The 54,242-nt window shown below is 36.3% G+C and overlaps 2 protein-coding genes across 6 annotated transcripts in view; one reads left to right on the forward strand and one right to left on the reverse strand.

Annotated features, from left to right (window-relative positions):
* Positions 1–498: 498 nt before the first annotated feature.
* On the reverse strand, positions 499–41,721 carry LOC127958938 (paired box protein Pax-5). 3 transcript variants are annotated; one of them, XM_052558091.1, is made up of 11 exons: positions 41,336–41,721; positions 32,972–33,137; positions 31,246–31,443; positions 30,136–30,200; positions 27,881–28,006; positions 22,807–22,907; positions 16,316–16,445; positions 11,398–11,499; positions 7,056–7,142; positions 6,161–6,247; positions 499–4,328 (listed from the first exon to the last, which is right to left on the reverse strand). In XM_052558091.1, exons 1-11 carry the CDS (start codon positions 41,379–41,381, stop codon positions 4,246–4,248), a joined length of 1,191 nt encoding a protein of 396 aa, XP_052414051.1. In that variant the 5' UTR covers positions 41,382–41,721; the 3' UTR covers positions 499–4,245. The 3 variants fall into 3 exon arrangements, with proteins under 3 accessions (XP_052414051.1, XP_052413943.1, XP_052414001.1); XM_052557983.1 differs by having other exon boundaries at positions 22,735–22,907; positions 41,336–41,720; XM_052558041.1 differs by lacking the exon at positions 41,336–41,721 and adding an exon at positions 36,994–38,167 and having other exon boundaries at positions 22,735–22,907.
* Positions 41,722–46,782: 5,061 nt separating this feature from the next.
* The window catches only part of LOC127959151 (zinc finger CCHC domain-containing protein 7-like), a 37,394-nt gene continuing 29,934 nt past the window's right edge, over positions 46,783–54,242 (forward strand). Inside the window, exons 1-2 of one of the 3 annotated variants that reach the window (XM_052558344.1) lie at positions 46,783–46,872; positions 47,475–48,031. In XM_052558344.1, the coding sequence (XP_052414304.1) occupies positions 47,488–48,031 (544 nt within the window). In that variant the 5' untranslated portion in view covers positions 46,783–46,872; positions 47,475–47,487. Of the gene's footprint in view, positions 47,004–47,071; positions 47,316–47,474; positions 48,032–54,242 lie in introns of those variants that run through there. The other 2 variants (XM_052558194.1, XM_052558273.1) reach the window with 2 other exon arrangements.

Here is a 54,242-nt window from a genome sequence, read left to right on the forward strand (position 1 = left end):
TATATATATATATATATATATATATATATATATATATATATATATATATACCCTCTGTGTTAAATGAACATACCATATTTTCCGGACTATAAGTCACACTTTTTTTCATAGTTTGGCTGGTCCTGCAACTTATAGTCAGGTGCGACTTATTTATCAAAATTAATTTGACATGAACATAGAGAAATGAACCAATAGAAAACATTACCATCTCCAGCCGTCAGAGGGCGCTCTATGCTGCTCAGTGCTCCTGTAGTCTACACTGAAGACATAGAGCGCCCTCTCGTGGCTGGAGACGGTAATGCTTTCTCTTGGTACTTGGTTCTAAATAAATGCAATTCATAGACCAGTGCGATTTATATGTTTTTTTCATCATGACATATTTTTGGACTGATGCGACTTATACTCAGGTGCGACTTATAGTCCGAAAAATACTGTATAAATATGGTAAGACCATTTTGATGAAAGTCAACCTTTTTTGATCAATACTAATACAACATGTGAACTTAAAAAATTACTTTTATTCTGATGAACCAATAAAATTATGGCCAATATTTACAAATAATTACTTCTTAGATTCACATAACACCATACGTTAATTGATAATTCACAAACAACATTCACTCGTATGCACAGTAGCGTACGACCCTGTTTCAAGGATTTGGAGGAATGCCAAACAATTGAATAATCCTGAACAACAATGAAACAAACAAACAGAAATCATCAGCATAATAATAATATAACAATAACAATATAATTCCATTAGAAAATCCATATCAAATCACATTTATTTCCAGCAACAGATTTTAATCAAATGAAGAAATAAGTCACAAAGAACCAAAAAGAATGAAATCAAGCGGCATGATATCTTTGGCAAATTTTGTTCCGCAGTAAATACATTCAAATATTTAGACAACACACGACACGTAGAGAAAAACACCAAGATTTTGTTACTACTAGAAAATTCAATAAAAAACACACACATTTCTTAAAGAAGCAGTTCATTAATTTACTCGTTGCAAATATCTATTGCCTTCCTCTTTCTGTCATGTTGGTTATTTCATAATTTGAATAGTTTTGTAATGATCACTACAGTATACTTTGCTACAGATGTGTTATTGGTCAGACTTTTTCCTTTGAATTGAACTGATATTAAATTCGTCAAAATGTTTCAAACTTTCTTAAAATCTTTCATCTTTACTTCAAAAACCGTGTAAAAAATACTTATGAACCCCTTGGGAAAGAAACTACAGAAGGAGCTTTCGATTGTACACAGAAGGCCACTATAAGGTGATAACCAAGTCCTCTGTTTTTTTAAAAAGCCTGCTTTTCCCATTGGGAAACCTGTAATTGTCATGTGGACACACATAGGAATTTTAGAATCAATAGAATACAGAATATTCCCGTTTTCAAATCGTGAACCTAATTTAGCTCATCTGGAAAATGAAGTCAAATTGCATTGTACTCACCTATTCTAATTTTTTTATTTGAAGTGCGGAAAACAGTGGGATGCTGACAACAAACTGAGGGTTGTTTAGTAAATGAATGCGTTTCATTTATGACGCACAGCCTTAAGTTTGGAATGTATTTTAAATATGGAGTCATTACGAAACCATATTTAGGGAGTAAACTACTTTGTTTTAAAGTACAATTTGAAGCCGGGTACTTATTTTGCCACTTTTTTGCGAATGAGAGTGAATGAGAAAACATAGGGCTAATTAAATGAACTTGTCTGAACTTGTTTTATGCAAGCTATTTATAACTTAAAAGGTGCAATTAAACAAAATTTATGTTTTAATCACACAGCCTTAATCTTTTCAAAGGTGATTAACGTCCAACTTGAAGAATTTCTAATCTGGATGGCATTTGGAGGAAGAGGTTAGGAAAATAGAGTTGGGATGGGAAAAGAGAAAGAGATTTTGCTGGTGCAGCAGGATTTGATATTGTGCATTTTGTGTTTATTGAATCATATTATATCTGCTATAAGTGTAAATTACTTCTCACCTTCTTCTATTTTGGTGGGGAGCGGTTACAATATTGTATATATAGGCCAGTGTTTTATATTTGATAGTCGTTTCTAATTTGATTTTAAATTGATTTAAATGGATTTTATGAGTTTTTTTTAGTTTTTATAAGATTGTAAAATTAGCATGTAAAAAAACGCTTTTAAAAATTATGGGATGTGGCATTGGCATCAAGCTGGGATCTCATTACGAAATGCATGCACATTTGCTATTTAGCGACTTATTCTGGATGACTCGGTACAAAAATAAAGGCACTGTCCTTGATTTCAGCTGGTGTACTTCAGGTTCATAATGCCTCTGACTTAAAGTTTTAAAGGTCAAAGTTCACCAGTAGTCATTAGTGGTGAACGGCATCAAGGGTTTCTTTAGAGTTGCATAACGTGCAACTTTTGATCTACAAACAACCTATTACTACTTTACAGTACAGAGCAACAACATAAAAACATAAACTATCAACTTCTATATATATATATATATTCATAGATTTGTCTTTTTTTTCTTTTCTTATTTCACATCAAAGGTTTGGTGCTTGCGACTCACTACTAAAACTACAGTGTTCCCCTTTTTCGAAAGCTAATGCACAGTGTATTGAAATAAAAAGCGAGGAAATCAAAAACTGGGAACACCCATCACAGACAATAGCTAAATAAAGCACACGTTTTGTCTTTTCTCATCTACTAGAATCTAAAGTTAGATATCAATATATCAGTCAACAATGATATTGAAAGCTCTTGTCATTGTAAGTGATAGATGTACAGGTTTTCTCAGACATGATGTTGCTACATAGAGAGTTTGGTAAGGCCTCCACCTTGGTCTCATGCATTGTCTCGGCGCAGTATGGATGAAGGCAATAAAAAAAATGCGCTCGGAGAGAACGAGCATGAAAAAAATTAAATATAAAAGCAATTTCTAGATAACAGTTGATTAATTTTGTGCTTTTAAGAGTGTCTATTTGCACTACTGAAGAGCATCTTTGGGGAGGTTAAAGAGACCATTTGAAGGAACAGACAGTATGACATCACTTCCTGTTAGGGAAGAGTTAGCATCGCTAATGGTTTTCCCCTTCTAAAATAGAGCGACTTTACAAAAGTTTGTCAGTGATTCAATGCCAGCAAACTCTTTTGATTGCAACTGATTTGTGTTTGGAATGAAACATCAGGGGTTTAACAAGAGAACCTTTAGCTAGCAGAAGCATTTGTCTGCAGTAAACTTTTACACACATTTATATATATTACTCTCCATCATAAATAGCTATAAATTTTACCAATGTACAGTTGAATAAGGGTATTCTGTACATACGTAAATAATATGTATCTACATAGAGGAAGGAGAGGAGTCTTTAAAATACTGATGCTCTTATTCATGACAACAGTGCTTAAATATTTAAATGATGCTGCTATTTTCCACCATATTACACAATGACTGAATCACACAACAGTCCCGTTGTTTAGCCATCGCATCGCGGCTAATGCTAAACTTGCATGTAATTCAGTTTATAAGGAGTCTGTTACATCTAAACGACTCCTAGATCAGAACCGAGGGCTCAGATATTCTTGTGCATCACATTTCAGCATCTTCCAGTAAGATCTCTACCGCAATTACGCTACATTTTCAAGTGGAAGTGTCCCATGATTGATAGCAAATGCTGGATAATTTTAATGCAAATAATGCCAATATTCCGACCTGAGTTTTCTGTCCAGCTCTATTAAATCTCCGTTCACTCTATACGTTAGGTTCTCTCCAAAACAATTCATGGTTTTAGTCTGCCACAGACTATGATGCCACATTCACACAGATAACAAAATGACAAAAAAAAAAAAAAAATGCATGTAGGTCATCTCAAGCTGCCACTAGTAGATTGTCTGGAACTGATTCCTAACACCTTATCATCTCTAAGAACAGGCTGCATAGAGATGCAAAGACTATAGGATAAGCAAGGCTATAATGACAGAAGATGACAGATTTAGTGTGAGCTGAGACCACAGGAATAAAGGTGAATGAGTGTGTATTTTACACTAATGAACAGAAGTTAGACACGTCGGCTGAAGCTACAGATTGGACCGTTGATTGTAATTGGCAGGAAAACATCGTCACCTTCTTTCTCCTTCCTGCTCCTCATACACTTCTTTTCATTCTTGTGTGGCTGCTATCAATCCATTCCCGCTCCTCTTTCTTTTCGTTTGGCCCACTCCTTCGCCGTTCCTCCTCTCCTCTGTCGGGCTGGTCAGTGGCGGTCATAAGCTGAGGCAGTCGCAGTAGCAACCGTTCCTGCTCCCCGTGTGGCTGCGCTATAGTAGTACGGAGATCCTACATGGGATGTCGAAAACAAATCTATCAGTCGTCAGATTATCACTTAAATAGCTCAAAGAGGAGGGGACAAGATCCGGGGCCCGGGTTAGGCCCCGTATGGCCCTCTGAATTCGTTATCATCAACTGATGTAAAGTAATCCAAGTTTTGAAAGTCAGTTTAAATTGCTCATTTAAACATCACCAACTCGTTTTAAAATAGTTTTTGTAGACTACTGTTTAATAGTGAATTTAAAATAAAAATGTTTTTAAAAGAAATCTCTTCTGCTCACCAAGGCTGCATTTATAAATAAATAAATAAAAATACAATAAAACAGTAATATTGTGAATTCTTTTTCTTATTATTATTATTGTTATTATTTAAAATAACTGTATTCTATTTAGAAATCATTTGAATGCTTTGATGCTCAAAACAACTTATTATTATTATTATTATCATGTGTTGCTTATTATTGTGGAAACTGATACATTTTCTTAAGATTCTATGATGAATGCAAGAAAAAAATATGTTGTAACATTATGGAATGTCTTTTTGATTTCACTTTTAATAATGCATCTTTGCTGAATAGAAGATTTAACTTATTAAAAAAAAAATAATAATAACAAAAACAAAATCTTAACTTACCTTAATTATATATATATATTTTATTTTTATAATTTCAACTCATATTTGTGACTCAAGATTTTTTTTATAACTACCTTTTGAACTCCTGTAAGATAAATGCTAAATATTAAACATGAATTCTTTGCTGAGAATAAGTCTGATTACAGAATGATGGATGTACAGCCCAGTGTACTTTTGAATTATCAGTCCTGGACAATCATGTCACCCTTCCTCTTATCTAAAAAGACTCCACCATCATCAGCTCAGGTTCTGCTGGGAAGAGACCACTTCTGCTCTATAAGACACATGATCCATCTTGATCTCTCTGTGTTGGCATTAAGTGCTGATGGACCCCTCAAAGATGAAATGACTTTGGTATCATCGTTAGTTTTAGCAAGAAATATTTTTCTTTATTACATGGTTATGAGCGAGGGCTATAACGAAGTGGAGGGACAGCAGTCTTTGTTGCTGGAGGTAAAGAGTTTGCAATTGTGAGAAATATGGTTGATGTGTGTGTTTGATAAATCCATTATTTTGGGGGAAGTTGTTACACCTTGTGTGAGCAACGACAACAGGCTTTAGCCTGATGTGAAATAATTATCATTTTTAGGAAAATTAAAATAATCTCTGGGTCAAAGTGACTTGAACACAATTTATAATCACAATTATTTTGCTGGGAATATAAAATTAAGTAATATTGTGAATATTGCAAAGATTTATTAGCTTTGTATGTGCCCAGTTAGTGTACTTAGACTGGTTTCTCAGTCCTTCCTTGTCTCAAATTTTAAAAGCATTTATGATTTGATCTTCAATCAGGCTAACACGACAATTAATTGTATGTAGGTAAATATTAATAACTACCATGACTCATATATGGCTGGCTACAGTGAAAACTGCATTTGAGAATGTTTTAATCCACTTCAAAGCATTTGAGCACTTCACACAAACACTGTCAAACTTCTGTCAAATCAGGGTCTCCCTCTTGACAACACAAAGCGAAAAGCTCATGAAATCCCCAAGGAATCCCTTCTCCGTCGGGAACGTTAATGTCAGCTCTGTGGCTCTCTCTTACACACATATGACTGTTTTTAAGCTTTGCTCTGGACTGATGTGTCAGTCTGAGGTTTGCTGAACGTTGATTCTGTGTGGCGTACATACAGATATAGCAAGCTAAACTGACTGTTTCAAATGTCCCACAAGCATCTCTGATGGTGTGGGTGTTCTGTACCTGTAGGTTGTGGGGTTTGGCCTGGGAATAGACCTGATGAAGCTGCTCTCTCTGAGCCCAGTAAAGAACCGTACTCCTGCTGGAACACTGAGAAGAGCAAATGCACACACATACAACATCAGTCCGTTTATAAATGAGGGTCTTTTAGAAATTAAACCTTTGTAAAACATTCTAAACCGATGCATTTTATTTTTGCATTCAAAGGAATAGTTCACACAGAAATTGAAAACGCTTTTATTATTTTCCCAACATGAACATCCAATCCACCTTTCCATGTTTTTGAAAGAAGCCTACAACTCTTAAAAATAAAGGTTATTTTTGGCATTGATGGCTCCATGAAGAATTTTTTTGGAAACTTTCCATTACATAAAATGTTCTTTAGCTATATCAAAAATGTTGTTCACATTAAGAAAAAAATGCAGGGGATGTTTTGGGAAACCCAAAATGGTTATTCTGTGGCATCATTCTGAAAAACCACATTTGGAAGGTGTATGAATAAAAAATGTTTTTATTTAATTTAAAACAGTAATATTGTGAAATACTGTATTTTGTTAGAAATTTAAGTGTCACATGATCCTTCAGAAATAATTCTAATATGCTTATTTGGTGCTCAATAAGATATTTGTTATTAATAATGGTGAAAACCGTTGTGCTGCTTTATTTTATTTTAATTTTGTAAGTTTTTTTTTAGGATTCTTTGTTAAATAAAAATTTCAAAGAAAACACATTTATGTAAAAAAGGAATCTCATGTAACGTTATGCATTTTTTTTGCGCCACTTTTGATCAATTTAATGCATCCTTGCTGAATAATTTGGTTAAAAAAAACCTTACTGACCACAAAGTTTTGAATGGTACAGTAAATATGAGCTGTTATAATATAAGCTAAGCTTTTACCTAGTAGACTGGGGTTTGCAAATCTCCAAGACTCATTGTACGTTGAATACTGCGGATGGGAATAAGGACTGCCAGAGAAATCTCCTCCTGAAATTCAAGAAAAGACAATAGAAGTGTTAGATATAAATGTAGAATTGCACAAACTCTTCCATTTGGAAGTGGATTGTACATCTGTGTAGGAGTCTAAAAGGTCCGACTGGCTGAGTGGAAGTCGATTTGTGGCAGTTGTTCTCCTCCATTGCTTCAGTCTAGTTTTCCCCTTATCTCCCTCTCTCTTTCTCTCCCTCTTTTCCCACGTTCTCCCTTTCCCTGGGGAACACTTTCCCTTTGCTGGCTGTCACAAAATCAGAGGCCCCAGCTCTCTCTCTCTCTCTCTCCCTCTCTCTCTCTCTCTCTCTCTCTCTCTCTCTCTCTCTCTCCATCTCTCGCTCTGTCGGTTCTGCCTGGCTGGTTTTGTGCCCCCCTCCCCTGTGTGTCAGCCCCCTGCTGAAAGAGAGAAAGCAACAGAATCACAGAAAAGAAGAGCAATACACTCCGGGATAAAGTAAAGGAAGAGGATCCAGGAGATATAGGGAAAAACGAAAAACCAATTTTACATAAAAGTGTCAGTGAAATGTATAAGTCCATCTCACTGAGATCTGTAAACAAGCAGTCTATGTATTTTTCTTATAGCTTGGCAGTTGGCAGTACTTTGATTATCATTAATTAAATAATAATCTGAATGTACTGAATGTAGCTGTTCAAAATGCTAACTTGATAGTAAGTAAGCTAACAAGAGCATATCAGGAGTACAGACATGTCACACTGTGAGAGTTTTTTAATGACAAGAAATGAAAGCAACAGTTTATTTTAATTAAAGCAACAACACCATATGTATTATTCTTATAGTTTAGATAGCAGAAGATAGCAGAAGTTAATCTTATCACATTTAGACTTTGCTTGCACTGATTGTTTGTACAGAGAATGAAGGTAAAGACGAATTGGGAAACTTGCAGATTTCTCAGCAGGCGACAAATCTAATCACAAAACTGCACAAAATGAGAGTTACACAAAACATGGTTTCCAAGTTTATAATTGGACTGTTCACACTGTGAGCACAATATTGGACAATTGCAGCAATTCAGAGCATACACATACAGTATATGAGATATAAACTGCAGCATGGGACCTAATTTAGACCAATGAGACATCATCGTGTGTGTGAGTCTACACAATCAGTACGTGTGTCAATTTAATGCAATTTCATGCTGTATAAATGAGAAATGTACAAAAATATGTGAAAAATCACCAAATCAGCACTCATTTCTGAAGGGTCATGTGACACTGAAGAATGGAGTAATGATGCTGAAAATTCAGCTTTGATCACAGCAATAAAAAAAATTACATATTTAAATATAAAGTGGTTGTTTTAAATTGTAATTATATTACACAATATTACAATTTTACAATAATGTCTTCCAAAACGTAAAAAAACATACTAACTCAAACGTTTTGATCAATAGTTCTTACTTTTAGCTTTTAGCTTTATATGTAATATCATAGTTCATAAACAATACATAATAAGAAAATTAGATTTGTGTACATGGATACAAAAGGTTCACACATACTGTTTATTATACGAAAGAATAGGGTGACATGATTCATAAGATTGTTGCAATCCAAGTAAAGTGTTTTTCTGAATTTTCTGAATTTAATCGATTCCATTGTATCTTCATGAACACAGAAAATGTGAACTCTATGCCACAGTGACTACCGAGTGTCAGGATGTTTAGGGAAGATGCTGGTGAAAGCGAGGGGAATGACTTATGGATGGAGAAGAGAAGAGGAATGGGGTCTCCCCAGCAAGAGAGATGGGTTACAAGGTCATAAATGCTTGTCAGAAGCGAGGGAAACATGGGGGATTCAGTCGAAGGGAGATACCAGACAAGGTTACAGATCTTGCTCTGAAAAGAGAGGACACAACAAGACCCTACGAGTGACTGTGGCAACGGGGAGAGACACCAGCATGACAGACTGAAGACACGACAAGAGACATGTTGTTGTTGGGGCTCGGGATTGTTTGCTGTGTTCAGAGAGTCGATACAAGGGTCGGTGAATAGTCATTTTATCCCAGAGTTCTTGCTTTTTTATACCACTCTGTTTGTCTTCTTACACTATGGTTTTCTCTTGTGTTACCATGCACTTCATATTGAAGCTATAAGCTTACATTTGTCCATACACTTTAATAAGACATTGAGAAATTACCAAGTAGCTTTTTTTCCTCTTCATTGTTATCTAGCTAGTCACTAAAGCCACATGTATCAAGAGAATATTAGCTGATTAGACTGTGTTCATTATTTCACATTTTAAACTCCTAAGAAAAGTATAAAAAAAATAGGATGCCATGTAATATTAATATGAAGAATTTGTGTTTTCCCCATTTTTGAAGACAGATTGCATTTTTTTGTGTTTTATGTTTAAAGCAATTGTCTATAAATTTGAGGGATAATATCCTGGCAGAAAAGTATTAATATATTTAAAATTTTTCTTATTATTTTTACTTTCTTTCTTTCTTACAGTGTAGTGTTTTTACACTTATTTTATAATATGGGATGCAACAATATTGAAATTCTAGCTGATGTGATGCTTATTTGAAACTTTGTTTAAACACACTAAAACATAAGTTCATTTAGTCCCATTATCATTAATAAAGTAACAATAATACAGGTTGCAGAATATTTATCAAGAATTAAGCATTTAATGCAAAAAGCAAACTCTGAAATGCACAACAACATTTCTGATCATTTTCTTTTCTGATAAATTTCTTAATAATTTACTCACCTCCATGTCATCCAAGATGTTCATGTCTGTCTTCAGTCACAAAGAAATGAAGGTCCATTATATGTAGAAAAATCCTGGAATGTTTCTCTCAAAAACCTTAATTTCTTTGCGACCGAAGAAAGAAAGACATAAACATCTTGGATGACATGGAGGTCAGTAAGTTATCAGAAAATGTTTATGTTCTTAAAGGGAAAGGCGCACTTCAAGAGAGGGTTATTTTAAAGGGTTAAATTTGGATATGATATATAATGTCCCTTTAAATAAGTTAGACCTTAATCTTAAATATTCAGTCTATATAAGTATTAAATAAACATTTTAAACCATCATTTAGTGGCCAATACTGCAAATAAAAAAATAACATAAATATATATTAAAACAATAATATTAAAATATGCTGATAACCAGATTGAGGATTCGTATACTGTGTATTCTACTTTTTTGTGTATTGTGAATAATATTGTGATTCATCTTGTTTCAGAAATGCACTTTAATATATATATATATATATATATATATATATATATATATATATATATATATACTGTACTTTAATAATGCTGTACTTTAATATATATATTAAAGTACAGCAGACCATAAATAATATGACATTATTTTATATAATGTTTTGGTATAAATATAAAATTGGTAAAATACTTCAGTGCAGGCGTGTTAGTCAAATATAATTTACGGAATATCTCAAAGCTTTAATCTGCATAAAAATAAATAAAACAGTTTAAAAATAGTTAAATTCAGTTAGAAAACCACAGACCTGGCAACCCTCCCCAGTTTATTTCAAATGATGTTGGATTAAGGAAAAAATAATCAGGTTGTATTATTAAAGTCCCTTGTGTATCTATGTGAACAGTATTCAAAGCCATTTGCATGCTTTTGTGTTTGTGAATATGAATATCCTAGTGAGAGAATTAATGTGCATTTCTGTAATTCTGAAGTGGTCTGCAGATAACAACAACAACAAAAAAAGAGCTCAAAGAAAGGAGGCCGAGGGAGTCTGCAGGAGAATGAATGAATTAGTCAAGGGTCACTGATGATTCTCATTATAAACAAATTACTGATGTTGAGAAGGGACAGCTGTGTGACTGGGGTCTAATAGTCCAGCTACTCCTGCTGAAGACTCAAAGCCAGTCCTGTCACCCCCACACTCTGCCAAACACCCAACACCCCACCCTCTCCATCCCATAACCCCCTGGGAGCGCTGTCAACCTGGCAGATGGGGGAGACAGGAAGTGGAAAAGACGAGACCCCCCTCCCACTGGGACCCCAACTGAAATAAAGCTGAGGTGAAAAGGGGGTATTGGAAGAGAGACTAACGCAGGACGAGCAAGAGGGTGAGAGAGGAAGAATCAGGATGCCACATGTATGAAAATAATTATGATATTTATTTTCATCAACACTCCCTTTTTCAGCAATATGCCATAAACATCCAGAGAACTCAGCTGTGATAGGAACTTGTAGATGGAGTTAAAAAATTGATTGACAGGCAATGTATGCGAGTGAGACTCACCGGGTACCATTCCTGTGAGGGAGGGTGCGGAGTAACTACCCTGCCCTGTTGGAGGAACATGGGGAGGGTAACCAGGGAGCGTGGTGCTGGCCAGGTCACGACCTGTAAAGATAAAAAAAGAGCATTTCTAGCATGTATAGCATTGACTCCGTCTCTGATTCTCTGTGACTCATTTCAATCACCACAACCCCTTATGAAGCAATTTCATCCATAATTGTTCAGTTAGCTAGGCTTTAACCTTTTATCCGCTTGTTAAGTTGTGACATAATGTTAACAGGTCCAAACCTTTACTCCAAGATCTCAACAGCCGTTTATGTGCACTATTCAGTTATAGCACACCCTTAAAGGGATAGTTCACCCAAATATGAAAATTACCCCATGATTTACTCACCCTCAAGCCACCCTTGGTGTGTATGACTTTCTTTTTTCAGACAAATGCATTAAGAGTTATGTTTAAAAATGTCCATATTCCATATTATGGAAGCGAATGTCTGTTGAAGCATTGATTTGCTTCAGAAGGCCTTTATTAAGCAACTGGAGCCATGTGGAGCACTTTTTATGATGGATGGATGCACTTTATTTTGCTGCAAAATCTCAACAGCTATTTACTGCCATTATTATTTTTTATATATATATATATATATATATATATATATATATATATATATATACACAACTCTGACTGCATTCGTCTAAAAGAAGAAGGTCATATATATCTAGTATGGATTGAGGATGAGTAAATCATAGGGCAATTTTATTTTTTTGGCTAAGCTAAGCTTAAATTGCAATGTGCACTGTATGTCGGATACCAATATTTTAATGTTTTTTGAAAACTTAATCACTGTATGGCCAACTGAGATTTTGCTATGGAGATTAAGGTTGGGGTCATTTTTGGAAGAATTACAGCACATTGTGAGGGTATATTTGCACCGATTTGTTTGTTTTTGGAGTGATTGGATCCAGAAACTGAATTCAGATTTAACAACTGGATTCTGATAAACATCCTAAACCTTCTATTTGTAATTCATACCAAATATTACCATTTTGTGTATTTTGGTTCCACATATGAAAAAAGTCCCAAAGAAAGGCAAAAGATAACTGACCAGTGTTCCTCTCCAAGCAACGTGAATAAATGCTGTTCACGAATTAATTTGAGTTTGTGAATAAATCAGAAGAATGAATGATTTAATGACTTACTCATAAAATCAGTTTGTTCCTTATAAATCAGTAATTTAAATGAAACAATTATAATGGATAATTTAATGAATGACTTATAAAGGGATTCATTTGTCTATACAGAAATAGTTCACACTGCAAATTGAATGAAGCAGGAATCGATGCTGTAGCTTATTAAATCAGATAAGTGACATCTTGTGAGCTTGGTAAACTTGCGACATCCTGTTTAATCATCCCAATTAATATAGCCATCTCACTTTATGTCAGATCACAAATCTGCCTTTGCCCCAGTAACAGGGCCTCTGGTATAATTATGCACTGATGTATGACATGATCTGGTTGTCTTTACTGTTAGGATACTACATACATGGCCCTGTCTCCCTCAAGCCTGGTTCACTATGGATCCCTCTTCTCTCTCTCTCTCTCTCTCTCTCTCTCTCTCTCTCTCTCTCTCTCTCTCTCTGTTGTTTGGATGTATAACTATTAAGCTACATGACATGACTGTCAGACTGAATCATCTCTCAGTCTGCACATGGTGCTGATCTGTAGACTGCATCCCATTCATCATAATAAACACCATCCTCTTCAACACAGACACCTCTTAAGCATCTGTAGGGAAACTTGAATACTGTTTCAGAGATTAAAAAAGGGCGATAGAGAAGGTATAAGAGACTGAGGCAGGGTGAAGAATAACTCAGGACAGGTAACAGAGGGAAAGAGTGGAATGGAAAATGTACCCATCAGTTGTCGTGCAACATAAGTACTGTATGACTTTGTATAGATGCATTATTCAGCAGTTGCATGTTGTTTGCAGTTATAAAGCGATTGAGATGTGAGTTTTCATAGGTCATATATCGGTTAAGAAGACTCATATTATGCATATTGTGAATATATGCACAGAACACCTTTGAGTCTTTGAGTGAGTCAACAGATTTATTCGAAAGTGCTAATTAATTTGGGAACAAACAAAATGAATGTCGAATAAGTCATTGAATCATTCACTCAACTCGGGGCTGTATGCGTTAAAAATACTGTTCTTCTTAACCGCTATCTTTCTTCTTATTTTCTGAATTAAGAATAAAGTTAAGAATATTTTGTTTTCCCAAAAATATTTCTGAAAAGAATGCTGTAAAAAGTCTTCGTAAATAACCTCTTAAATTTAAATGTATGCATTTAGCAGACGATTTTATCCAAATCGACTTACAGTTAGGATACAACATTCAACTTGTCTTCAAATCCCAAAGGAAAGATGTTTAATGAATTTATTGGTAAACATTACAACAAAACACTAGCTACATGTAATATAATATATATATATACATTTTATTATTATTATTATTATTATTTTATAGCAGACTTCTGTTATCTGATTGTATGGCAGTTCTTGTAGAAGAAAACAACTTTTTGAAGAACATTCTTGAAACGATTATTTTAAAATAATTTCTTAACTTTCTCTCTAAAGCAGATTTTGGGGAATCCAGTCACTGTTTCTTTCATAAACATCACTTACATAAGTTGTTCAGACACACACAATGGTTAGTTCTGCTTTGATGCTGTTTGGAACTATTTTACTTTGTGGAGGAATAACAGACAAAGTACATCATGTCTACTCTGTACTCTAAAATTCAAGTTATTGAATATCAACCTTGTTCATTGAACTGTTTTATGAAAGCTATGTAATACTCTCAATCACGCCATTTTTCAAATACAATGCCTTCAGCCAAAATGCAGTGATATTGCTTAATATACAAAAAGGGGCATGCTATCACATGCATTGGGGCAAGTTGTCCCAGCAATATGTAAGCAATGGACAATGCATGAAGCAGCAAAAAAATAAAAATAAAAAACATACCTTTTAAAACATATCACTTGCCCCAATGAAAATGTAACTTGCCCAGACCTGACACAGTTACACACACAGTCTCACACTCTCTGTTCTGCTGGTTGCCATGTTAGGTGACAGGAAAACATTAGTGAAGACTGGATAGTAATCCACTCTGGGTCAGTGGACAGGGCGACAGAGAGAGAGATGGACTCTTCAGAGGAAGAACAGACAAGGCCTAGTCCTCTGAGAGACGTTGTCAGAAGAGAGAAGAATGAAAGAGGGTAGACAGGGAAAAGATGTTGTATGTGATGCTTGTGTCACTTCCCGATCCCATTTCCATTTCTATACACTAAACAAAAGAGACTGGCCAAAATAATGTTTTTTTTTCTTTCTCTTTATTTATATTTTTAATCATTTGTGCATTCATGATTTGCATGATATCGTTTGTTAATTGATCAAAATTGATAGTCATCGTAAAGTATAAAATGTTAATGTGTCATTTGCCAATAGGGGGCGCCATTATGCAAACGACGTACTAGTCCCATTGTCTGTTCACATGGTCCATCATGAGAAGAGCTCTGTGTGTAATTAATTCTGGCTTTCTCTCCTTCAACACACACACACAGTCGAGATCTACCTTGTCAGATGGTGAACAAATCCCAATTCCATGATTCCCTCGTTAGAGCTCCTGTCCAAGCAGCTCTTAATTAGCAATCCCTTACTCCCAAATGGAGTGGGCGAGTAAGTGAGATCGGGAGACGTGTATATAGTAATTGCAGGTCTCCATCCTCTCCCTCTGTCCCTCAGGAGATTAAATCTGAATCTGAATCACTGAGCACTGTTTAACACGTCTGATAATAACACTCTCGTCTCACCTCTGAGCTGCCCACAGCAAGCTGATCTACAATCAGGTGTTTCTAATTCATATTCAGCAGATCATTCATATTCAGCTCTAATACAGAGGAAGCCTAGCAGATCTCAGATCAGTACTTCAGTTGTTAGCAGACTGGAAAGAATCTTGTATACATCTGATACCTTCATTTTATGATAAAAGTCTTGTTTTACAGAAATGGTTTGTGGGTTTATGTATAATAGTAATGGTATATGTTTCTTCAACTTCTGACTTTTTTATGTTCCAGAGATCTCTCTCTCTCTCTCTTTCTCTCTCTCTCTCTCTTTCTCTCTCTCGCTCACTCTTTTCTATAAGAAGGTCACAGTTTGGAAACTTGTTTTGGAAACCTTTTACCATATTTTAGATTTTTTTTTTTTCTAGTATCATTTTACATAGAAATCAATTCATTGTTCATTATTCATTACCTGTTTATATATAATTTAATTGTGTTTATATTGAATACATTAAGTGTTAGCTATGAAAATGTCTTAGCATGGCAAAAATTTGTCTGCCTTTTAATTCCAAAATGTTAAAAAGTATATAGTCATTTCCATATCCGTGAGATATCACATTGTTTTTTTTTTTTTTTTTTTTTTTTTTTTTTTTTGCTTTTTATCCAGTAAACAGAGCTTGTTTCAGCCAGGGAATTAAAAAATTTTTTTTTTGCAATTATGAGTTCATGTTTTAGTATTGCAATTTTTTTTCTCTTTTCTCTTTTTTTTTTCAAAGTTTTTTTTGGTGCCATGGAATAAAAAAAGTTACTTTTCTTATTCTATTAATTTTGCAACATTTTCTCTCACAATTTAGACTTGTCTTTTCAGAGTTGCGAGTTTATATTTCACAATTGTCAGTCAACATCTTGCAATTCTGATGACTTAAAATTTCAGTGTTGATTTATAAGTACATTGTTTTAGTCTGTTGTTTTTTTGTCTGTGTGTTCAACCAACAGCTGATATTATTTAAAAGACATTTCAGCACTGAAGGTCATCAAGCAAGCACTACTGTGAAAACTACAGTTTGCTCACCAGACACAAGTGGATATGATTGAGGACCTGCAACAGTGGAACCCAGCTCTGCTCCCGTCTGATTGGCCAAGCTGTTCTTCATCTCCTCCAATCCGCCAGCCAAAGATGCCATAGCCGAGTAATCGGGTGTCTATGGAAAGAGATTTCATTATATGGCTACAATGGAAGAAAATCAACTTTATGAAATTACTTTGTATGTTAACCCTCATCTTTGTGTTTGTGCTTCACAGGTGCATAGTAACTAGTAATGAGTAGTAGTGGTGTACATCCATGATATGGCTGACCTCAGACTGACCCCGCTTGTGTGCTTTCATGATCAATTACTAACAGTGATCTCTGTCCCACCCCACACCCACAGTGATTCATCTCCAATGGCGGTAATGGGGTTTGTCACTCAGGTGTGGAGGTGGTTTGATGGCAGAGTTTGGGAAGTGGCTGTCGCTTCTGTTTTAGTCCAGGAGGAGGTTATTAATAATCCTGATTAGGATTGAATTCAACCCCAACAAAATCCTGATGCTGTGCTCACAAGATTTCAAACTCCCTCCTTTCAGAAAGGCATTCTTCAGATTTTGGTAACCCAGAATGAATAAAAGAGACATAAGCTGAACTATACTGCATATAAATAAGCATGATCAAAAACTTTCATTGACTGTATTTTTACTTCAAATTACAAGGTGAGAGAGAAGGGCTGCAACAGATTACACAACTCATGTTTCAGATCGCATTACAGACTTTGAGTCACAGATGGATGCACGAAAAAAAAAATGTTTCTTTATTATTTAAAGAACACTTGTTATTATCTCAAGAATACTTTACATGCTTCTTTGATACCACAGCAAAAACTAGTAGCATAAAAAATTAAAGTCTGAAATTTTTTAAGCCAAATGAACTGTCAGTAATAAGATATGAACAAATAAAAAATGTCAAGCATAGATAAAATAGAACAAAGGCCATTAGATTTTTTTTTTTCAGGTACAGAAATATAATTAAGTGTAAAATAACACTGCATAAATTCACTGTATAAATTATAAATAGATTAATATTTATTGAAAGTTGTGCTTTGTCGTTTGATTAACATTAGTCACACAGACAGCAGCAGGTTTTTAAAGGCTTCTGTCCCTTTAAGAACGACTGCACCGATCTCTATACAAATGTAAGACATAACCAACTGTTTTTACCAGAATACTTGCTGAGACGGCTATTTTGAGAGCATTTTGTGTTTATGTGTGCGTTCAAGCTCAAGAAGATGCAAAAGAGGAATAATTCTGTATTTGTACGTTGTATGAAATTACGCTTTTGGTTGCCCGACTGGAAGATGCAATAGTCCTGCGATGTCAGGCTAGTGATTTTGCCAGCCCTGTTATCGTACACATTCCCCATGCTGTTACCGTACAGTTACATCATAACATTACTGTAAATACATTTTAAGTTACAAGTAAGCTTGTGCTGTTTTACTGGGAATACGAATCCTCTTGTGGATTTTAATGCATGTCTGCCCATCTGTGTTTGTACTCTTAAAAGTTACTCAATTAAAATCTGCAGCCTTTTCCTTCGGGGAAATGATCAAATGAGTCACTCACCTCTATGAATCAAAGTGATTCTTCATTGAACTACAGCACATAGGGCTTACATTTACACTTGTCATTATTAATATTTAATTGTGCTTTTTAAAGACATTTTATTTAAGTTTCTACATCTCAGTACTCTAACAACGGGGAAAAAAAGGATTAATAGAACCTAAATATTTCACTGAGTGTTGATAATTAAATAATTTCCTTTGCCATTTTAGTTTAAAATGATCAAAAGTGACAGTGAAGACTTAGTGAAGGCTTGTATTGCTACAAAAACTTTTCTAAATAAATGCTGTTCTTTCAAATTTTCTATTCAACAAAGAATCCTAACAAACCACACCAATGGAAAGCTTATTTATTCAGGTTTCATGTGATGTATAAATCTAATATTTTGAGAAATTGACCCTTATGACTGGTTTTGTGGTCCAGTGACACCAATATAAGCACAACTGTTTTCAACCATTTTTATCAATATTTAACATAAGCACTAAACCAAATCAGCTTATTAGAAAGATTTCTGAAGGATCATGTGACACTGAACTGAAGACTGGAGTAATGATGCTGAAAATACAGCTTTGAGCACAGGATTAAATAACGTTAAAGTTTTTTAATAAAGTTTTTTTAAATGTAAAATATTTAATTTTTACTGTATTTTTGATCAAATGTATCAATTTTATATGCTTTATATTGCTTTAACACATGGTGAGCATAATACACTTTTCAAAAACAGATAAAAAACTTTTTAACCCTAAACTTTTGAACAACGGTGTGACTAAAGTCTATTTATTTATTTATGTATGTATGTATGAAGTAAAAGTCACTAGAATTACAAACGAAAACCACAACTTTTAAATCCTTATCTAACGATGTAGGCAGAGTGTTTATGTGTGAATGTGTGTGTGTGTGTGTGTGTGTATCCCAGTGACCTCTTAAACACCTCAGTGTTCATCACCAGAGAGAGGGCAGTAGACTGTGACTTCACCAATCACAGCTCACGCTTCCACTTCCTCTCTCTCTCTCTCTCTCTCTCTCTCTCTCTCTCTCTCTCTCCATCCCGGACTTCTTTCCACTGTCTATTTCTCTGTTTCAGTCATTCAGTCTGAGAGGTATTCCCTCTCTATCTATGCGACTCGCACCTCATCATGTGTGTATGTAGATGGGAAGGTTAGCACTAGTAATGGGGGATTATGAAGTTTGGCCCTGCCTCTGACAGCATCCTAGTGAAGATGGATGATTCTCATTTTAGCCTGTAAATGTTGTCAATTCTGAAGCTATGCAACCCATCAGCGCCCATGATGCACAAACACACACATCTCACATATTGGCACAGTGCACACACACACACACACACACACACATAGACCACAGCTAGGGGAAAAGATTGGAGAAAGGCCAGACGTTGAGAGAGATAAAGATAAATATTGATAAAAGTATAAAGTAAAGGGGTTGGTAAAATAAACTGAGATGAAAATAAGAAAATCAAAAAATTGTTATTTGACTTAATAAGAATTGTCTGAAACTTCAGCTGTATTCCTTGCTCTCTCGATTTCTCTCTGGGGTCACAGTTTTCTCAGGGGTCATTTTTGACACAGCCCTTCTGTAATGGCTCTCCTCTCTGTGCACATCAATAACAGATGAGACCCTAATCGCCCAACACCAAAATAATTTCACCCCAACCCGCAGCCGCATTTACATAATGGTATTTCCTCTCAGGCACTCTTTCTCTCTTCCATTCCCTCTATCTCCCTTCCTCTATTTTCCCCTCAGCGTGTACCTATTGTCTCTTAAAAGAGCCTGTAAACTGCACTATGTGTGTGTGGGACTGAGAAAGAGTGAGGAAGGTATTTAGCAGTGCATGCAGTATTAAATGAGCCTGACTGGCAGAGAGACATTTATTGGTGCCAGGACTCTCAGCATGTTTAACACACACACTCACCATTCTAAATGCTTTATTTGAGACATTGATTCTGTGCTTTTTTGCTAAAATCTTATATATAGGGGACATAGTTTTACCAAAAATAGAAGCTTCTGTAATTATAACCTTGTTGCATAACTTCTCTCTCTCTCTCTCTCTCTCTCTCTCTCTCTCTCTCTCTCTCTCTCTCTCTCTCTGGGTCTGGTTGAGTAATTAGTTCAGTGTAAGGGTTGTTGGGCTGTTGATGTATCTCTGGCATAATGTAAGGAGATGTAAAGAGGAAGTGCACTGTTTTATAAGCTCCCCCTTGAAGTGCAGGACACTAATTAATAGATCTGCCGGTGCTTAATGGTCCTTCCAGCACCACAAACTGAGAGATGCAGAGAGCAAATGAGAGGAGAAGTGGAAAGAAATGTAAAAGAGGCAGAGAAAGGGCACAGGAGGATGAAAGATGAGAAAAGAGATGTCATCACTATCTAATAGAAACAGCTTGATGGCAAATTTATGGGTAGAGACTTATATGCACTGTATATACATAAGCAGATCTGTCTGTTTATAGAAAGAGATATTCTTGCTTTGCATGTAAGACTTCTATACATAAATAGTTTTGATCTTTGATTATCTTCACCTCTGTTTTTTTTTAAATATTTGTGAACACAAGTTTCCTAGTCGAAAACTGGTCATGAATGTCCTCTTAAATCATGTTTACAACATCACTCACATTGTGTTTGTACTTGCAACATTTGCAAACTATTCTAACTTAAACTGTGCAACATGTAGATTTTAAATAAAGAGTGAACGATTTTATAAAAGCTGAATGCATTAGGTATTCAAAAATGCATAAAATTCAGTTTAACACAAAATGCATAAAATTACAGTTTGTTGGTCACAGAGAACATTTTCTGCACGAATTCAAAAGCCATTGGGAAAATCCTGCTTTTTGTCAATGCTAACAAAAATTTGTCATCCCTGCAGATTTTATCTTTCCAATTTAAGCTGCTACTTCTAAATAGCATAAAGATGCTTTGTGCACATGAGTTGTATTTACAAAATCTACCAGGAGTTAACGTGGTGAATTTGTGAGGTTAGAAAGTTGCAGAAGTTCAGAATACGTCTCTTGAGTTTTGAATGTTACGGTGCATTTTGACAGTACATCTAACTCTTTTATTTTAATTTAATGGGAAACCATTAATTTAAATGGGAGTGTTTATGTTCTATACACACTGTATATAATTGGGCACTTATAGATCTTAATCTTATCAGAGGCTACCGAGAAAAGAACAAAATGAAGTCCCAAGTTCATTTCCTGCCCCTAGAAGACACAAACACACTCGAACAGAGTCGAGCTCTCCATCATTTCTCTCTCCTTCAGCAACATTCAGACTGTCAGTGGAGGGAAAGCCACCTGTCAGTCAATCACAAGACCACTTAGCATATGCATCTCTCGTTTCTAAAAAACAGACAGCTCAAAACTCCCAGCTCTCATTTTGTCTGATCATTTGTGCCACAACAAACCTGACTCGCACACACTCAAGGGATGTGGATTGACCCTAAGGTTAATGCCCTACTCAGTAACCTCTGACCTTGCCAGCCTCAGCGCTCAGTGGTGAAATGGACTGAGGAATTATGGGGTCTTTCAGACAAGTCTATAGAACTCTGACACTGGCCTGAATGGATGATAGCATTTGACTTTTGAGTGACGTCTTTGAACGCCTTTTCTCATGATCAATTTTTATGCATCACACGTTATGCGTCTGTCTGTGCATACAGCTGTACTTTTGCATGTTATCTGTTATATGTCAGCGTGTCTAGCCATACTGCAGTCATACTGCAAACACGAACCTAGCTTTGACCAGAATGGAGGAAACCAAAGATATTTAGTAAAAAGTGTTAATCTTAAACGCTGTAGCGGAAATATTCCATTTGCAGTTTGTCCAGTTTGGTCAAGTCGCAGATCATTTGCTTTAAACTAAAAATGTTGACGTCATGTACCCTCCTTTACATCAATCTAACTTTGACAAAATTTCATTAATGTCATACTGTCAAAGCTGCTATTTTTCATTTAATGAATGTGTAGTTTCATAACTGGTTAAAAACTTTTCTGAAAATATATATATTTTTAAAAGAAGTCTCATGCTCACTGAGGCTGCATTTATTTGATCATAAATACAGTAAAACGGTAATACCGTGAAATATTATTACAAATAACTGTTATGTGTTTTAATATATTTTAAAATGTAATTTATTTCTGTGATCAGCAGCCATTACTTCAGTCCTCAGCATTAAATGGCCCTTCCAAAAACATTCTAATGTATAGATTTTTCAATGTAATCAATGTAAGAAAATGCATAGAAAGTTCAAAAGAACAGCATTTATTTAAAAAATAAATATTTTGTTTACATTATAAATGTCTTTTCTATCACTGTCAACCAATTTAATGCATTCCTTCTGAATAAAAGTATACATTTCTGTGCAATTTTAATGTTATTTATTTTAAGCAGTTGAAAGAAGAGTGACTGAGGCCAAAAGCTCACTAGAACAAACAAAATGAAAACTTAATTAATGAAACATCGCCTCATCGTGCATAAAAAAAAAAGACTTAAGAATCTATCTGATGTGGTCACTTGGACATATAAACATTATGCCATGTGTATAGGTAACTTTTGCAAACTAATGAACAAGTGTGCTGGGACTTAACCTCAACCAAAAACTCTATAGAGCAGACATCAGCACCATGGGGATCAAAGCCCCAGCATAAGCTCAGAGAGGTGAAAGGTCACTGTTAGCTTCAGTGTGAGGGCGCATAGGTCAACAGCAGGGTTGGGACAGGGTCAAGCGATACTGGCAGCCAGGCAAGGGCAAGCGTGAGCTTTCAGAGGAGGTGCGCACAACCAGCAGGGCAGGATACACACCCCTACCCCCCCAGCCCTTACCTTGAAGCTGCTGCTGTCAGGGACGGGGTAAATGTCAGGATAGGGCTGTCGATCAAAGACATGGTCCAATACCTCGAGCTGCTGTGGTGTAAAGAGTTCTCCTCGCATCTGCTTCCGCAGGAAGTCCCGCCCTGAATGGGCGTGGCCATTCACCAATGGAGAATCCTGTAGAACTGGAGAGAGATTCAAACAGATTTCATAAAGAAGCAATATAAAGTACAATGTAACATTTACAAAAATAGGACATTTAAGAATTAGAGTGCTTATCACGCATAAGCATGGGTTTTAGATCTAGTGAAAATAACTAACGAGGAACGAGGAACTCCTGATGGCACGGACTCCAATTGGAGTGACTATATTTCGCAGCCCAAAATTTTGACCAGAAATTGTAAATGGTGAATTCATCATTTGTTAGTTCATGGTAGTTAACAGGTTAACATATGGGTGCTGCTTCAACTTCAGGCACTATTTTTTGATATATAAATATATACTGTATGTATAATATACATTCACTTCAGTCTAATTTGTTACAACATATTTTGGGGTATCTGAAACTCTTTAGTGACACTAATTACTTCAATTACTTCACAATCATACATCACAAAAAAAAAAAGTACTACATTCACCAATTTAGCATTGTCACATGACCTACAGCATCAGTCACTTTACTTCCACACACACACACACACACACACACAAATATTTATTTATTTTTGTCATCATGATCGTTAGCTTACTTGTACTTTTCTGGAAACTAACATACAGAGACTCAAGCACACAAACACAGATTCCTGGACTTGTGTTCTCCTCTTTGAGTGAGTCTTAAGGCAACGCGTGAGTCAGTTATTACTGAGCTGTTGAGTTTCTGAAGAGACAATTATAAGAGCTGAGAAAGCCACAGCCCTCAAATGATTACAAGGAGAGAAAAAGATAGAGAGAGAGGGATGAAAAAAGAAGAATAGAAACGAAAATCCCTGATATAGAGCCAATTCATTTCTTCAAAATGCCTCTGAGAGGTTAATTCTAGGGAGTCAGAGTCAGAGGCCAGAGCAATCCCCACAAGACGAGAAAAAAACAGATACGTAGGGATAGAAGGATAAAATGACAGGCAGACAAAGCAGCTATCCAAACATTCCCTTTTCCTCCTTCATTTGAACACAGAAATCGATGCATTTGAATGGAAATTCAGATCCAGTTTACTGCCGTCTGCAGTTATTTAAAAGAAAGATCTGCTAGTCTCTGACTCACTGATGGCGTGCAGGTCCCATGTGTCCCTAATACACCTCAGCATCTCGACTAACCTCAACAAAGCCTAAACGCTCTCTCTCTCTCTCTCTCACACACACACACACACACACACACAGAGAGAGAACACAGAGAGAGTGTATGATCTCCAGTGTTTTGACCCTCTTAATCCCAGCGGTCAGTGTGTCTGATAGAATTCAATTGATCAATCATGTCTGTGAGATGGCACCATTTCAGCAGGTTTATTGCTTTCCACTATTCTCAAAGGCTGTCCACTGACAACACACACACACACACACACACACACACACACACACAAAAGATGTCTGAAAGTGTGCATCAGTGCACATACCTTGGTTGTAAAAAAAACTCAGTTTGTAAACTGATGCTCTCTGGAATGTTTATGTGCATGGTTTATTTATGCATCAGGGACCAAAACACCTGAAACCGTGAGTGAAAATACATTAACTTCGTATTTTTCCAATTTAATATGACATTTGTTTTATGACAAATTATCATCTTAAAAATGTAATTTACATGAAATGTAGAAGTTCTTTGTAAGTGGTTGTCCCCCTTTTCTTTCCAAAGAAAAGACAGCACTCAAGTTGGCATGAATTGCACAAGTTTGATCATGTCGATCATATGAATCTGCATATGGGCATCTTTAACCCTCGGCTTAACACAAGTAAATGTGTCTGTACAATGTCACATAATTCCTATTATTTCCACTTAAACTGCTGCTGCTTCAGATGTCTTAAAACATCCATATCCTTGTCGAATCACTTTAACTTGTAAAAACATAGCCATGGAGTCAGAACAATGTTATGGATTGTTATTATTACACAGATACGTGTTTATCTGTGACTGTTGATGTGTGTGTCATGCGTGTAACTCTTTCCTACTGGTAGCCACCGTGTGTGAAATGCAATTTCGGACAGAACTGGAAGCCCACCCAGCCATATCAGAGCAAAAGAGAGACAAAAAGAAGATTTTTTCCCCACCAAATTTAAACAAACATAGCATACCAGCATCAAGTTTACACCCCCCCCCCCCCCCAAAAAAAAAAAAACACATGCGCACAAACAGACTTATTGGACTTATGTATTCAGATGCTGGCCAGTGTTTCTCTGCCCCTTTGTCTTTCAGCCTCTGAACCTGCTTTAGGGAACCACTCTCTGTAACCAGTCACAATACAGTCCAGCTGCATTTAGGGTTAACCCCACTATACACACACACACACACACACACTCACACACACAGAAGAGGCATCTTTCTTGCTTCAAAAGCAGAGACTATTGCAACAATGAGATCACTGTTGTGCCCCTCTGTCTCTTTCCGTCTTCCTCTCTCTTTCTCTCAGGGGTGAGTTTGAAGGTTTTTTGGGAGCACAGAAAACTGCTCAGTGGATTCCTTGTGCACTTGATGCATGTAGTGTGTGTGTGTGTGTGTGTGTGTGTGTGTTTCAACCTTGACAGATCAAAGTATCAGTCTCTGAAATGGGAAACCAACCTTTAACAAATCCCACTGTTATCATCTATCCCCTATCCTCTCTCTCTCTCTCTCTCTCTCCATCTCTTGCTCCACCTCTCTTTCACAATCCCCACCTTATTAAACATTTCCTCTATCTTCCATTCAGAATATTCCACAGAATTAAAGCGATAAAAATGCCTGAAATAAAATTATGAACAAATTAAAAATGGCATCTGTCTTGAAGATGTCCACTTTGGATACAAACATCCAGATCTCGTTTGTTAAATTTAACAGAATAACAACTATCTTTTTTATTTCTTTTTTTTTTTTTTTGTGCCTTTTTACCTTCACGTTTTGAAGCTGTTACCTTTAAGAAAGGTTGCTTTATTGTTTCAGGGGGCAAAGAGAACATTGTTCAACCCATCTGGACTGTACCACAGGCCTCCTGTCTTTCTTTATTCTGTTTCTCCTCTCCTCCACTCCTCCGCTCATCCATTCTTCCTCCATTCAGAGACAATGGGCAGACACAATGCTTCTGTTCTAGAGGCCCCACAAGTCAAGTTCTCTCTTTCAGATCACTTCCCCTGGGTCAAAGGGCATCAGTGGGCTTTCCCAAAACACACACACACACACACACACACACACACACACACACACACACACACTTAGCCATCCAAACCCTCTGGTACATCCTTTCCTGCTTGTGTGCAGCTGGAAATCATAGTGTCTTGCTTCACTAAACATGCATTTTGTCTTCCTTTCTGAAAGCATTACCACTCAGCATAGAAATTCTGTATTATTATGTAATTATTAGCACTGTATGTTTTTGATTCACTAAAAAGAACTGTTTCATAAGACGTCTTCATTGCAGGAATCTGTCTATACTGGTCACGCTGTATGTTTATGGTTCAATATGAAGAAATGGCTCATAAGCGACATTTGTTTCAGGAATCAGTCAACACTGGTTGTGCGTTTCCACTACAAAGAATAAGCATCTTTCATTTCAGGAATCATTTACACTGTATGTTTTTGATTCACTGGTGCACTCATTGCGTTATGTTTCTTTGCATATGCTGTTTGCATGCAAAAACATTTCTTTCCTTTTACGAGGTACTTGTCTTGTTATCGTTTCACATTCAATACAAGTGGAAAACTCACATTGGAATAGGATTTCTTTTGCTGTAAATCTGGTGAAGAGGTCTTTCCCATGCTCACAACATCATACACAGTCTGGACACTTCCCTAATGTGCCTTATCCAAGCAGTGTAGGCTCCTATAGCAGCTAAAACTATCACTAATATTACTTTATGCCTTGTGCAAACCCATGTGATCATCTCTCGCTGCGAGCATGCAGAACATCACATACTGCAAAACATCACAGCACTGACCACCCGCAGTTTCACCATGTCAATTCAACACACAAATTCATTTAGTCACCCCTCCCTCGCTGCTGGATGTGATGTGTTGCATTAATTAAAGTGACAGACGTCGGCCTAATTAGACCTTGGATGAACGTCGATGTGTGTGTGTGTGTGTGTGTGTGTGTTAGAGTTTTGTGTTACATCTTATATTGCATATGTTTATTGCATTATTTTAGTGTCAGTTGTATAGCTGTCAAAACATTTGTTCTTTACATTTACATATAACTACATATATATTATTGCAAAAATTCTGGATGGTTTCAGCGGCAATAACATAAACAAACGTTACTGCGCATGCATGCTTTTGTAGACTTCCAAACAGAATCAATAACAACAGCTAAATAGTCCCTCTAGAGTAGATTATTTTTGATAACAAGCAAAATATGTTTGCTGCATAAACAGCATTACTGAAAATGCAAATTCATTCTCTGCCAGCAGGAGGTGCATTAAAGCGGGAGAAACAGAGGTTTATTTTTTACTGGTGTAATATATATATATATATATGAGAGAGAGAGAGAGAGAGAGAGAGAGAGAGAGAGAGTTTGTGCATGTGTGAGTGACATCTGGAGTCCTCATGCACTACAGGGGTCTGCCAAGCAATGGCTTTTTAATAGACACATGTTCGCAAACACACGCGTGCACACATCCACATGCACACAATGTGCCTCCCCTGGATAGAGATGTTTATCTAAGACGTGCCAGCGGTGTCCGATCCCCCTCCTGCTCTGATGCATCTGTCAATGTTCAGCATCTGTGCTTGTGTGCATGTGTGTGTGCACTGAAATGATTTTGTGCATAGGAATGAAAGAAAGAATGAAGAACAAAGAATATAGGATGTATTTGTTTTTTTTGTTTTGTTCTGTAATTGCTTGTAGAGAGAATGTCTCATTAGTTACTAAATGTCTTGCATGTAATAAACTCGCTCTGTGATGCAACAGCATTAATAATACTTGAGGCTAAGATAAGAGTGAGTTAACGCTCACAAAAACATAGCACACATTTAGACCTACTTTCATCTCTTTTCCGCTTGCTTGCATCGGCAGGTGAGCTGATTCCCAGAATTCCACTGATGGAGTAGGAGGAGCCTGCAGCGTCGCTGGTTACTGCGGATACCTGGGTCACTGCCACTGTAGAGGCTAGAAAGTTACAGAGAGGTAATGAAGACACACATGAACATGGATATCATTATTGCTGCTCATTGCACTGACAGGACATTCACTTTGGACTATATTTATGATGAAAATTTGGAGTCTACATGATGAAGAAAAATCTTTCCAAAAATAAGTTAAAAATGCTTACACCTTGTGTTCGCAATATTTTTCCAAGCTAAATTTCATAAATAAATATTATGATGAATTAACTAATAGCATTCTACAATCTAAACTATATAAATATATATACTAATAAACTTATGGCATAATACTTAAAGGAATAGTTTGGGTTACCATTGACTTTCATTTTGAATAAAGTTAAATTATAAAGAAATAAAATAAAATAAAATAAAATAAAATAAAATAAAATAAAATAAAATAAAATAAAATAAAATAAAATAAAATAAAATAAAATAAAATAAAATAAAATAAAATAAAATGTGAACTTCCTCTTGTAATCATTATATTATTCTCTTGTGTTCCAGAAGAAAAAAAGTCAGATTTGGAACAACATGAGGATAAGTTATAACAGAATTAACATTTTTGCGTTACTATCCCTTTAATAAAGTTTTATTTTCAAGGCTTTACATTTTTCATTTATTTTTCTGTATGTATATATATATATATATATATATATATATATATATATATATATATATATATATATATATATATATATATAATAAAATAATTATTATTATTTTATTTTTTTAGTAGTTATCTTCCACTTTTTATTCCAGTTTAGTCATGCCAAAGAGCTTTCACCAAAAACTGTCTGTCACTCTATTTTGGCAACATGTTGCCGCCTGAGGGATAAGAGGCTAACAAGCTAACAGCTTTTCGACAGATCTGGCTGTCTGTGAGGTCTTGGTGGTAGGGGACAAGGACATAAATTCTTCTCTTCGTCAGCCCTTCATGCTTTCTCTTTCCTCTTTATCTCACTTCCTGTCAGCTGACGTACAGCCTGAGTGACAGTACAGTGGCCCCAACGGGACACTAAGGTGTAGAGATGAGGCTAATCCCACATCCCAACAGACTGTGCTAAAATACAGAGAGTGGGGAAAAAAGAAAACAAATCACTCTGAAAAAAGATAAACGTCTTTGCTCACCCGCTCTCGTTTGCTAACCAGGTGGAAAATGTAATGAATGCATATCGCTCCATTTCTTTACTCTCGATTTATCGTTTCAGTTATCTGATTCTCGTATTCTTCTGCACTTTTTTTCTCCTCACTTCGAGGAATGGAAACCCTAAGCCAATGCTTTATATTCAAAATCCCTAAATTTCAATTTTCCGCCTGAGTATGAGAAGTATTTATCATCATAATCTGAGAGAGATGGAGAACTGGCGAGCGTTGTGCGTGCAAAATTAATTTAGATTAAGCAGAGGTGTGCGATTATGAAGATTACTGACAGTGGGACAAGCGCAGTTCAATACTTTATTAGCTGCCGACATCTCAGATCATTCTTGGAGATTCTCCTTTGGTTTTTTGGGGGCAGCACTGGAGTGTCAGAGGATTCAATTCAAGGATTTAATCAAATGTTCAAGAATGGGGAGATCGAAATCTACGGTAAATGTTTAAAAATCACAGTCCCCCTCAATGTCTATGACAGAGACAGCCCTGCTTACATAAGTGTTACAGGGTAACTGATTTATTGCAACCTTCTGGAAATAATTTTTTTTTTTTTATTTAATTTAAAGTAAATGGAGAGACAATGAGTATTTTTCTTTAGGTCTTCTTATTCTCAGTTTTTTATTAGATCTCATGTGTTTTAGCAATGTAATAAACTCCTGTGATGCACAGCTTCATTTTCAGCATCATTACTCCAGTCTTCAGTGTCACATGATCTTCAGAAATCATTCTAATATGCTGATTTACAGCTCAAGAAACAGTTCAGACTTTTATAAGCTTGATAAAAAGAAATCAATGTTATGCAGTCTTGCTGAATAAAAGTATTTCTAAAAAAAAAAAAAAACTGACCCAAAATCTTTTGACCCGTAGTGTCAACACTTTTTTTTCCAGAAGCTCAGCTTCCATGTTGCATTTTAAGAATTAAGGTTTTGCATTTAGAGTAATTTGAAATATGACAAAAGTTGTTGTGAACTTGACTCTTACCTAAGTTATGGGCAGATACAGCTCCTGATTGGCCGGGCGGTTGCTGGACTTTAGTGCGAATGATCCTGCAGCAAAGTAAGAGCGAACAGTGTGTAAGGATTTATCATGTGTAGAGGTGTGTGGGTATTATATATGCTTTAATATAAATATGCAAGCACGTAAAGTGTGTGTGTGCGTGTTTGTGTGCAACCGTGTGTGTGTGTGTGTCTGTGCATGCATATGTGTGTGTGTGTGTGTGTGTGTGTGTTTGTGTGCATGCTTGCATGTGTGTGTGTGTGTGTGTGTGTGTGTTTGTGTGCATGCTTGCATGTGTGTGCGTGTGTGTGTGTGTGTGTGTGTGTGTGTTTGTGTGCATGCATGCATGTGTGCGTGTGTGTGTCTGTGTGTGTGTGTGTGTGTGTGTGTGTGCGTGCGTGCATGCATGCATGCATGCTGTGTGTGTGTGTGTGTGTGTGTGTGTGTGTGTGTGTGTGTGTGTGTGTGTGTGTGTCCATGCATGTGTGTGTGTGTGAAGTGGCTCATGCAGGCTGACATGGCAGCAGAGTCTCAAACTTCCTGCATGGCTGCTCAAAGCACTTTTCCCCTCTCGTTCCTCTCTCTCTCTCTCTCGTCCCTCTCTCTCTCTCTCTCTCTCTCTCTCTCTCTCTCTCTCTCTCTCTCTCTCTCTCTCTCTCTCTCTCTGTCTTTCTATCTTGCTCTCTCTCTCTGAGAAAGGTTGTCATTGTACACATGCTGTTGAGCCAGTGAGCTGGACACTGCTCATGAATATGTGTCTCTTTTTCCCGTTGTCTACCTTTATCCACGTCTCTCTCCCCATTCTCTCTCTTTCTTCTTCATGCATTGCTCTGTCCCTTTTCTAATCTATTGATCAGCTTGTTCAAAAACGTAATGGTTTGTGCCACTTAAAGGTACAGTAGCATCCAAAAGTCTGGGGTCGACATTTTTGCATGTTTTTTGAAAGTCTCTTATTCTCAGGAAGGATGCATTTATTTTGGGGAAAAATACAGTAAAAACATATCTGTAATATTGTCAAATATTATGAAATGTGTTCAACAGGTGCAAATTGCTGATTTTTCCAGTGCGCGCACACACACACACACACACACACACCTGTTGATTGAGCTGACGCTGGGCACGCTGTCATTGTCACACACTCTCTCTGCCAGCAGTCTGTCTCGGATCTCCCAGGCAAACATGGTGGGGTTTTGGCGTTTGTAATCAGCGATTTTGTCGACGACTTTGGGTGTAGCAACCTTTGGTTTGGAGCCTCCGATCACCCCTGGCCTGATGCTGCCCGTCTCATAATACCTGAGGACAGAGAGATAGAGAGCTGTATATCACCAGGCAAGAAATACAGAGAGTTAGAACATATGCATATCCAGCATCATAGATCTGTAAAACCTTGCAGTCAGAACACAGACCCAATGCATACCTTTCAAGTCTATATATATATTTTTTATCAAGCATATATGATTATGCATTGTATTGATTTTTTTTTTTTTTACCTGGGTCAAGGGAGGTTTTGGTGTTCTGATTCACCTCTTGTGTCTAACTGCTTTAATTTAGTTAAGGTTCAACACACAAACATAAACCAAAAGCAAGCTCATACAGAACAGGCATGAAATGCACACCAAATCAAGGTGCAGAAAATTCCCTGATTAACAAGAGTTAGTCATACGCCTTATTTACTCAAACCTCACTTGCAGCCCACATATTAGTGTGTTTTCTGCCTGAGCAGTAAGTGTGAGGGAAGATATTACCACACACACACACACACACACCGAGCGCCACAGTAACGGTTGAGTGAGTTGGAGGCAAAGGAGAACAATGGGAAACACATTTTTTTGATATAGCTAAAGGCTCTAGCACTAATCCACACCTTTATCCATTCAAATTCTTTCCTCCCCCTTAACCCCTTCCTCCCTCTCCTCCTCTCTCTCCCTCTCTCTGTCCTTCCAGCCATCCCTCCCTCCTCAAGAGATGCATGGTGCCAGTGTCATTTTGATGCAAATGTAAAATGTGATGAATCTTTTCTTTTTTTTCTCCGAGAAAGACAGAAAGGAAAGAAGGTGCTTTGACTCTAGTTTCGGTGCGAGATTCGAGAATATTTTTATTTTAACGTGTCATCTTTGAAGGGAAGCGCTGAGTCAGCCTCGAGTTGAACCGACGGCAGAGGGAATATCAAGCATTCATCAGTGTGTGGATATTTCAGAATTTGATATTTATTATGGATTAAGTTAAAGTTGACTTTATGAAAGAATGAAAGCAGGGTTACAAAGTAAAGGCATGACTCCAAATACATACTGGCCCCACTGTTTGAATGCAATAGAGGACATCAAGCTGGTTTTCCAGGAAAAGACTAAGCCTAGTTGTGGATAAAATAGCACGGGGAATAGAAGTGTGTGGGTTCAATAGCACAGACTACAAACACATTTCCCCAACCCAAATGCTGTTTGCAGCTTGAGAAGTGAAAAATAAATGTGCTACACTATTATTGTACACTATACTGTTTTAAAATATGTCTCTAATATTTTTAAATATTATTATAATTTTATTTTTAAAATGATATATATATAACGTGTCCTTTACATTTTGAATGTTAACATATTAAATAATAGTTTAAATAATATATCAATGTTTTAAATAATATATACAGCACTCGAATATGGAAGTAATACGATCCACACAATTAAGTAATGTGGTACTATTGTGACATGTACCATAGTAATAGTATTTTTATTACATGTTACATGCAAGGTACTTCCCTTGACTTAAAAAAAAAAGCATGTACTTCTTCTGTACTTCTACACTTTTGTTGTGGAGAAGCAGAACTCACCTGCCCAGAATCTTGCTGACGCAGCCGTGGCTGACCCGGAGCTGGCGGGAGATGTCACATGGACGTACGCCCTGATGGGCCAACTCTACTATCCTCTGCCTCACCACGTCAGGCAAGGGCCGGCCGTTCACAAACACCCCACCCAGCTGATTCACCCCTCCATGCCCTGCAGACACAAAAGGAACCTGAGCAAATGATATCTCCCTTAAATACTGAAGCTGACACATAGTGAACAAAAAAGAGATCCTGTCCCATTTTCATATGTGTGTGTGTGTGTGTGTCTTTGACCTGAAGGTTACCATTATGCAGTCTCTTCCTCTCCTCTTATCTTATCATATCTGCCCCTGGTGGTCACCTAGAGAACTGCACATGACCTCTTCACTCAAGTATTTGTATATATGTGTCTGTCTGTAATTCTTGTTGTGTGTTTTTTTTTGCACAGTTGGACCTCCTTGGTCGGCTTAAACTTTTTGGAAACCAATTTTGTTACATTCTTGTATTCTATATATATATTCTATTCATTAGACCTCAGTATCTTATCATCATTTCAGTGCAGAAGTCTATGTGGTAATCCATTCAATCTGTCATATTATCATACTGATTGTTTCAGAAGGGGAACTCACACAAGCACGTTAACACACACACACAAAAGAACTGGGGGGTATCTGTTAATCCAAGCTACAGGGTAATGGATCTTAAATACATCTGAGAAGGCCACATCAAACAGACCTCACTGGCCTTGTATGCCCATCTCTAAATACACAAGTTCAGCTGACAGAAAATGAAAACCCATTTTCATTCTCTCACAGCAGTGGGCTGAAGAGGGAAAAAAGGAAGAAGCTTTTCCTATAAAATAAAAATCATATAGTGAGTGATTTGAGCTTTTAGATTTCTGAGAGGTACAACTGTTGTTACGCATTTCGTTTTCAGTTTCAGATAGCCTCTTTTTCTTTTTCCTTACTATTAATGTTTTAGTTTCCTTTTCTGTTTTCTTTCTTATGTGTTTTTCAGTTACAGTTAATTATTTGAACACAAACAAAGTGATGAATTTAGGTCAACAAGCTAAATTGATTTTTAAAAGATGTGCATTAAAAATCTGCTGTGCAAACATGTTTTTAAGATCACCTCATTTGTAAGTCCTTTAGATGGAAGCTTTTATTAAATTAATAAATTATTTAAAACAACGCTTTTTTGCTTAATCTCCTGTTTAAATGGTGGGAATTTATTTTTATTTATTTTTTTGTATCTACAAAAAAAAAAAGAAAAAAGTGAAATACATCAAACTGAGCTGAAACATGAGTATAAAATGTTTCTTCTCCAGGAAGAGCTTAAAATGCATCACTGAATTTTTAGATAAATTTACTTCAAATGTATTTTATCTATTTCTAAACTTTTTTAAAGTTTTAATTAGCACTGATTTATAGTTACAAAGCATGCATACAATTAAATTATGCATAGAGCAAGTATGTGTGTGCATGAGTAAGTGTGTGTGTGTGTGCATGAGTAAGTGTGTGTGTGTGTGTGTGTGTGTGTGTGTGTGTGTGTGTGTGTGTGTGTGTGTGTGTGTGTTTGTTCGAATATACGTGCGTGTCACAGAGAGAGAAAAGGCTGCATTAAGGATTATCCGAAACAAACTATTCAGCTGTGATCTGACCAAGACTTTCCCCGTTTCTTTTGCAAATACTGCTGGCTTATAAATCGAAGTGTTCCTAGAGCTTTGATTGATTTCGAGGCAGGTTACGTTTAGAAATAGCGAGAGCGGCTGAAAGACATTCATGCTCCCCCATCCAGAAAATAAACCCGATTAGAGACGCTGCTCCATTACGATCCACTCCGATTAAACCGCTCCAAACAGAGCGACGTGACACCAGGCGTGCTCCAACAAACACACTCGTGGGGAGGAAGAAGAAGAAGAAGAAGAAGAAGAAGAAAGAAACGAGGGACTACCTTCTTTTACTGTTTATGGGGACTACCTTCAGTCATGCAGGACACATTCTGTGTCTTCGGAAAAGAGGCAACATTTGAAATTAAAATCACTGATACTCATTTACATTGATGTGATAAAATATAAATATGATCTTGTATAGAAAAACGCGTTGAAGATTAAAAACAAAATAACGTTTTTTATTATTAATAATTTGTTTATAAACTTGCAGACTAGATCATATTATGACAGATTAATTGTTATTTTGTCATATGGCTTGCTCAAGTTAATAACGTTGCTTAATAATTAATGCCCCATTGATAATGCCTATTTATTTTTTAAGACATTAAGTATAATTTACATAAAATGTATCTTATTATTAAATAATAATAATAATAATAATAATAATAAAAAGCAGGGAAACTCAGAGCACAGAAAGAGGACAATATGACACTTTTCTTTAAACACACACACACACACACACACACACACACACACACACACACACACACACACATATATATATATATATATATATATATATATATATATATATATATATATATATATATATATATATATATATATATATATATTAGCGTACTGTTAAACGCTCTACTTCTAAATAGAACTAAAATAGTTTTTTATGCTATTAACAATAAATATGTATTTATTTACATTTAAATAAGAACAGACGACACACTATTAGAAATCTCTCGAAAAATGCATGTTATATAATATATTAATCTGCATTCGTCGTTTATGTCAATTTAGCATAAAACTGTACCAAATTTAGAAAGCCATACTCGTGGGATGATAACAAACGTAACATCTAATTTATTGCAAGGAGAATGAGTGTTAAATATAGGCTCTATAATAACTTAAATTGTACAAGAGCTCACACTTTTTATGATCAGACGTTTTTAAAAACTAATATTCAAAGATGAGTATGAGTTTAAAACACCCTTAAGTCTTCTTGCTCTCTGTTTCTTCTCTAAAAGTCTCCCAGGCTCGTGTCACTGTCCATTCTTAAGGCTTGCACCGTTTGACATTTTCGGTGTAATGGTTTTACCCCGCGGATTGTGTTGAGATATTGTGACGGAGAGGAAACGTGATTCGTTCTAGCTTCTGAAATGTGTATAGGCTACGTCTAATCCACCGTTTCATTCACCGTGCCAATAGATGTCATTTCACAAAGATGTGCGTGTGCGCGTGAGGGTGCGCGCGTATATGAGTTTAGCGGCTTGGCGTGTGAGGGTTTTTATTCATCGATGAGAGAGAAGACTGGAAGAGAAAGAAAGAATGAACGAGAGATGGACTATGTAGAGAGAGAGAGAGAGAGAGAGAGATCACGATTGTATTTTCTGGGTGCATAATGTGATTGGCAGCTCTTGGTTTTGCTAACAAAGACACTGGGATTTTCCATTTTTAAAAAAAATTCTTACAAATTGAGGACTGTATACACATTTTTTCATTAATAATGTATTATATATTTATATGAATTATAAAAATTGTTCTAATGCATGTTTTGCGCACTCAAAATGCCCATTCATTAAGATTTGAAGTGTGTAAGCTTTTGTTGTTTGCGCGCTGGCGGCAAAAAGAACAAGAAATAAAGAAAGTGAAAGAGAAAAGAGGCCCTTAGCTGGTATCTTGAGGGACCACCGGGGTCCGCCATGTCACGAATGAGTGAGCACACATCTCTCCCCCACAGTGAGCAACTTCAGCTTTCGTTTTTAGCCTCACAAGTGTCCTGTTTACAGGGGCCTGTGTGCCATATTCTCATCTGCGGTTCAAGTTCAGCTCGATCTCTTCCCCTCTCTCTTTCCCCAAGGGATTGTCAAACAGAAGGCTTAAGCTCTAAAAAAGCAATCAGGTCTTTAATTAAGAGAAAACTCCCTAAAGCAAAAAAAAAAGCAAAAAAAAAAAAAAAAAAAAAAAAAAAGACACCGTATTTAAAGTTTACCAGGTATTATAGTAGCTAGACAATGCTTTGCTTTCATTAGCTTTAATCCGAGTATATTTTAGATATTATAATTCTGAAAGGAATATTAGAAGAATGTTCTGAGAGCATTGTGAAAGTGTGCCGTGAACTTACGGTGCATCGCTGCGAACGGGTCGTGTTTGCAGTGGATTTCCATCGGTCTGCAGGACAGGCCTTCCCTTGAAAAACCACCAAAAATCCTTTAACGTCCTGCTCTTGTTCTTGTTCTTTTAAAGGTCTGTGCGTATGAACCAGTTTCAGCAGTGTGGAAGTCCACAGAAACTTTGGTTGGAAAATAAACAATCGAACCTGAAGACCTAAGTCCTTAGGTCAAGAGTAAAATTAGATATGTGATTCATAAATTACAGTTTATCTGATCCATTATTAAGTATATGCAAATGGTCGGTCAGGGTACAACCCTACAACCCTCTACAAATCCAGAGTGAAGGAACTCAGACATCAGTGTGCATTCATCAAAACCGGATTACAAGAAAAGTCCTGGCGATATACCAATTGTAATATTAGTCCGAACAGTCATAGATAAAAATGTAGAAGTCTCGTTTCCAAGCTGTATATTGGCACCCTCGCTCCACTGACCGTGACCCGTGAACTGTGACCGAGGTTCACTGACTGTCAGAGCGCGTCCCTACCAGAGATCTGTAAAATCCTGGTGAGGTTTCTGAGAAACCATGTTCACTGTAGCTTATATTCACGTAAAAGCCATCCATTGCATCTTGATTTTCTACTCGCTCAAAGCGCGCGTCTTTATAGGAGGAAAAAGAATCCCAAACAATAGACGTACGCCGTGGACATTTGAAATTAAAAAGTACATGAGATGAACCCCGAATCAAAATGTTTGCCAAAGTTAAACAGAAAATAAAAAATAGCCATTGTGCATTTAAACTTTGGAGGAAAAAAATCCGATAAATGTCCCGAAGAGGACAAGTTTTGAATCACTCGGTACGTGCGTAAAAAATCCACGGAATTTGTCTGTGTTGTCGCAAGGGATGTCCGCCGAAAGGTGGTCTTCCAGAGTGAGCGCTCCGGAGCTGAGAAGCAGCGGTCGAGCCTTCGTCCTTTCCGCGCAAACACTAGAAGAGCGCGCGGCGCGTTTCAGAACCTGCTCCAGTGTGGACAGCGCCAAAGCTACAGCGCTCTGAATCCACTACCGAGCCCGAGCGAGACTGTCAATCAAGATAAACCTACCTATCAAAGCACTGCACCTCTACTGTCACAATCACCCTGAGTCGCGCTCAGATCGAGACGACACCGATTGGCTAACACTGGGCCAATATGAAAATGACGTGCTCTCCCAATTGTGCACTGACAAATAGGGAGTCTTGAATCGAAGCTGGTTCTCTGGCGTCGCTGATCCCAAGTCTAATTTCAATTAAGGAAGGGGATAAAATTGACATTTTAAAATATCCATTTTCACTCTTTTCAGTCAATTCCTATTAATATATAGACAATAATGAGATGTTGCGTCAGCATGTTTTCAATTATATGAATACGCCTCATGCGTTGGTAAACCATTTTTAAAATATTGCTCTTGGCTTTTGACACATTGCAGCATTTTACCGAGCTATAAGCATATAAAACATATTACTCGTATGAAATAAATGAACAGATTTTCTCAAACAGAATTGTATTTGCATATTATTGGAAACTGTATATGGCACTTGCACGTGCAATTATACGACTTCTGTTTGGTATGTAAGTTATTTATATGTTTATGTACATTTTGTTAAATTGTTATTTTAATTAATGTTGAATTAGTATGCATTAATTACATTTGAATAATAATCAATAATCGGTTGTTTTTGATGAGACTTCCAGAGAAGATTCTTCATTGTTTGACGGACACGAGCGCTGTTCCACGCTGATGTTTGTGCCAAATAATTTTTCATGACCTGCCTTCCAACTTATTTTTAAGAACAATGTATTTAGTCATGTTAAGTACAGCTGAGTAAAGGTGATGTGTTTTTTAAATAATGGTAGTTATAATTGTTGAGTTTGATGTAGCAATATGGTGATCAGTATTATATATATAAAAAAACCAAGCATTTAAAAAAACGTTATACTAGGGTTATTGTATTTATAAACATTAATGTTGTCTTTAGTTCATTTACGATATGAAAACAAGAAAAATCATACTTGAAGTAAATTGATTTAAATTACTTAACAAATTATAAATTAACTTAAAGCAGGTCTATTTCATTTTGGAACGCATAGCCTAATTGATTTATTATTATTATTATTATCGGTGTATATGTTTATTAATTTATATATTTTATTTATTTATATACAAAAAACGTAAATTGACAAACACAAACTTTTTTTTTTTTTTTTTTTTTGCGAAACATGGAACGAAATAAAAAAATAATATATAAATGTTTCTCAGTGTGTTACATTCTGCCGAGATGTTTCATTGCCTGGATTCAAATTTAACTCTTCTAAAACTGAACTTTTATCTTTTGTTTAAGAACATTTTCGAGAAGGTTTTGGTGCATCTTCGGTGACTAGTTACACTTAAGACCAAAAACACAACTACCTTACACGCATTTGCCTGTGTGTTCAGAATAACCTAAGTCGCTGGAATCCTGTACTTCATGTTCAAAGTCCAAGTGCTTCACTCATATTCATGTTCTGTGTTAAGTCTCGACTTCTGCGCGGTGTTCCGTAAGTGCCACGAGGGGGCGAACCTTGGGCCTCGTGTGAAGAAGCAGGATCACGTCGGCTAGCCACACACACACACACACACACACACACACTTGTGAAATCAGTAAATAAATGTGTTGCATTGTTAAAATAGCCAACAGCGCAAATTGCCGAATTTGCAGGATTTGTTTTCCATTTTAAATGTAATAATAGGCCTATGTCTACATTAACAATTATGTTCAACCTTTTCATTAATGTTATGAAGCCCTTGTCGGCTTTCATTTGACTCATTTATTTGTTAGCTGTTGTTTCGATTCTTATACTTAGAGACAAACCTGGCCCCCAATATTTCGAGTAAATTATCTGAATTATTTTAGTCTGCCTTATCTATCTATCTATCTATCTATCTATCTATCTATCTATCTATCTATCTATCTATCTATCATCTATCTATCTATCTATCTATCTATCTATCTATCTATCTATCTATCTATCTAATCTATTCTAGCTGGCCCACGTGATTAAACACTCCCATTTTTGGAAATCTCTTGCTTATAACAGTTTCCCCAAAAGCTTTTTTTTTAATGCATTTAGCAAATTAATTATACAAACAAGTCAAACTAAAACAGCTAAAATCATGTACAGTTTGCTTTTGGTTCTGGCTTCGATTTTTTGGATAACAAAAAAAATATATATATATATATATATATATATATATATATATATATATATATATATATATATATATATATATATATATAGCATTCACACCATTTGTTGTCAAATCAAAAACAATCTATTAGTAACGCTTTGAAAATCTTTAAAGCAATCTTTAGCAAACACGCATTATAAATATAGTAACATTTCTAATAGTGTTCATAAGTGGGCGCAAATATTATTATTTATTATTATTTATTATATAAAATATTTCAGAGTATCAGAGTCAAAGCCAAACACCTGTTTTTCCAGTACACTCCAAGTTGGCCGTGAGTGCAATGAATCACATCACTGAAAGAAAAAACTCATATTTTCTATTCGTGAGAAGTAGAGAATGTGTTTCACATCAATCGAAAGTTAAATCAGTTCTATACATTATGTCCCAGGTCAAGGTCAAATTGAAGGTTGTAGGGCAACAATAAAAAAGTTTACCCGTAAAACAAGACAAATAAAAAACACGAGATCCAAAATATAGGATGCCGCATAATTATAAATCTTAAATCTTAACTGCACGCGCCATTTCATTGGGACGTCTAAATGTGACGCGTGAAGGACGAAAACACAGAATTATATGCTACTGAATCATAAACTGACTGAACAGTTAGAATTCATGCTTTTGGATCCTGAATGAAAACATCTGCAGTATAGACACTCAAACTCAGTTCGAGCAAACAGCTTTCAATAACCTCACTGTGTGACAGGAAATGTCATTGGTTTCAAGAGTTCTGTTTTTATAAAAAATTGTATTGTTCCTTTGGACTGTAATAGGCCCAAACCAGCACACTTCAAGCTCAAAATACGATGCTGTCAAAGTAACAGAGTCAATAAAGGTGTGGCCAAAATGCAAGCTCATAGAATTTCTAGGCCAATGTTGTTCGCGCATTTTTGATGTTAAAGGTGTAAAAAGATGAACCACCAGCGTTCATATCAATATAAGGGTCAATCCAAAAACCAAGCAGTTTTATAAAAGACATATAGCCCACGCAACAAGTGCACATATGCTGTATTTATCAGTTTAGTTTTGTAAAAGAGAGACAGTTTTATTAGTAGAAGTGAAATGGAGAAACAGACAAGGCCCTACCCGACCGTCCGATGCGCAGAGATGGACCCTTTTGGTCCAAGTCCATCCCAGAGGCTGGACAGAGGGACGAGAGGGTGGAGGGGTGAACACAAAAAAAGTTCCCGCTCCTAAGTCCACTGTTGCTGTTCTCTCTGCTCTTTTGTGTACCAGTGGTTCTGACGAACAGTAGTTTGAAATAACGTGACTCTTCCGCTCCCTGTTGCGCCGCTGCAGGTGTTCACTGGAGTGAGACTAAACGTTTTAGGAGGAAAAGAGACTCCGAAGGAAGCGTGAAACGATTATGGGGCAAAGTCAAGAAAGAGCCGCGCGCTCATGCCCTCTTTCTTCCTCTTTCTCTCTCTGCCTCTCTCTTTCTTTCTCTCTCTCTCTCTCTCTCACTCACACACACACACACACACACACACGTCCGCTCTCCTCTTCAGATATGGGCAGTGGGTGTATGCGTGTATCTGGTAATTTGTTAGCATAACTTTCGCTCTCTCTATCTCTCATGCTGACAAGGGATTTTGGGTTCAGTAGGCCTAAGTGAAATGCAGAACATGATCTTTATTTAAATAAATGAATAGCATAAAAACAAAACATCTGCATGAAGAGTAACCGAGCTAATTTTAGGTTTAAGAAAGTCAAAGAAAACGTTACAATAGCTTTCAATATTAAGTTTTTAAACACTTATTATAAAATAAAAATAGTAGCCTATACATTTTGTTTATATAAATTATGCATTAATGTTTTAGATGTTTCAAACTATTCACAAATGGGATGTAAAGCAATATTGCATGTCTAATAAGGTTTATAGCAGCATAAGCGTTATAAATAAATGTGCCAAAATAATAATAATAAGTTTAAAATGGTGGAGCTTTTTTGGTTGTGTATATTGCATTTTTTATTGCATTTTTTAAAGCATCATTTGATGAACCTAGCAAGACTTTTGCTGACAGTTTTTGATTTTTCCTAACAATGCACGTGAATGCACGCGCAGGGTGATGACAGGCGATGATCTGAGGTCTCGAGGTTCATGGGCGACACAGACACAATTGAGCTTTGAACAATGCGATAGACGCGCAGTTCAGCACTCTCTGACCTCTACTCAGAAAACAACAAATGTAGCTCATTTAATCGCGCCTCATAAAGCCATGTTCCATTGATAGAGGGCTACAGGCAGAATAACGAATGAGGCTTCAGACCCTATTAATTTGATACGGAGTGGCTTGTTTCAGATAATTTTTGCCCAGAGGTCAGTTATTTAATTACAATATTTTTCGCGCGTGACGGGACGCCTGTATGCATTTGCAATAAATAAATAAAATAATTCTAAAGTGGGGCTGAATTTTAAGGTTGAGCCCCATGCAGTGTGAGTTTGTGCTTGTGATGCTCCGACGAGAGATTACTGTGCAGGTGTCTGTTGTCACGGAGACCCGAGGCGAGGGAAGCGCGTCACTACACACAACTCCGCTCCAAGATCAAAGGCCAAACTTGTTCTACATAAACTTGCATCAGCGTCCACTCTTTCTTCTTCTTTCTCCCTTCTTGTCACCTCTTTTCACACTTGGGACCACAGGGCTTCTTTTTTTAAGCCACCCATGGAATTAATAAACAACAACAATAACAAAAATATTACACCAGTTGTTATCCACGATGGTCAAAAAACTTGAAGAATTTTTAGGACATCGAGTTAAAAAAAAAAAAAACAGTTCTGTGAATTTTATTCTAATTCATCAGTTCAATGAAAATGAGCCGTTTCCCGCTGACTCTTTTTTTTTTTTTTTTTTTTTTTACAATAAAAACAAACACATATATTTTTATATGTAAGATGTAAAATTAAAACATTATTATTTTTATATTTTTATTTATTTTTATTTATATCATCATAATAATAGGGCTAATAATAATGCTCCTTCTATTGATATTTTTATCACCTGGTAAAGCTATTACTAGTATATTAAAAGAAAAAAGGCAAGAAACGTTGTCGGATCTTATGTTTTTTGGCAGTAAGGATACCCGTATGGTTTGAGTTACTGTAGTGCAATAGTTGGTTTAACAAAAATGCTTATTTTTGCAGAAACTATGATTACAATGGTAAACTTGTAAGACATAATTTATTTAGAATTAAATTGCTCTCTAACCACTTAAATATGCTTGGAAATATAATTGTGCACATTCAAATATTTAAATTATTTAATATAACATATAATTTATTTAAAATGATTAAGATAATTTAAGTAATGCATGCATTTATAGAAGACAGAATAATAATTTTCTAAAGAGTTTTGTTGTGTGAAGTTGCAGTTCTTTTATTCCGTTTGGGAACATTGCTCCACCCATGCAATCTTAACGTGACAGGATTACAAAACGTGGTGTTTCAGTCTCCTTCTTAATGTAATTAATAAAGTAATTAAAGTTCGGAGAGTTTTTAATAAGAGGGAATTTGGGCTGTTTCTTTGCTGGAAGCGGAAATAATTGCTTTTGACCGAGACGCGACAGTAAAGCGGACAAAACAAAAAGTAAACAAAGAAAATCAACAACATTATCGACGCTTCCATTTTTGATTTAACTCATTTGGTGTGTGGATGCATTATGAATAGATGTCTATAAAAGGAATGTTGTGTTTCCACGATATTAACACACTCAAACTCACATCTGCATGATCCAAAATTGTCTTTTCAACTTTAATAAAAACAACAACAAAGCAACTGAAGAAACTCGGAATGCATCATCTGGCCCTCAGTGTTTATGACAGAAGCACACTTTTTGCGTTTCTTATTTCCCTTAGTATCCCTTTCAAAAATATACGAACTGTTTCCACAAAATACCTAGGATACATAGGACTACATAGTGTCTACTGTGGAAACAAAATGCAACACTGTCATCAAATAACAAACAAATGAATACAGGAATATTTTGAAATCTCTTGAAGGAGATCTAGTTTTATGGTTCTGCATATTCAGCAAAATATGGTAATTTTAGTATAGAATTTGTTTGGTAATGATAACTATCTCATAAACATGTATAATTTCCCTTGCTTAAAGAGAGACATTTCAGCCAATGCTGTTTTATTATTAGTTTTACATGCAAAGGACATTATTGATGGTGTATCCTTTCCTTTTTTAAATTAAAATGTGTGGTAATACTTTAGAATAGGTAAAAGTTGTTAACTATTAACTACGACATTTCTCTCAATAAATTCTTAATTTGCTGCTTATTAATAGTTAGTAAGGTAGTTGTTAGGTTTAGGTATTTATGTAGAATAAGTAATAGTAGAATAATGCATTATTATAATCTTAAATAGCACTAATACATTTGTTAATAATCTAGTAATATGCATGCTAATAAGCAACTAATAGGTGTTACCTATTCTAAAGTGTTACTAAATGGGGGTTAATAACTTTTGCAGAGGTGCTTTCTTTGACTGTCAGTAACAGAAATTGAACCCTTTTACTGAAAATGTTTTCCTTAGCAACCTGACAAGTTTGGTGTTACGCCGAAATCTGTATCAAATGGGTAATTATCTAATCGAGCGGTTTATTACAATGATGCATTTTAAGTATTAACCTCATAACAACTGTGAAAATGTGTACAGAAGAAGTGAAGCCCGAGCCACAGCAGGAATTCTAGACCTGTCAACACTTGGCACAACACCAGACCACACAAAGAGGACATGGGGTTCTTAACTCAATGTTTTGTTCCAGATCGTGTGACGTGTGGCGGCATGCTGGGGTCAAACTGTGCTTTGATATTCTAAGTGGACCCTCAAAAAGAAACACAATCAAACAGGCGAGTGACATCAATAAACTGTCAGAACTAAGGGCTCTGGACTTTGAATCAGCACTAAGAAAAGACAGAGTAAGCAAACCTCATGTGAAAAAAACATTTAACATTAATATTATTTAGTATCTGGTACTTCATGTATAACATTGTTTTGTTTTTCTCTACGCTTGTCGCTAGATATCTAGATTCATATACAGCAATTCTGTCTGTATAGCACCCAAATAGACTTATAACTTTCAAAGCCATGATAATTGCATGCTCAAATATTGATCACAGCACAGTATGGGTCAATGTTACACTTGAATAACACATTGAAGGTGCAGGCTGTGGAGACATCAGCAATAGAAATGCAAGAGGGGTTGTTGAAGTCGGCCATTTGGCTTTATTTCCCAAATGAAAATCTTTCTCGTGCAGAACAGCCGTGTGGAATCAGATATTGGAACGGGAAAGCCTGCATCCTCGCTGGTGACTCCATCTTCAACACCCCACTGGTTTGAATTTGGGCAGATTAACCGGCGAACAAATGCATCCCTTTTTTCTTTTAAAACAATAATGGTAATAACGATCAACAAATGCATCCAATGTAGCAATTTCTGTAGAGAAATTTTGGCCTTTTCTGACGCACACATGGAGACGTCTTCAGAATCAGATGGCATTCACACCATGATTCCCGCACCCAACGAAATACAGAAAAATGAATGAAAGAAAGAACGTACGAAAGAACGAAAGCACAAATATGGATGTGTGATTTATATCTTTCTGACAGATATCTGCTGCCTGTTAAGATATGTAAATGTGTACCTCAGAGCAGGCCAAACACAGCAACCGATAAAAGAACATTTTGCATGTTATTTCTATTACAGCAATAAAGATAGCAAGAAGTTCATATCTCATACAAGGCCTACATCTTGAAATGCCAGCTATGGTCTTGATTGAATAACTAACAGGTACAAATGAAACAGCATTAAATATATACAGTAGCAATATTATATATGTTGACGATAGCACTGCCTCATAACTTCCTTGCAAAAATAAATGAAAAAGTATGTTTGTGTATGTGTGTGTGCACTTTATTCGTTTATTTTTGCAAGCAAGCAATGTTGTTGTCTCTCTCTCTCTATTTATATGTGTGTGTGTGTGTGCAGGTACTGGTATTTAATACATTATGGGGACCAAATGTCCCCCCAATTACCATTGTACAAAATACAGTTGGTAATTAGAATAATGGTTTAGAATAATGGTCCATTAGTTAATGTTAGTTAACTACTTTAGTTAACATGATCTAAGCAAGAACAATCCTTCTACATCATTTATTAATCTTGGTTGATGACGTTAATTTCAACATTGACTAAAGCTTTATTCAAATGATATGGAATGTCCCCATAATGATAGGAAAACCAGTCTGTGTCATATTTTTTTTTTACCTAATTATTTTTGCTGCCAATTATGAAGCCATGTAACTGTTTATCATATTGTGTGTTGGGGTTTTTAATAATTACAGCCGAAAACAATAAAATTTTCATTTTGCAATAAAATTGCCCATTGCTCAATACAATTGACAAAACAAATTCTCAAATCCTCCCCCATACACAAGTATGTTAATAATTTAAACAATCCCCAGATTCAGAGTCACCAATCTTCAGTAATGTGAGCGCTAAATATAGCGCGTTTTCCCCAGGGTTGGAGGTTAGTTGGCCAACCATTTATTGTTCCTGTGGAGTCCGGAAGCGGGTGTCCCCGTGGCCGTGAAGCAAATCTGAGTTTATAAACAGGTCAGCTTTCAATTCATTCTCGTTGAAAACGCTATGAAACGTGTCATATGCTGTAGACGAGGTTACAGATGTTTAAAACACAGCCGTGCGTGTTTATTAGCAATACGTCATCATACGCCGGCGTCACACACGTGGGTCATTCAGCAGCACTCGATAGCACTGAAGCTAACACATGCTCATCACCTAATATGTTGGTCTTTAATTTTAAGCTGTTAGAGAACAAAGGGTTATTCACTCATTGGATTTGTACAGATATGTATTATTTGTGAACACTTTAGGTTTCTTGTTTTTCCTGGATTCCTTAGCTTATACCCTTCTGGTATAGTGTGCATGTGCTGGTGTTTATGTGTTACATCTGCTCAGTTTGAAATGCTTGGAATCGTTTTCATGGATTTGACCAGAAATATCTCCCTCTCTGTTACATATTGTCAAGCTGGCTAAATGTAAACAATGTTCATACATACGGAATATAGTATGTGCTTTTGAGACATACAGAAGAGACATTGGTCTGGCTTCAGTGTCATCAGAAGCACTGTGTTTTATGTTCATGTCATTGCTGTTGATTCTTGATGATGTTTATGCCTGGGCTGCTCTGTGTCTAGGGCTCTCCTTGAGATGTTCTCCGAGGATCAGGAGCAGGATGACTATGAAGACGAGCTGTATGGGGATGATGCAGACTCCAGTTTGTCTGATGCTGACAGTGAACTGGAGTTTCGGCTTTATTCCCAGCTGCACTACAGCGCTGAGGTCCAGGAGGACCGAGAGGACTCGAGACCACAGACTCAGACTCCTCCTGCTCCACCTGCTCCACCTGTAGATGTTGTTGTGATTGACTCTGGCACAGATGCTATCACAGTGTCAGACAACACAGAGGAAGATGACAGCGTCTGCGCTAAGAAAGGTCAATCGTCCAAACGCTGGAACGGGAAGTTACTTTCACCCGGTCTACCTCAAGTTCAAGCAGGAACGAGTTCCTCGGATGATATCGTGGTGTTGGATTCTGATTCAGATGACAGCTCTTCTGAATCTGTACATGCTTCTATAGAGGATCTGGATTCAGATTCGGATTCGGACTCAGATGGACTGGAGAACTGGATGATTCTGGGCCGGGACAAACAGGATGAGGATCAGAGCATCCAGCTCAACCTCTCTTTACCAGGTAAGGATTTGACCAGATTCTAGTTTTATTTTTATAATAGTGTGCTCAGTAGTTTTTTGCCTAATTAAGGCTTTACACACCCGCATTTTAATTTAGACAAAAGAAACGGCTAAAACATCAAATTAGAATAGACTCAGAAACATTATTAAACATTATTTTTTAGAGATTAAGTAATTATTATTATTATTATTATTATTTTTTTTACATTTTAGTCTTCTTATGATGTGATTTTATATCTCACAGTGTGACTGTATAGGTCTAAATTGCAACCACAGATAACTATTGTAGATGGAAATGTAAACAAAAACTTTATGATTGCAACTTAAATGGATAGTTCACACAAAAATGAATGAATGAAGTTATTATTTACATTATTTATTAATATATATAATTTTTTTCCTGGGTGGTGCTTGTACACATCTGAATCATGCTGTGCACAAATTGTTTTTAAATGTTTACCTGTAAGGAAATTTGTGTTTTTTTTTATTTTTTTTTATTTATGGGTTTGCAGGCCAGAACACCTGTGGTCTCCATTTAATGTAATGTTAATGTAAGCACAAACGTGTTCATCCCTAAAGCACTGAACCGTATGTGCATCCTAATCACTGAATCTGATGTCTCATCCTCATGTATTTGTTGCAAAGTTACTGTGTCGGTCAAAATGACTAGGTGTGTACGTGAGCACATGCATCCTGCTTTACGTGAGAAAAGGTAAATTGCATGCACGTGAGAACATGCTGGAAAAGCAACGAGGGAATATTTCTGTGTATGTAGAGGAAAAAAACAAACAACACATAACAAACCTCCTGTCAGAGAGCATGAGCGAGGGAGAGAGGGACTTTAATTATGGATGAATAAAAATGTCTTTGCAAATCTCTCCAGATCTACACATTTGGTAAACCTGCAAAGCTCAGCAAAGCAGCAGACGTCTCTCTCTCTCTCTTCTCTTTTTCTTCAATCCTGCTTGAATGTGTTGTCCTCATTTCCATTTGGAGACTCCTTCCTGTTCCTATTATTCATTATCTACTCTTTCTTCTTCTCTCTTTCTTTTCCATTCAAATACTGAAGGCTCCATTGTGTCTCTTCTCCCTCTTTCCCTCCATCCATCCATCCTTCTCTTGCTCTCTCTGGCTTATTTGAATGGTGACTGTGGAGGAGTCTGTGGGCCTGTATTTCTGCTCTGTCGCTCATGCCTCTCACTCTCTTCTCTTGCCTTGGCCTGCTTTTGTTACCCAGAGAGGTTCAGTGGAGGATGAGAGAGAGAGGAGGGGTACAGAGGGATAAACAGGGGAGAGAGGGAGGAATGGGGCTCCTCTCTGTCTCTCTCTTTCTCTTCTGTGTCTCTGATCTCTGAGGCTTGACCCCGCACTCCAGAACATGTGGGTCACAGAAGGGAGGAAGCGGCTGGAGAGGTAGTGTCTGCCTGGACACTCACACGTATAAAAGCCAGAGGTTTCTGTGTCAGGTTAACTGTAGCGGAGCAAGACAAAAGGTGCTCGGTGAGGTAGGAGTGTAGGAGCATTGATTGGAGTTTAGAAAAAAACACCTACCATCATGATTTTAGGATTATTTTAAACCAAATCCATTGTCAGAGTGAGTCCTTTCTGATAATTTTGTCCTGGGGCCCACAAAATCAGTTAAAATCAGTTTTTTTATTTATTTTGTTTTGAAGTTATTATTATTTTTTTTTAATGAAATGATTTTTGTGATGCCAAGGCTGAATATTCAGCATCACTCCTCCAGTCTTCAGTGTCACATGATCTTTCAGAAATCATTCTGATATACTGATTTGCTGCTTAAGAAACATTTCTGATTATCAATGTTGAAAACAGTTGTTCTGCCTAAAATTGTTATTTATTTATTTTTTTTTTTTAGAATATTTTGATTAACGTTCATAAGAACGACATTTAATTAAAACCAAAATCTTTTGTAACATTACAACATCATAAATGTCGCTATTGATCAATTTAATGCATCTTTGCTGAACACAAATATTAATTTCTTTAAATAATATCACGCTGACGATCCAAACATTTGAATGCAATGTCTCTTTGGATGCAGGCATGTCAAATACATACATGTAAACTGGCTGATGTTTGACTAATTTGAGATTATTAGCACTGTACTAACTTTAATATAAATAATAGTTCCCATTTGAGACATTTTCAAAATGAAAAATTTCTATAAATATTTTAATAAATCTGAATGAATTTTGAATGAATATTCAATGTTTGTGTGCGATTCATTTGCTATAAAATGAAGTACTATACATTTATCAGATCATATACAATCTATATTATGATACAAAATATTGAGAATATGAGCATAGCATTAGCCTTATGCCTTTAAAATACACAGTGCACAACTGAGTCATGAACAAGGAGCCTAAAATGCTCAGAAGGAACATGTAAGTGTATATACGTGAAGTGAGCCTGAATCAAAAATACCAATAAAATAGTATTGCATGCACATTTTTATTTGTGAGCATGTCTTTTGCTTTGTGTTTAGTATGATTGTGTTTGTGATGGACTAGTAAAAAGCTTTAGACAGCGGTGACTAATTTCATCTGAGCACACAGCTCTCGCACAAATCCAATTCTCTTCAGTCGCTCAAGTCTCAAGTATGTGATGTCAGCCGAGCAACATACAGTCGTATTGTGACACATGCACACTAAAATCCAATTCTCTACAGCGGTCAGTGTTGCTGATACTATATAGTAACAGATGCACATGTTGTCAGATAGATTTGAAGAACAGTAGACACTTAAAATCTAAAAAAAAAAAACCAGAGAATGACTATTTTTGTGTGCACACAAGTGTTGATAATCAATTGAAGGTTACACAAAAACACCCCCCAAATCCCTCCCAAATATCCTATTTGTCTCTGAATCTGTCTGACTTTAGGATGGAGGGATGGAGGGGGCCCTTGGACCCCACTCAAAAGAACAGACAAGAAAAATGAGAGCCTCCACAAAAAAAAAAAAAAAAAAAAAGGGTGGGGGCTCTAAACTCACATTAGAGTTGTTGAGCCTTCTTCAGTGGTCAGACTTTCTTTTTTCTTCCCCCTTTGTGCCTCTTTAATTTCCCTTTCCCCCTTTTTATCGTGTTTTTTCCCTCCCCTTTTTAGTTCTGTCTGGTTTTTCGCCCTGTGAACACCTAACTTTGTCATCAGGCTGGACTAAAGCAGTGGCAGCAGATGGGCGTTAGTGTAAGCTGAATGTAAGCTTGGGTGTTTGTCTCTGAGTGTGTGTGAGATACTGCAGGGCATATGCAAAGGTAAGGCTTTAGCTATCTGTTTCCCTCTTTTTAGGTTACGAAATGGCATTACAGCTTCTTTAGCGTCGTCGTAGTTGTGGATCGTTCTATTTTTCGCTCTCTTTTTGGTCTTTTGTGACTCGACTGCTATCGTCACTGTACTGAACGTGGCCTTGTCACTCATTGGTTGTAGTTTTCTCTTGCCGTCATCTCTTGCCTCGTTCTCTCGCCATCTCCCTTGTTTCCTTGTTTTTTCTCTCTCACTATGTTTAATGAGGCCACACCCAGACTTGATAACTGACAGCTGTCAATCACCTTTGGTTTTGTTTCCCTCGCACTTTGACTTTTCTTATAATAATCTACATTGAATTAATGAATTAAATATAATGAATTAACTATAATGAATTAAAGCTACATAATTTTGGCACCCATTTGACAAAAAAGGCTGAGTTTATTTGATCAGAGAGAACTTTCAATTATAATATATATATCAAAATGTAATTCATACCTATTGTGGCAAAGCCATTCCTGCGGTCTTCAGTATCACATGATGCTTCAGAAACCATTCTAATATGGTAACGTTTAATATTATTATCAACACTGAAAACATTTGTGTTTTTGTTGATTCTTTGATGAATAGAAAGTTTGAAAGAACTAAATATCAATATAAAAGTCATGATCGAATGTTTTATCAATGTAATGCATTCTTGCTGAATAAATGTAATGGTTAAAACAATAAATAAATGAATACTCACCCGGTACTAACGTGGTAGTGTACATATATACAATATATATCGTTTATATTTACAGTGTTTATATTACTCACTTTGAGAGAGCAAAAGAAATTCCTACAACATCGATTTGAGATTATAACGGAAATGGGATAATATTGGAAAAGATTATATATATATATATATATAGTGTAAAATTGATGTAAAAATGAATGATTTAAAAAATAAACAGTTGTGTTTTAGCCCACAAATCAGGAATTTCGCATTCAGTTCGAGTACAATAAATAAATGGTTTTAAAGTCAAGGGTTTGTTGAAATACTAGACCGTATAGTTTGTGTGTCTTTGTGTAAATTCCTACATATTTATGCTGTATACCCATTTTTTTAACACACTGAACTGGGTATTAAGAGGTGATTGAAGGTAAGGTGTAAGTGAATATGAATGTGTTTGTTTTTAATCTGCAGTCAGAGTAGAGTAGAAGTGCATCATTATGGATGGGTCACAGACGAGGAGGAATGAGTGTTAGAGAGTGAACGTGTTTGATCTGCAGGATTTATGAAGACTGCATAGTGCTGCATGCTTCTAGCAGCTGTGTGTGTGTGTGTGTGTGTGTGTGTGTGTGTGTGTGAGAGAGCGAGAGAGAGGTGTGGCAGCTGTGTGAGGTGAGATGTGTCTGTAGTTCTGTGTGTGTGAGATTGGAGGGCTTTTGGGGTGTAAGTTTGTGTAAGACAAGTGGTGCTGGTGTGTGTTATTGTGAGCGTGAGTACCCGGAGGTGTTTGTGTGTGTGTGCTCTTATCTGGATTCAGCAGTGCCACTTCAGCTGAAACACCACACCCATTTCTCCACACGGTGTGTTTGAACAGACACCATATCCTCACACAAACACACAGATCTGACATTAAATCACAGCGCCAGGCTATATATATATTTATATTTATTTGAGAAGATATTCATTGATTGCATTTTATTGTACAAATATTTTACATCATATTTTATTGTAAATGCATGTTCAATATCATTATATCAATATATTTATAATAACATAATATTATGAAATATTCCTTATTGGCTTTTATGGGAAATAACCAAATGCTGTAAAATATAGATGCATGATGTGTTTTAATTTTAAACATTGGTATTGAATTACTTCTGCCTATTCATAATGTTAAATATGTATTGCTTTCTGTTGTATCCTACATCACCAAGCCTTTCAATTTAGATGCAAATTATTTTCAGAGTTCAGATAATTATGTGTGTTTTCACCTAATTATGCATGTTTATCAAATTCTTTTTCTGTGTGCACACAAACTCTAGTGTATAATTCCCAAAGTATCATTACAATCCAGTGATTGATTCTAATTGGAGTCACCGGTTTTCAAGGACAATCGAACCAGCTCCTATATTGATTATAAAGAACAGTATATGTTTTTTTAAGGCATATCTCAATAGAAATAGCTATCGATTTGTCTTTATGTAGAGCCTAAATTCAAGAACATAAGCTATTGCAATTCCCCCACACACACACACATTAAAAAAAAAAAAATTCAGGACTGTTCTCTTGTTCAAAAAAAGTAGTGGCTGAGCTTTGGCCTTAAATCGAGAGAATCTCATCAAACTTTTCCAAGAGATTTTTCATTTTTCATTGGGTTGCCAATCCGGCTTCTCTGAGAAGAGCACGTTTCCATCAGCTCTTTCTTCACAAATGGCCGGTGAACTGCGCTTCGAGTGTGGTCAGTGTAATCCTGTTTGAAAGGTCTGCGTGTGTTCCCGGTTGGACGTCTGGCGTTTTGGGTGGGCTCTGCATGGGACAGCAGGTATCCTTAATCATGTTACAGGGTGTGGGTGTAGTTTTGAGAAGGGGTTAGCTGGCAAGCTCCCATCCCAATTTCATACTAAACGGTCACACACCAGGTTTGATTAGAGAAGGCAAGCCTGAGGAACACAGCTCTGCTCCATTGTCATAGTTTCTCTCATTGGTGCTTTTAAACCGTCTGAGCACAGTTATTCTGTTGGAAAAATTATTTACTCCATTTTCTGTGAGTTTTACGCATAAACGAATAATAATTTTTATTATGGTAATCTGTGTGATAACAATCAGTTTTTTTTTTTGGTGACTTTTTTTTTGTGTGTGTGTGGAATTTTTTTACTTTTTTGACCCCACATTGGTCCTGTACACTTGAACTTATTTTCAAAATAAAACAGTTTTGTATTTATTATGTCACAT

This window comes from Carassius gibelio, chromosome A1 (assembly GCF_023724105.1).
Source record: "Carassius gibelio isolate Cgi1373 ecotype wild population from Czech Republic chromosome A1, carGib1.2-hapl.c, whole genome shotgun sequence".
Classification (NCBI taxonomy): domain Eukaryota; kingdom Metazoa; phylum Chordata; class Actinopteri; order Cypriniformes; family Cyprinidae; genus Carassius; species Carassius gibelio.

Coding starts and splice junctions, on each gene's coding strand:
- LOC127958938 (XM_052557983.1), bottom strand. CDS start 41,381: ATGGACTTGGACCAAAAGGGTCCATCTCTGCGCATCGGACGGTCGG. Junction 30,201..31,245: donor AGCGTCAGCTCAATCAACAG/GTGTGTGTGTGT, acceptor ACTTTGCTGCAG/GATCATTCGCACTAAAGTCC. Junction 4,329..6,160: donor CCAAACCCCACAACCTACAG/GTACAGAACACC, acceptor CATCCCATGTAG/GATCTCCGTACTACTATAGC.